General features: G+C 37.8%; 4 protein-coding genes and 1 pseudogene across 6 annotated transcripts; 3 read left to right on the top strand and 2 right to left on the bottom strand.

The window, feature by feature from the left end:
• The first annotated feature begins 15143 nt into the window (after positions 1–15143).
• Positions 15144–17674, top strand: LOC147475121 (uncharacterized). The gene is made up of 3 exons (XM_086585280.1): positions 15144–15972; positions 16263–16508; positions 17124–17674. Exons 1-3 carry the CDS (start codon positions 15144–15146, stop codon positions 17672–17674), a joined length of 1626 nt encoding a protein of 541 aa, XP_086441406.1.
• Positions 17675–17926: 252 nt separating this feature from the next.
• Positions 17927–19207, top strand: LOC147475122 (uncharacterized). The gene has a single exon (XM_086585281.1). It carries the CDS (start codon positions 17927–17929, stop codon positions 19205–19207), a length of 1281 nt encoding a protein of 426 aa, XP_086441407.1.
• Positions 19208–36732: 17525 nt separating this feature from the next.
• Positions 36733–39561, bottom strand: LOC147475123 (asparagine--tRNA ligase, cytoplasmic 3-like; annotated as a pseudogene).
• On the bottom strand, positions 39561–43444 carry LOC147475124 (uncharacterized). 3 transcript variants are annotated; one of them, XM_086584761.1, is made up of 6 exons: positions 43310–43444; positions 43028–43158; positions 40486–40576; positions 40086–40173; positions 39919–39972; positions 39561–39744 (listed from the first exon to the last, which is right to left on the bottom strand). In XM_086584761.1, exons 1-4 carry the CDS (start codon positions 43431–43433, stop codon positions 40154–40156), a joined length of 366 nt encoding a protein of 121 aa, XP_086440887.1. In that variant the 5' UTR covers positions 43434–43444; the 3' UTR covers positions 39561–39744; positions 39919–39972; positions 40086–40153. The 3 variants fall into 3 exon arrangements, with proteins under 3 accessions (XP_086440887.1, XP_086440885.1, XP_086440886.1); XM_086584759.1 differs by having other exon boundaries at positions 40408–40576; XM_086584760.1 differs by lacking the exons at positions 39561–39744; positions 39919–39972; positions 40086–40173 and having other exon boundaries at positions 40188–40576.
• Positions 43445–54069: 10625 nt separating this feature from the next.
• On the top strand, positions 54070–54810 carry LOC147475125 (uncharacterized). Its single transcript, XM_086585282.1, has one exon. The coding sequence runs from the start codon at positions 54070–54072 to the stop codon at positions 54808–54810; it is 741 nt and encodes a 246-aa protein (XP_086441408.1).
• The last annotated feature ends 17279 nt before the right edge of the window (positions 54811–72089 follow it).

Consider the following 72089-nt stretch of genomic DNA (forward strand, 5'->3'; position numbering starts at 1 on the left):
TATTAAACCCTAATTAAACTAAACTAATGGGGGAGAGAGGTAGAAGAGAGAAGAGGAGAGAGCTAATGCTTTTCCCTAAACCTCTTTATAAAGAAAATGTTTAGGTTACAATTTCGTGCATGAGCTCTAGAGTTATGTTTTGGGCCACTAAATCAAGCCCAAAACCTAATTACTTAAGTCCAAAAGGGTCCTCACTACTGGAATTTACTGTGATACCTTACCTTTTTTGTGTACGTTTACTCTTCTGATTTGGCTGAGGCCTAGACCATTAGAAAGATCTTTCCGAGTCGATCGTTTTGACATATAATAGGTCCAATTCTGAGGTCTGACTCCAAAGATACGGCTTGCTGAATTTCTATTGACTTTTCTGTTCTTTTTTTGCCCGAGTTGACTTTGACTTTCCATTTTTTACTAAGCTTTAAAAGATTTTTTTCTCCTTGAAACTTAGTCTTTAACCATATAACTTCTCTAGCAAGCAATTTTACTCCTTTCTCTTGTAAAAGTGATGTATTTCTTCACATATTTGACTCCAAGAAATGAAATACACAAAAGCACATAAATAGTACTAAACTCTTACTATTATAAGCATAATTGGCATAAATGGGATACTATTAAGGAGTCCAAACTACAGTTGTAGGCTCTTATCAAACCACGCCCAAATAACATTTTGCTTGCCCTCAAGCAAATATGAAAAATTAAAATAAGTGACCAAAAATGTAGTCCTAACTAATATCTTTTTGCTGAGTGCGATTATATTGACCATATACAGTAAGACCTTAAACCACTAGGAATTCCCGAGTGGATGAGTTATAACCTAGTGAAAGTTTTTATGAGAAGCTACTCACAAACTTCATTTATACTACAACGACTAAGAAATAAAAATAATTGTCCGCTAATTTTATCTTAGAATCTATACATCTCACTAGCAGTTAAACAATGATCATCATTCTAAAACTTAAAATAATAATCAAATCATCTTAAGATAAACAACTATACAATAGAACTAAGCTATGAAATGCAATGGCAGGGTCTTTTTCTAAAACTTTTGGGTAGCGTGCCTAAGTAGGTTCTCACAAGGAATGTGTCAAGACACATAACACTGATTTTTCTACTCAAGTTTGCTAACTCCAGTATGTAGTTGGCACACGTTTCATCACAATCTCAATGACAATCCAAGGAAGCCGAGGTTGATCAAACACATCTACCACTTGCTATCACACCAACCTATTCCTAACAACTAGAGGTTTTTATTAGGTGTTGTGGTGTTTATGTGATGGTTTAAGAAGGAAGAAAATAGATTCAAATAAACAAGTCTAAGAAAATAGGGTCTTCAAAATATGTAACTAGAGAAAACCTTATTTTTTCTTGCTTCTACACTTTGTTCCATATTTAGCCCTTTATTTTGGCATTTGACTCATTTTGATTTTTGATTTTTGAGTTCTACTTTATTTTTCTTTTCTATTTTGGAACTAATTTACAACTTTTCTTTTTCTTTTTCTTTTTCTTTTTCTTTTTCTTCTGAAGCAACTTACTAATTTTTGTTTACACAGGTTTTTCTCTTCTCTTTTCTTCACTCATCCTATTTCTCAGACTTATCCAGATAGGTAGGTTGATTTTATTTTTTATTTTGTTTTATTGGGTAAACTATTTGTGGTTTGTGAAAAGGCTAATGAAAGGGTTAGTAGGGTGACTAGCGGAAAATATACTTAGGTTAGAATTTTTGGCTATATCGATCCAAAGAGGGCCTAAATTCTCACTTAGGATATGGTATGGTGATTAAGCAACTGGATGTGTGATTTCTCTACTAGGATTTTACTTCTCCCTTGTGCCATCACTTAGATATTTCACTCATATGAGGCTTTTGGCTAGATTATCACAGGATATGTAAAATTAAGTACTCTAACTAAGGCTCAAAAAAATATTGTCAAGTACAATCAAAGATGGTCATGCAAGATGTTCATGAAAAGATGCACTGACTATTACCTACATATTAATCTAAGTTTTAAAAATTAAATCATAATTCAAGTACTACGTGAAATTTCTAGACTAATATCATCATGGAGAAAGGTTCCAATACCAATATCACTAAGTGCATAGTATAAACTATATTTATGATTTTTAAACTTTTATAAAGAAAAGTGCGTAATTTACATCCTAAAAGTGACTAATTTTTGCAAATGTTTCTATTCCACCCCCCAAACAGTCGAACGCTTTGTCCTCAAAGTGTAAAGAGATAAGGAAAGAGTTTACCATAGAAACGTGGCAAAAAATTGGCAGTACCTGTAACATAAATATTATGATGATAATATGATAACATGAATCACAATTAAATTGTTACGTACTAACTAACACAAACTCTACTGGAGTAAACATGACAGGCAAAGGGTGGCAAAATGTTTTGAAATGAAAGACCAAAACACGCCACCCTTAAACAAAATTTGAAAACTCTTTTTAAGCTTGAAATTTTTGTTTGGCCTATACTCCAGAAAGGTGGTATCTTACAAAAACTTTGGTCTTTTAAAGTCAGATTCCTTGAACTTACTAATACATGTTTATGTTTTTATTATTTTTTTTTCTTAACTTTTATAGGTTTGATTTTTGGAAAAATTAAATTACGAGGAAGAAATAAAAAAAATGAAACTCACTCCATAGAGAAACACTACTTAAACAATGGGAAAAAATGCAAGAGATGAATGCTTGAGTTACATGAAACGTGGACTAAGGATCCGACACTTACAACCATTCACTCCATAATGAGGGTCCGGTTACCTTAATGGTACATTCCCATAAAATAAGATTGGAATGAGTACACTGACAAATAAAATGAGTCTTTTATAGTTTTTTTGAAACATTTAGGGGTTAGGCCGACCCTAACCTCCAATCAAACATTCATTTAACTCTTTGATACAAGGTGCCTTTAGCATCTTCCTCTACTATTACATTCAAATCTTTCATAAGAGGTGGAGTGCTAAAAGAAGTAGAGTGAGAACTAGATACATTTGATAGAACCTGATGTTCGTTCCTAGATCCCAATCTTGCTAGAAGGTCTGCCACCCTATTCATTTCTTTGAAGACATGGGATATTTTGACAATGTCAAACTGAGCCATCAATTTCTTAATGTAGCTGAGGATGTCAAGGGCGTACCAAAGGTAACACTCCTTTTCGCTTATGATTTGGACTGCTCTAAGGGAGTCAGATTCCACCATCATTTTTGTACAGTTCATAAAATGCCCTGCCATCAGGCCAGACTCGATACCTTTCAATTCTTGCACTATAACAGATCGACTTTTTACAGTTCCTGTAAAGATTAGGATTACTGTACCTTCATGATTTCTTAAGGTAGCTCCTTACCCTTCACCTTTTGGTGTAACTGAACCATCTACATTTACCTTAACCGTACCTTTAGGTGGGGTGGTCCACTTGCAGATGATAGGAGTACGTTGCTGAATTTGAATTTGCATACCTAGAGCAGTAATCATATGATTGGTTTCTGGAGATTCATCAGCTTTCTTTATCTGTCTTAGAAAATAGAGAAGCATTCTCTTCCTAATATCATTTCCCACTGCTGAAGCTGAGTGCTCTTTCTGCTTGAATCTTCGACTGTTCGGCTCATTCCATAATCCATATTGGCTGCACAAGTCATGGCTCTGGTAATGTCGCTAGCAGTTGTGTTGGTTCTCGTTCTGCACAAGATCGTAGACCATTCACTTGTGGATGCTTGGACAGAGGGGTAGAAACCTAGTGTTTTCTTCATATATGACCATACTTCTTTTGAATAGGGGCAGTTGAAGAATAAGTGCTTAGAGTTTTCCAGGCCGAAATTACAGAGGCAGCACTTTGAATGATTAATAATCTTCCTTTGCATGAGTCTTTCTTGAGTGGAGAGACAACCTGCAAATAACTGCCATGCGACAAATGAGTGCTTTGGTATGTTTAGCTTTCCCCAGACTAACTTGTACCATTTGACTTTTTCCCTCATCCTCCTTAATGCTACATAAGCTGACTTGGTGGTGAATTTGCCAGAACTAGTTTTAGTCCACACTACTAAGTCTTGGTCGAGATTGGTTCTGATTTCAGTGTTTAAAATGCTCTCCTTTAGGGCTCCATCAGGTAAGTTGTGAACTAGTGCATTCCATCTCCCATTACTTATAAGGTGACTTACTGTAGCATCATCAGGTAGATGTAGGGAAGCTTGAGCTTGCACATTTAAGAGAAGGGGCTGGTCCTGTAACCAAGGGTCATGCCAAAGCTTTGTTGCTTCACGGTTGACAATCAAATGCTTGATGAATTTTCTAGCAATCTTTCTGGCCTTGAGAATGTTCCTCCAAACCCATGAGCTGTCATTGGGTATCTTCATGGTCCAGAAATTTTTATTCTTGATTTGGTATTCCCAGATCCATTTGGTCCACAAAGTATCTTCTTTACTTGCGACTTTGAAAATCAAGTCGCAGTATGCAGCTTTGTTCCATACTCTTGGGTCAATAATCGACAAGCCACCTTCCTCTTTGCTCATTCTTAGAGTATCATGGCTTGCCTTGTGCATCTTCCTTTCCATAGTAGCTCCAGCCCATAGGAATCTATTACTGAGCTTCGCAACTTTATCTAGGATGCCAACTGGGAGGATGAATGTTCTGGCCCAATAAATATGAAAAGAGGATAGAATAGATTGGATGAGATGTAACCTTATTACATAGGTTAGTGATCTATTCTTCCAATTAGTCATTCTATTGGTGATCATCTCAAGCAAAGGCAGGCAGTCCTTGGTACCAATTCTTGAAGAGGAGAGAGGCAGCCCCAAGTATTTTATTGGTAGGGTTACAAGATTGACATCCAGAATATGAGCAAGAGCTTGACTATCACCTTGTGACATGCTGCCTGTGAGCATAGATGTCTTCATGGTGTTAACTTGCAGGCCAGTGAGGGAAGTGAAAGATTTTAATACTTCCTTGATAGCCAAAATGGACCTTGCTTCTCCTTTACAAAAGAGGAGAACATCATCTGTAAAGCTAAGATGTGTAATTTTTAGCCTACTGCACTTTAAGTGAGGTGAGAAGTGCTTGTTGCTGAGCCCTAGCTTAAGAAGTCCTCCCAAGATTTCCATAACCAGCACAAACAAATAAGGGGATAGTGGGTCTCCTTGCCTCAACCCCCTTTTACCTTCAAAGTATCCTTGCGGAATTCCATTAATAAGGATTGAGAAGGATGGAGTGGTGTAGCACATAGATAGCCATGTAATGAATCTTGGTGGAAACTTGAATCTTCTGAGCACCTTGACCAGTGTATCCCAACTCACAGTATCAAAAGCTTTCTGAAGATCAACTTTTATAGTGCATCTCTTAGCTCCATGTTTTCTTGTATATCCTCTGAGTATCTCATGGGCTAGTAAAAGGTTGTCTTGAATGCTTCTTCCAGGGATGAATGCTGACTGGTTCATGCTTATCCATTGTGTAATGTGGGGCTTTAACCTGTTACTAAGAATCTTGGCAATACATTTGTAAGTCACATTACAACATGTTATAGACTTATATTCATCGACTCTTGAAACAACAGGTTTTTTTGGGATTAAGCATAGAAAGGTAGAGTTAGTTCCTTTATGAATCTTATTAAAAGCAAAAACAGATTTAATTGCTCTAATAAAATCACCTCCCACTATGTTCCAGGTTTTTTTGAAGAAGAAAGCATTATATCCATCTGGTCCTGGTGCTTTTGAGTCCACCATAGAAAATAAAGCCTCTTTGATTTTTGATGATGTGACTTCCTCGATCAGTTTTGCAACTGTGAGGTTGTCCACCACACTACGCATTGGGAGTTCATCTAATAGTTCTTCTTGGCAGGTGATAGGGGAGGAAGAGCCTATCAAATCTTTATAGTACTTGATGAAAGTGTCTGCCACTTCAGCTTGCCCCTCCTTTTTTGTTCCATTTTGATCATGAACAGACCAAATAATGTTTCTGTTCTTCTTCTCTCTGATGGCATGGTGGACTTGTATATATATATATATATATACATGCCGTTTACCATATATCAACAACCATATATATATATAAAGAAGGAAAGATGTACTTGAGAAGTTGCCATTAATAAAGGTTGGGGTCCCCTAAACCCCTAGTCTTTTCAAAAAAAAAAAAAAAAAAAAAAAAAAACATATGGAATAGTTGTGGGTCTTTCCATAAACAACTATCACATAATGCACCCCCAAACAGAATCAAGAACCAAGATTTTCTATGACATGACTTAGCATAATGAGAATGAAGTCTGATGGACGGAGAACCGAGTCTAACATATTGTCACTTCAACTTCAAACGAAAGGGTCCCCATGTACATGATCGTGAGAAAATGGATGGTTGTTTAAGATACGTGGGATGTGGATAAGTTTTAGAAGGAAGGAATGGAAAATAAGAACGTGGGTTTAGCACAAAACTCATTGGTGGCGTGGGTTGGTATTATCACACATCTAAAAATGAAGGTGTCAGGTGACTCTTCCTTGGGTATTATTTTTACGTGTTAGGAGGGTTTAGAAAGTCATGAAGCACAGGAGAAGCAAAAAGGTCAAGTGCAAACTCAGGGTTCCATTGAAAAGGCAGAGGGAGGGGAATCGAGGTGGTGGTAAATGATTGGATTTTATGAGGGATTAGCTCAGGTGGATGATGGTCGGGTGGTGCTCTAAGTACTACTTGAGAGGGTGGATCTTTACAGGCTCTTAGAAACTCATCTAATTCCTCATCTAGGTTGTTCGCATCCACATAATTATGGTAGTCATCTGCATCTTTAAGGAATTCATCTATCTCATCCATTGTGAGATTAACTTCATCTCCCATATGGTCGGAAAGCAGGGTGGAAAATTCTTCCTCTATTTCAATTATGTTCAGGGAGTCGAAATTATAATCTTTGTCTTATTCCATAAGAGGGGTATCTACTTGTGTGGGGATGAAAGCGTTGGCCACACTAATATGAGATACAAAACTCTCAATAGACTTCACTTCTCTTTCTACAGGCAAGAAATTATAACCTAAACCTTTGCTTTATAAAGAGATTTAGGGCAAATAAAGCATTAGCTCTGTCACTCCCCTAGTAGTTTTAGTTTAATGAGGGTTTAATATTCTAGCCTTTAACCAATATTAAAACACTATAGTTTCTTTATTAAGTTAATTCTCTTTCTATTATGTCTTCATATTATTCTTTTGTTCATGATAGTCCCATGAATCAAAGGTAAACCTCCATTAGAGGGGATTTGAATGAAGCTTTGATGAGGACTTGATTTGTTAGTATAGAATTGTTCGTTAGAACTTCAAGTTTAGGTTTTTCTTGACTAATCAATAAGAAAAGTTTAATCTAAACTAGAGAATGGTGAATTTTTCCATGAGAATGGAAAACAAATTTTCTCTTATGCTAATTAGTTATGACTAGAGATACCATAATTGATTAGGGACTATTAAAGGTCTAGTCTTTATGTTTGCACCTTGTGTGAACATATAAAGACTAGTGTTTTCTCAACAAATCTATGCTAGCATATTAATGAATCGAAAAGTAAATTTTAAACTCTCTCTAACTTTCACTATATTTCTTTATTCCTCATATCATATTTTAATTGCTTAGTTAAATTAGATTAAGAATATAATCATTAGTATAATCGTAGAATAGAAATCTCTCAACATATTATTACTCTCTCTCACATTATTCCTCTAGATTTAAATAGTTGAATTCTATTTAGTCTTATTAGTTTAAGAGTGGATATGAACCTTTATTAGATCTATATTACTTGATAGTATAGCGAGAGAGTAAAGTATTGATATGATCACGTGTTTGTTAGATTAAGTATTAGTGTTCACGCATTAATATTGTGTCTATAAAATTTGTGGTTATCAAATGGCACCGCTGCCATCTTAAACTCATTCAAGACAAGAATTCAATTGGTTGAATCCAAGGGGTAATCCTCCATTCTCAACCCACCCACTCTTTTAATTTTTCATTCTTGTTTTTCGCGTTTTCGTTATCTTCTAACTTGATATTCTTAGTGTTGATGTTTTCTTGATTGTACGTTGGGGAAAACGACTAAAGAAAAGTTTTCCAAACATCTGTCCAAGTCACCTATAAAAGTTTCACATTCACTGTTTTAAACTTAGAGTGCGCCCGCCCTCCCTTTTGCCTGGCACAGAGCGCGCCCGCCCTCCCTTGTGACTGTGGAGTCACAGTGAATAACAGTGCGGTAAAATATTTGTAAATTTTAGAAAATTCTGAAATTCTTGAGGAACAATCTGTAGGATGTTATTGATTTACTGGAATGTTTTTATAATTTTTCTAGTTGTTTTACCTAGTGAACTAATACCATCTTTATAGTGCTACATTTCAGCTTTCAAACCGTAAGTTTCTGGAAAAATAGACGAGTAGGGTTATTTAGGCAGTTCCAAAAATTCTAAACTTTTTACAGGAGTATCTGTCATAAGTTATTAGTTTTCAGTAAACATTTGAAGCGTTTTTCACTTGTTTTGACCACCTAACTAGTGGATTGTTTCCAATGTGTTTCTGCAGTTTTGCAACACTTAATTTCTAGAACAACAACCAATAAGGAGGGTTTATGGAAATCCAATTGCTCTAAAACTTTTACAGGAACACAAATGGTTTGTCATGAGTCTCCAGTAAAAGTTTGGTGATTTTTAGCTATGTTTCGATTGGTTAACCATTCGTTTATTTGTATTGTGTACCAAAAACTGTTTCACAAACTTTGCAGTCTAGTAGAAAGACTTTTCTAGCTCTGATTGTTTTGAAATTTTACAGGCTACTTTTTGGAAATCCCAACAACATACAGTAAAACGTTTAGATTTTTGGGAGCATGTACGCCCCCTATTATACCTATATTGGAGCGGACACGCCCTCCAAGTTATACTAATCAGGTTGAGTTTCTTTTACAAGACTTCACAATCCACTTCTCGGACCTGGAACCGTACTCGTATCATGTTCCAGTAGCATAAGAACGTACTTCAAGGCTATTGAAGGCGCTATTTATAAGCGTAGTAAGAATGCTCCAGGTAACACCCCTTTACATCCTTACATCTGCTGTAAGAGGACTAATATCTAGTAATAATCAGGATGTTGCATGCTTAAATAGGTTGTTTGCATATTAGACTTCAATTTGTATGAGATTAAGAACAACTACACATAAACCTACTTTACTTGTTTATCGTAGACAGAATACCACACGCCTAATTAGAAATTCACATACCACACCTGCATAAATGGCTGAAGAAGCGGAAACTCCTCTCTCTGATTTTTACAAAGTCTTAAATGATTGACCTAATTTGTGCATCATTCTTACAGACCCAGTAAGGGATTTTCGAATTCCCCTGAATATATTTAAATTGTTACCAGTTTTCCATGGTTTAGACCACGAGAAGCCTTATCAGCACATGCGTAAGATATAACAAGTTCTCACTACCTTCCATCATCCTTGCATAAGTCCGGATCAAGTTAAACTTAGGGTGTTTCCATTCACCCTAGCCGACATGGCGGCATCTTGATTAATTGCCCAAACGCCAAACTCCGTGGACACATGGGCTTAATTAGACTTGTTCAATTGTTCATGGAACAATTTTGTCTACCACTGAAGACAGATGAAATACTTCAAAAGATTCATTTCTTATGCGAGAACACTCATGAATCATTTTGAGCAGCCTGGAATTGTTTCACTGATCTTCTCATTGAATGCCCGAATCACAATCTTCTTAAGGACACGTTTGTCTGTGCTTTCTTCAAGGGGCTTTCATACCATCATAAGGAGGTTCTACATATCATGAATGGGGGTAGTTTCCTTAGTAAAGGAGCCTCAGAGGCTTATAAATTCTTAGAAGATCAATCTAACTGAAACACAACAACTCGGGGGGGGGACGATGCCCCCCCGGCCCAATCACGTTTTTTTTCTTCAATAGTTAAGGCTACCAGTATGTTTGAGGTTAAATTTGGTCCCGAGCTTAAAACTTTTATCGATGCCCTCACTAAAAAGGTAGATGCCTTCTCTATTTAACAACAACCCACTTCAGTCATGAACATTAACTCAACTTATTGTAATGTCTGTTTTAGTCTTGATTTCCGACTTCTATTGTCCTCTTGTCTATAAACAACCACCACCACAACCATAAAATGTATGTGCTCTTAATAACAACTCTAACACACAATGGAGGCAAAACACTACTTATAATCCACAACAACAAACTACACCTCCAGGTTTTAATAATCAAAACATTAGGCCCACTACAAACTTCAACCAATTTATTCCGCATCAAGGACAAGGAAACTTCGGTGACCAGAACAATGGTTTAGTGCTCATGACCCAGACCTATCAACCTTACGACACGAATGCTCCACAAGCCTTAGTTCCAGTCACTCCTCCTATGACCACTCCACCAGTCAAACCATCTACAGACGAAGTAGTAGTGACCTTGCTGGAAAAACAAAATCAAATGATGTAACAAATATTTCAAATGATATATTCTTTGTGCCAAAAGATTATTGACTTGTCTCCTAACCCCAATAATAACCAAAACGGCGTGTTACCTGGTCAAGCAGTGCCTAATCCTACATCAACAAACACCGCCTTCAAAGTAAACAATATTCATTACCCCCTTCGTTCAGGTAGAGTAGTTGATAACAAAATGACTATGGCTGAAGATCACCCACAAATGGAAACTGAGAATGACGCCATACCTAATACTGCCATAGAAACTGAATACCCTACAACTGTAGAAGTTCTAGTCCAACCACAACCAAAAGGGACAACCTTACAAGACCCCCATAATAGAAATTGAAGATCCTACACCTGTAGAGGTTCCAATATGGAAACCTAGATGGAAAACGGCTAAAGATAAAGCCAAGGTTAATACTACTGTTGACCCTTATGCTAAATATAGAGACAAACAACCGTATCCCAAAAGACTAGTTGTGTCTAAAAAGGACGAGAATTTTGATGAGATTAGGGAAGTGTTTAAAAATCTGACTATAAACCTACCTTTCCTAGATGTTATTAAAAGTCTACCTGGACATGCTAAGTTTCTAAAAGAGTTGTGCACCAAGAAGTGGAAAACCAACATACCCAAAGAAGCCTTCTTAACTGAACATTATCCTTCTTTATCTGAACATAATGGAATAGTTAAGTACAAGGACCCTAGTCGTCCTACTATATAATGCACCTTGGGAGATTACTTCATAACAACTGCACTATTAGACCTAAGGGCGAGTGTTAACTTACTCCCATTTTATTTATATAAACAGCTAGGTCTCCATGAATTTAAACCAACTAAAATAACTTTGTAGTTAGCCGATCATTCTATTAAATACCCCAAGGGTGTAGTTGAAAATATTCTCATTAAAGTTCAGGATTTTTACCACATAGTTGACTTCGTTATTCTTGACACGAAGTGTCTCATGATTATATTCCTATCATTCTAAGGCATCCTTTCTTGGCAACCGCCAATGCCCAAATCAATTGCTTGGAAGGCTCAATGACTCTTTCCTTTGGAAATCTTTCTGTGCAGGTTAACATGTTTAGACTCAAGCATGGAACACTAGGTTTGCCTGTAGAAGCAGAAGTGAAGTCCATTAAGAGTTTTGTATCTCATATTATTAGTACGGCTGACACTTTTGTCCCCACACTATTAGATACCCCTCTTATGGAAGAAGACAGAGATCACTATTTCGAATCCCTAGACGTAGATGAAATCGAGGAAGATTTCCTCTGACTCTTTTGCAACCCTTCTGTACCACCTCACGAGTCCCCTCCTATTGACATCCATTCATCCCTTGATGCCATGACAGAAGAAGAATTTTTCAACTTCTATCCCACTGATTCTTCTAATCCACCTATTGACACTACACCATAATAGGCTATTACTAATGGCTAAAAACCGTTATTAATATTTTTTGCAACGCTTAAAAATGCGTTGCAAATAAGGCGTGGGTAAAGTGTTAGAAATATTTGTAACGGTTAATAAGCATTGCAGGGGGACAATTAATAACGGTTAACAAGCGTTGCTTAATTGACTTTGTAACATTCTTTGGTGAATGTTCTAATATTTACTTTTAGCTTTCCAATGGTTAACAACTGTTACTAATGTGATGATATTGTAAAAAAAATTATTTTTAATTTTTTTGCCCCATTTTATTGAGATGCCCTTAACCTACAAAAATGACACTACTAGTTCTATATTGAAGCAAACATCTCAATTCCATATATGAGTTTATCTATGTCCCCATTGCCTTTTCATACCATTTGACAAGTAAATAATAGCAAATACAAGCAAAAGGCTAAGAAAAGTAGGATATTCGTTAAACCATGTATGTAGTATAACTTCAAAATATTTTCTAAGAGTTACAGATTCATATTTACAAATAAGGGAAACATATTCAATACGATTTTCCAAGCAATCCCGAATTATTGCAATACTAAGTATTGGTGATGGTTTCACTCACTATAAATCCTAGTGCGGCTCCATAAAGTCCATCTAATTCCTAAAAATTCACAAAACAAATAATGAACTTAGAAATACAATAGTACTAATTAAACTCTTGCAATTAATTAAATATTTGAAAATCCACCTAAAGAAAGTAACAAGTTGAACAAATGAGAAAATGGAGGGTGGAATTTTAAGTTTTTACCTTGACGAGGAGCTTGAGGCGAGCATAATCATTTGATTGGGGAGCAATTATTTTGGTTTGCTTCTTATTTTTCCCTCCATCATTGATACCTTACACAACACACTGAACAACAACAAAATGATCTATCTAGCTAAAAGGCTTTGAAACACTTTATAAACAAAAGCACCACTTCTATAAACCTAGGACTATCCAAAAATATTGCCCTGCATCAAAACATATAATTAAACTAATCACATTCTTTATATAGATATTTTAAATTGCAAGTACTAAACTCAACACAAAGAAATCCACTACGTTTTCTATTCTTTTCCACTAAATGATACTAGTGTAATCGTGCTTGTGTAAGCAGGCACACACGCACCCACAGAAAATAAAAAATTAATAACACAAAAAAAGAAAGTCGAGCAGCGGTACCGACAAACAGATCCCCCCCCCCCCATACATACTTATCACATATCTTGTTATGGTGTAGTTAATTCATGAGCAAAAGTCGTCCAGCCACATTAAACTAACAAAGAATCCCATTTGTTGGAGAATGGTGTTTAAGACATTCTCAAATAGTGTTTCATGGGGACCATTTGTTGGAGAATGGGAGTAATATAGTGTAAGCTGTTTTTTTTATCCTGTGCACCCAAAAGAATACCGATAGTAGTAAGTTTTAGTAGGTAGATAATTCTTATCTCCAAGTTTTTACCTTTTTTAGTATCTTTTATCCCAAGTAACTGGTCGGAGTTAGAGCGCTTAACTGGTAAAGGTGGAACTTGATACGCTCTCAAAGCACTTGCTTAGCTGTTCTTCTCTATTATTATTTCTTGTCTTGTAAGGTAAAATCCTCCACTGAGGTACAGTGTGAGTTTTGAGAAGGCAAGAAATAGAGCATATGGCTTCAACCAGCTACCCCACATCTCAAGCAACAGAGACACAAAATCAGTATGCTACAGTACAAAATAACGGTGGTGGATCTAGGTGGAGTGCTTTGTTTGGTCGGAATGGAAACCAAGAATCTACAGTAGCTTTCACATCGTATTCTCCTATTATTATAGATGGAGTTGCTCAAGTACCAGAGGAGCTGGTTGAGCAGGGGATAAAACAATGGGATGAGTACTTGGTTGGATACTTTTTGGATAAGTGGTTGTCGTTTCCTATGGTAAAAGAATTCCTGGGAAAGAAGTGGAAGCTTAAAGGAGAGTTTGATATTATGACTGATAAGGAGTTGTTCTATATAAACTTTACCTGTTCAGAAGATCGGCAAATGATATTAGATGAAGGACCGGTGTTTATTGCGGGGAGAGTGTTTGTGATAAAGCCTTGGACAATAGAAGTCAATAACTACAGGAATAAGGAGAATACAATACCGTTACGGGTGAAGCTGATGGACATACCAAAGGAGATGTGGACTTTGGATGGATTGTCATTTTTGGCGAGTTTGGTTGGCAGAACACCAAAGTTTATGGATGATGCTACTGCCAAGCGGAAAAGGTTGACGTTTGCTCGGTTTTGTATTGAATTTCCGGTTAACCATGAGTATAAGGATAACATAAAGATCAAGGTTAGGGATCGCGAAATTGATATACCTTTGGAGTATCCATGGAATCCTCAGTCCTGCGAAAGGTGTAATCGATTTGGGCACACTACTCAGCAATGTGGTAGTCGGGCAACGAGGTCGGGATCACGAAAGGATGGACAGTCGAATGACGGTGGAGGGACAAGTAGGGTGTGGATACGAAGGCAGAATGGACAGAGCGAAATAAGTGAACACAGAGAAGAAAGTCGACAGATGGCAACAGAGAGGGATGAATATAGGGAACAAGAGGGAGTAAATTGGGGTGAGCAGCTGGCAGAAGGAGAAGCATCTCTTGCCCTTGTGGTTGCTGGAAACGTTGAGAGGCGAACTGATGCGCGGAGATTGAGTAGTGGTGAACAGGAACAGAGTGATTCAAGCTATCAATGTCCAAATGCAGAAGGTCAGCAAGGTACTCAAAATAGTATTCAACTAGTATCTCTTGGTAGAGTTGAATGTACCTTTCAAGGGCAAGAGGATGCCGCTGATGAGCTAATGTTGACGATAATGCAATCCCCTCTACAGCAAGGCAGACCTATACATCCTGAAACTGGAGTGTTTACTGCTGAGAGGAACATATTTGAGGAACTGGCTGATATGGAGGTGGACGACCTCTCGGATGCTGAACCTGAGCTGTTCAGTGACACCCAGTCCACTCTTGTCCCGGTGAGAGTAGCACCAGAGAATAGTGCAGTCCAAACAAGAGCCCAGAAAAAACGAAACTCAGAACAGCAAACAACATCGGGGAAGAGAGGAAAGGGACGGCCGAAAGGGCGTGGGAAGAGGCGGGGACACTAAACTTATTCCTCATCAATGATTAGGGTGTGTAGTTGGAATATAAGAGAGTTGAATGATCACATGAAAGCGAAAAACTTAAATAAGTTTATTGTGGAGAAGAAGATTAGTTGCATGGGCTTGTTGGAAACAAAAGTGAAGATGGAAAAACACCTCACTATTGCCGATATGGTTTGCCCCTCATGGGAATGCATACATAATTATGCGAGTGATGAACATGGCCGTATATGGATTGCATGGGATACGAGCAGTTTGGATGTACGTAGAGAGGTGGAAGGGGCCCAGTTCTTACACTGCAAGGTCCAGAGCCTACAGTATGGGTTCTCCTTTTTCCTTACCATTGTTTATGCTAGTAATAGGAGTCATGATAGGCTCATTTTGTGGGATGAGCTGAAGATGATAAGTGCCGGAACTCAAGGTGCGTGGTGTGTGATGGGAGACTTTAACAATGTACTGTTTTCACATGAAAGAGTGGGAGATAGGGCTGTTCACCTAAGAGAGACACTCCCTTTTGCTAATTGTCTAAATACAGCAGGGCTGTTTGATCACGCAGAAACTGGATGCTTTTACACATGGAACAGCGGTGGGGATAAAATAATGAAGTGGTCAAAGATTGATCGGTGTCTTATTAATGCGCTTTGGACGTCCATTCCAGTAGCAACAAAGGTGGAGATATTAACCCAAGGGCTCTCTGATCATTGCCCGTTGATTATGAGTTTTTTGGAAACTTTTAAAAGAAACACCCCTTTCCGATTCAGCAATGTGTGGACAATGAGTCAGGATTTTGTGCCTATTGTTAGAGCTTGTTGGGAAATCGATGATCATGGGAGTCCGCCATTCATGCTAACAAGTAAACTCAAAAGTTTAAAAGGTGTGTTGAAAGGGTGGGCACGATCGTTAAGGAATGATACTCAGAAAAAGGTAGCTGAAACAAGAAGTGAACTAGAAGCGATTCAAGAAAAACTGAACAGTAAGCCGCTCGACCTTATATTCTTAGTGCATAAGAGTTTGCTATGAGGGAGAAGCTGTGTCACCTACTTAAGCTGGAGGAAGCTGAGTGGTACTATAAAACAGATATTGATTGGTTAAGCTTCGGGGATAAATGTAATGCGTTTTTCTTCAATGCTTTGAAGGAAAAATAGATTAGAAATAGGGTGTGGAGTATCACAGATGCGCAAGGAACCAGAAGGGAAGGTAAAGAACCAGTGGCTGAAGCTTTTCTGAATTACTATAAAGAGTTACTTGGGGTGTCGTCAACAGCTTATTGTGACACCGAGTTTCTAAATGGTGTCCATGTTACTGAGGTAGAACATGGTACACGTCAGCTATTAGTTTCCCCTATTAGTGACCTGGAGATCAAAGACGCACTGTTTGCGATGGGAGACAACAAGGCACCAAGTCCGGATGGTTTCAACGCTTGCTTTTTCAAAAAAAGCTGGGATATTATTGGCGATGATTTCATTAGAGCTATTCAGCATATTTTCAGCCACAAGCAGATCCCAGGAGGTATAAACTCTACTTTTCTGTGTCTTATCCCGAAGATGAAAAATGCCTCGCATATTGCTTCTTTTCGACCTATCGCATATTGCAACATTGTTTATAAATGTGTATTAAAAGTGTTAACTAACAAAATGAAAGGTTGCATTTCATCTTTGGTATCAAGTCCCTAATCTGCTTTTATTCCTGGACGATCGATACAGGACAATCTTTTGATGGTCCATGAACTGCTGCATGGGTATTCAAAAAAAAATGGGTAGAAAAGATGTGCAATAAAGTTGGACATTCAGAAAGCTTATGACTCTGTCTCTTGGGTAGCAATAGAAGCAATTATACACAAGTTCAAGTTCCCACCCTTATTCATAGAATGGCTTCAGCTGTGCTATACTTCGCCGTACTTCTCGATGATGGTAAATGGGTCTCCTGAAGGTTATTTTCAAGGGAAGCGAGGCTTAAGACAGGGAGACCCTGTGTCTCCTTATCTGTTCGTGCTAGTTATGGAGATTCTGAGTGCGCTACTCCTTCAAGGGCTGCAGTCTCGGAAAATTTCAGCCCACTCAAAGTGCAAAAAGCTGGAGATATCTCACTTATGTTTTGCTGATGACGTGCTCCTGTTCTGTAAAGGTTACATGAACTCTATTATGGCTGTTAAGGATATCTTGCATTCTTTCGCTGAAGCTACAGGACTAAAGATCAGTAATGCAAAGACAACTCTTCTAACTGGAAGTATGATTGAAGCGGAAGGGCTAGCATTAGCAGAAGCAATGAACATCTCTCTTGTAACCCCACTAGTCACTTACTTGGGGCTGCCACTCACGGCTACAAGATTAGGGGTAAAAGAATGCTTGCCACTCATAGAGAAGATTACCGGAAGAATCTCAAACTGGAAAAACAAGGAGTTGAACAGGGCGGGCAGAGTGCAACTTGTGAAGTCAGTGCTTTCATCCTTTCAGAATTATTGGGCCACAACATTTGTTCTCCCAAGAGCAGTACTGGATAAAGTAGCTAAACTGTGTAACAGGTTCATCTGGGCAGGACCGAGTATGGCGAAAAATGTGCACCATGCGAGCCATGCTACTCTCAGACTTGACAAAGAGCAAGGCGGACTTGGTTTGGTGGATCCACGGGTTTGGAATCAAGTTGCATATTGTGGATTAGTGGTGAAATTGGCCTAAAAAACTGATTGTGTATGGGATAAGTGGGCTTGGGAGAACCACATAAAGAAGAAGCATTTTTGGACCATGAAAGTTCTGCAGGATTGCTCATGGGTGTGGCGAGGGATCCTAAAGAACAGAGAGAATGCCTAGAAGTATGTCAGATACAGCATAGCGAATGGTAATGGGACAAGTTTTTGGCACGACCCATGGTGTGCAGCCCCACTCATCTTGGACCCTGATGCAAGGACACTTCTGGCTGATGTAGTTCCAATGGATGCGCTGGTCAGTTTGGTGATTATAAATGGAGAGTGGGCAAGGAGTATCATTGATCTACCTGAATGTGAGGTGAAGAGGCTGATCATGAACACAGAGATTAACTCGTACACCTCGGAAGACCAAGTCATTTGGACACCATCGAATTCAGGGTTGTTTTCTATGTCGTCTGCCTATGCGGTCTTGAAGAATGTTAGAAGTAAAGTAAAATGGTACAAGATTGTATGGGGAAAGCTGTCGGTCCCGAAGCATTCATTCACCGTATGGCAGCTATTTTCTGGATCGCTACCAACCCAGAACAGACTCATGGCGAAGAAAGTGATTGGGTATTCGCGATGCTGCCTCTGTGATTTACATGAGGAAAGTTCGGCGTATTTGTTCTTCGAGTGTTCTTATTCGAAACTGGTGTGGAGCAGTTTTAAAGAGGCGATGGGGTTACCAGGAAGAGTTCGGAATTCCCATGCAGAATGGTATTACATCATGCGTATTTGCAGACCAAAATCCATAGCCTCTGAAGTGTTGAGAGCGCTAACCTGTGCTGCAGTGCAAGCTATATGGCATGAGAGGAATTGGAGGCTCAAGAGGCACCAGTTCCTCAGTGCTGATTCAGTGAACATGAAGGCTTTGAACAATATGGAATTGTATTTGGGGAAATCGCTGGAAGCAGTGAAGGATGATGTCGCAGTGCGAACTGTTTTGACTAGGCTAGGAATTGGTGTTACGTACACGCGAAGGGAGGACCAGTGGGTGAAATGGACGAAACCTGAAACTGACATTCTTGTCCTTAACACGGATGGATCATTGCAGCAGGGTAAAGCAGGCTATGGAGGGGTTTTAAGGGATCGAAATGGAGAGGTTCTCATGGCATTATACGGAAACTCCACAAGACAGTCAGTCTTACATCAGGAGCTACTTAGGGTCCAAAAAGGCATTGAAGGAGTGGAAAAAATGAACATAAAGGAGGTGGTAGTGCAGTCTGATTCACTTAGGGTGATACAGATCTTGGAAAAGAGGGAAGCTCCACCTTGGTATTGTAAGAACCTAGTGGCTCAGATTGGGTGTGCACAAGCAAGATTTGTAGAGGTTAAATTCCAACATGTGTTCAGAGAAGGAAATCAAGTTGCGGATTACCTGTCAAGAGTTAGTAGTAATTGCAGTACTCATAGTACAGAATGTAGTAACCAATGCATGTACTTTCTCGCCCCCATGGATCAAAAACTTAGTGAATTGATAAAGGGGGATAAAGAAGGAAAGTTGTACTTGAGATTTTGTCATTAATAAAAGGTTGGGGTCTCCTTAACCCCTAGTTGTGGAAAAAAAAAAAAAAAAAAAAAAAAAAAGAATCCCACAACACTGCATAACACCGTACCTTTAATCAAAGCTACTTCGAACAACAATGAATATAGAGTATAGACATTTAACAACTAATTTTTTTCCATAGTAAAATGTTATAAATAGGAAACTCATTGCAAGTTATTAGCAAAACAAACACATCAATGCACATATAAATTTACCTGAAACTAGTTAGTAGACATTGTCTTTCCAAACTCCTTAGTATTATGAGCAAAAAAGTGAACAAGTGATCCTAGCCTTCAACAATTCATGTGGCAAATTTTCCATCCTCCAAGTAATGTTGTGGCAGCAGTACAACATACAAAATCAAAACAAAACCTATAAGTGAAACAGAATTGCAAGCACACACTTCTTCCACTATAGCCAATCAAACAAGCAGTACAACCTGATGACCATATATGTATCATAAAACCAACAAAACCTTTTCACAGTAACCAAAGAAACACTTGCAATTATTTCCAGATATTATTAAGAAACATGATCAATATATTTGTGAAACATGACTTCTGTCGAAAAGCCAATGTGACACCTTTTTCCCCTAAACAAAAGTATAAAAATAGTGTTCAGGGTCATGGATTCATTGTTTCAAGTCAATAGGACTGTCGGATTTCAAAGGGAATCAGGTCCAAGACTAAAATATTGGCTGGAGTGAAATTTAAGTACAACAATAAAGATTCAAAGTTCATGCATCAAGTTTTTGCAAGAGAGAGAGCTAAAGAGAGAAAGGTAATAAAGAACGGATGTGGTTATGAAGAAATCCATGACCAACTAATAATCAAGAGGTAAAATGTATTACATTCATGTGGAAAACCTTACAGGTATAATACCCCCGCTAAACGTTGTAAAGAGCAAGTGGATGTATATAACAGTAACATATACAAGATGAGTAATATATTAACGTACACCAAAATGAATGGTAGATTCAATAGTTATGCAAACAAAAAAGTGAAACTTACACTTATATGGAGATTTATGCTTACACGAAAGAGAAAGACTTGGACGTGTTTTACTGATATTAACACTCCACCAATTAATTCTTGCAAGTCATCATCTTTAGCCTGCAATAGTTAACAAGAACATAAAATGCTCACTAGAAAGACTATGTATATCCATAGATGGTGTAGACACCCCATTTTTGCACCCCAGGCATAATTCATTCATGATTTTGCCTCGAATAAAATTTGATCACATAAGGTAATTTGCTTTCTAGAGTCTTCATTTCTATATCAAACTTCTTTCTTTTTATCTTCTTTTAGCATATTTAGACTCTCCTCATCATGTTCTAGCTATGGCTAAAGTTTCGTTGCTTTCTGAGTTTTGAGCTGAAAATGGCCAAAATGCCCCTATAACCCTTTGGAGCCCAAATCTCATTTTTTCCACTCTTTCTTTGGATGAGATTATTTCATATTTGAATTCCCCTTGAAAAATCCTTCTAAATGAGTACAAGTTTGCCTAGGTTCCTTTTGGATTTCAGAAACCCAAATCTTACCCTATCTCGTTTAAGCCTGTTGTGCGCGCTGTTCAGTGCAATATATTATTGGAGTAAGATTTCGACCCAAGGGTATTTTTCAGAGTTCATGGGCCTTCCTAATTTATTCATGAACAACTTTTGTGAATAAGAGTTTGCCTAATTTTGACTCGGTCAAAGGAACTTTGAAGTGTTATGAAAATGGTCAAAACGGGTTTTTTTGTGGATTTTGGACCCGTGCTTGTGGGCTGTGGATCCAGCTCGAGTTAGAACTTTTCATTAGGGTTTCTAGTCCATTTTCAAGGCTCCAAAAACCTCGAGAACCTTCCTTATTTGTTTGATTTGATTTGATCCCTAAAATAAAGCATATTCTAGAGAATATGTCATTTTGGAGCCATGTTTGGAAACCCTAGATTGTGGGCTCATTGAGGACGTGTAGGGTTTGTTTTTTTACCCTAAGCTATCTAAAATATCCAAAAACCAAGGGCCAAGATCGTACCCCTTATCCCACCTCTTGAATCAAGGGCCAGATTTAGGAGGTGCAACCAAAAAGATATCAAGCCATTGTATTTTTCTTAATCAATACTCAGCCATTGGATCAAACTCATTACTATATTGAAATCCATCCCAAAAAACTATAAATATGGGACTTATTCACCCACAAAAAATATATGGAGCTAGTATTTCGGAGTTAATAATCTGAAACTAGTTTATTCAGAGTTAATAGCCTAGTAGTCTTCTTTTCTTGAGTGTTCTTCTTTTTTCTTTTCTAGTTCATCATTTTTGGGTATAATTTCTTTAGTTTAATCTTAAGTTAAAGGTAAAATTTCGACTTTGAGGTTTTTCTAATGAAGTTCTTTGTCTTCTTCGTCTTGAGTCTCTTTTTCTCCTAGTTCAATTCTGAGTAGAAGGTCCATTTCACCAAAAGTTGTTTATTCTCCCAAATCACCTGTTTCAATCCAAAAATCAAAGTTGTCAATTCAAGATCATGTTCATCATCATCAATCATCAACAATCAATCAAGATCATCAATCAATCAATCAATCTACAATCAAGTATGAGGCAACATTCCAAACAAGGTGACATCTTTCTTTTCTTTTATTATTTCATTTAGCATTGCATATTAGGTTATTTTTTTAGTTTTATTATAGCATATAGTTATTAGTCTTTAAATAATTTAGTGAAGATCATCCAACTTGGTAGATTAATTTTCAAGCTTTCTTCGTTCGCCTATCTCAAAACATTACACCTCAATAGAAGTAAGGCTAGTTTTTACCAAGCGAGTGTGGGTGCCTAACACCTTCCCACATCGTACCTTGACTCCCGAACCCAATAATCATCTAGTTTTGAGGGCTAGTCCTTCACATAGGTTTTACTCAACTTTTCCTTAATAAAGTTAGTGGCGACTCTAAAATCAATTGCATAGACCTAGGTATACATTTCTGTGCGTACATGTTTTTTGGCGACTCTGCTGGGGAAACCCTAGAGAGTCAGACTTACGTTTTCTTTTTAGGTGTTTCAGTTAAGATAGGAAAGGAGAAGTCATATCCGGAAGCCAGTTGGAATAGAAAGCCAGGGTTAATGTTATCTCGTGCAACCCTTAACTCGCTTATTGAAATGGAGAATCTACCAGCTAATTCTCCTCAAGGGGCTCTTCCACTAGCATCTCTGCCAATGGTTAGTTCCCCGCTTATCTCTCAAGGTGAACAATCACTGTCTAGTAATGGACAACCAATCCAAGGAGGTGGTCAGAGTCCAACATCACCCCCTCCTAGATCGGAAGACTTATATATTAAAGAAAACTATGGAAAGGATGGTCCAAAAAGTACAATCCAAACTTATGAACCAAGGGCAAGGACAACAATCTCAAGGGCAATCCGTTCCACCACCACCACCAAGGTTTGATCTTAACCTACCTAGTCCACAAGCTCAGCTGCCTACTAGGAATTTCACACACCAATCCACCCAGCTACAACTTCCTATATCATCTCAGACTCCAAACCAACCAATCTCTTATATCGACTCAACCTACATGGCTCAACCCACTGTTCATCATTCATACTACAACCCAAACCAATATACATCCACACCCATGTTTACCCCAAATATATCCCAACCCATGAGCTCCACACTATTCATGTTCCCTCCTTCATACATCACACAGACACCACAATCTACCACATATATGAACACCCAAAATAAAAAACCTATAAGACAAGATCAATACCAAGGCCCAGTGGTAGGCAGATTGAAAAAGATTGAGGAAGCATTGACAAATATCAAAGCAGACGAGTTTGACTTGGATAGTCTCTGTCCATATCCATAAATCAGGGTTCCATATGGTTTCGAATTCCCTAAGATGGAGAGATATGACGGAACTAGGTGTCCTAAAGCCCATGTGAAAATGTACGCTAGCTACTTGCAGCCTATGGGGATCGGTCCAGAACTATTGGTCCATTATTCCAAAGGAGTTTAAAGGGTGTGGCACTGACTTGGTGGATGAGCACAGACGCTCAGAAGATGAGAACGTGGGATGAACTTGCAACAACTTTTGTGACCCATTTTTCATACAATACAGACATCCAGATAGGTCGAAGACAATTGGAGGCACTCAAGCAAGGTCCAACTGAGACATTCACCGAATATGTAAGCAGGTGGAGGACCAAAGCAACTCAGATTCTAGACAGCCCATTAAAGAAAGAACATATTCGAATGGTGGTAAAAAGTTTGAACTCAGAATATACAAATCGATTGAGTCTCAGCTATCATCCATCTTTTCAGGCTTTGGTTTTGGTATGGACTCAAATTGAAGATGCTTTAGCTTGTGGAACTATGACCTCAATTGTATCTTCAGGTTCAAACGATGCTCAGAAAAAGAAGCCACCTGATAAAAGTTAAATTGTTAGTTTTACCTACGAATAAAAGATTGAACTCTAAACGCAAGTAAAACTAAAACTGATACTATGACTAGACTATTTATCAAAGATTTCTACTCTCAATATTATCGCAATAGAGTTGGAGTAGAAGATTCGTTCCACTCCTAGTTCTTTAGAATTTGTGTTTTCTAAGATTATCAATCTATCCAAAGTTAATGAGAGTAATGTTGGGAATTATACTACGATGTTACATATACTAATAAGATATAATAATTCAACTACGAAATGTTAATTTGACTATATGATAAGGAATTAGGGGGGATTGATTCCACCTTAACTCGACTTAATTAACAAGCGTAAGATTCGTCGTAATCCGAATTGCAATGCTTTCGTATAGCAATTGGGTGTTTCTAATCCCTAATTATTTATGGTAATCTCTACCAACTAACAACTAGCAGGTGAAGCAATTAAACCCATTCTCATGGGGAACTAATTACTTTCTAGATTGGAATGGGAAATTACGACTATTCTACGCTAATAGTAATCAAGCTTTCATCAAGGCTTCCTCAAACCCCTCTAATGGAGGTTTAGCCTAAAGTCATTAAACTATCATTTCTCATTGAATTTAAACAAGACATAATATAAAGAATGTAAATTTACTAATTTGAATTAAAATGTAAATCTAATCATGCAAGATTTAATTGAAAATAACAATGATAAATAACTAAATCTATGAATTGAAACTAAAACGGATTAATGAAATAAAACTAAATTTATGAATAAATAATTACTTTTATTAATCTAATGAAGGAATAACAATGATTCAATAATCTAAATTAAAACAAGGTAATAGAAACTAATTAATTGAATTCTAAAAACTAATTAATTGAATGTAAAAACTAGATCTAAAACAAGATATGAAAACAAATTAATGGAGTCTAACTAGATCTAAAACTATTCTCCAATGGCTACCTCCTACCTTGTTCTAACAACTAATAAAATTGACAACTAACTAGATTAATCTATATAAACTAATTTAATGAATTAAAACTAATTATATATTACAAAAACTAAATTTTATGAACTAGAACTAGGTTTAGATCTAGATAGCTTTAGAGCTAAGCTTCTGTCTCTTGATATATAAGAGTTAGATCTCCAAATTCGTGCATGGGTTGAGGAGCCATGTTTTGGGCCGAAAAATCGAGCCCAAAACCCAATTTGTTGAATCCAAGACTTTCCATTCTGGTCATATTACTGTAGAGCGAGTTTTCACTAACTTATACTACTCTAGTCGAGTCAAGGTCTGAACCATTAGAAAGAGCTTTCTGAAGTGGTCATTTTGACATAAAATGGGCCCAAATCAGAGGTCTGAGCCCAAATATATGGCCTTTTGAAGTTCTGTTAACTTTTCTTCAACTTTCTAATCCGGTTTGACTTTCTGACTTGGGCTTTTTAAGGGCTTTTCTCATTGAAACTTGAGCTTTCTTCATAGAACTTTCATTGCAATCACTTTAGCTCCTTCTAGCGCCTAATTAGTAACAAATTTACATTTATTCAACTCCGAAGCCTGAAATACTCAAAAACACGTAATTAGTGATAAACCTATATTATTAATTACATAATTGGTCTAACAGCTATATTGGTAAGGGGTTAAAACTACAGTTTTGGTCTCTTATCAAACCACCCCCAAACAACATTTTGCTTATCCTCAAGCGAATATGAGAAATTAGAATAAGTGACCAAAAATGGAGTTCTAACTAGTCTCGTTTCGCCGAGTGCGATTGCATTGACCATATGCAACAAGGCCTTAAACCACTAGAAATTCCCTAGTGGATGAGTTATAGCCTTGTGAGAGTTTTCCAGTGAAGGTACTCACAAACTTCATCTATACTACAACAACTAAGAAATAAAACTATTGTTTCCTTATTTATGCCTCAATTATCTATACATCTCACTAACTATGAATACAAGAATAATCAAGTCGAAACCTAAGCTAATATATGCAGAATAATCAATCATCTACGAAATAACATATATACAATGAGTAATACTATGAAATGCACTAGCAGGTCCATTTTTAAAACATTAGAATATCGTCCTTAAGTAGGTCCTCACATAAATGTCAAGATAAAAACACTCTGATTTTTCCGCTCAAGTTTCGCTACTCCAGTGTGATGTGGGCACACTTTACCTTATAATCTCAATGACACACAAGGCAGCCAAAGTCGATCAAACACATATGCCACTTACTATCACACTAACCTATTCCTAATTGAGCTAGAGGTATTATATAAGTGTTGTGGGGATTAGGAGATGGTTTAAGAAGGAAGGAAATGGATATTCAAAAAGGACGAGTCTGAGATAATAGGGTCTTCATATTACATAACTAGAGAAACCCTTGTTCTTTTGCTTCTACACTTTGTTTCTATCCTTAGACTTTTTATTTTGGCTTTTTGACTCATTTTATTCTATTTTTGGAGTTTTTATTTTTTTTTCTATTTTTCTTTTCTTTTCTTTTCTTTTCTTTGGATGGAAACTTATTTTCTTTTTCTTTTCTGAAGTAACTAACTAATTTTTGTTTACACAGGTTTTTCCTTTCTCTTTTCTTAACTTATCCTATTCTCAGACTCATTCTAAAATGGGTAGGTTGATTTTTTTTATTTTGTTTTGTTTTTGTAAAAGGGTAAAGGAATTGTGGTTTATAAAAGACTAAAGAAAGGCTCAGAGGGGCGACTAGCGGAAAATAATTTCATAAGGTTTGAATTTCTAGTTATATCGATCCAAAGAGGGCCTAAATTCTCACTTAGGATATGGTATAGTGATCAAGCACGTGGACGTGTAATTTCTCTTTCCGGATTTTACTTCTCCCTTGTGTCATTCTCAAATATTTTGCTCATATAAGGCTTTAGGCTATATTCTCACAGGATTTGTAGAATAAGTACTCTAGCCTAGATTTCAAAAACTTACTACCAAACAATCATAGATACTCATGTAATATAGTTATAGATAGATGCAAAGATTATTATGTACATATTAACATAAGTTTCTAAAAACTATTCTCACGCAAAAGCTAACGTGAGACTTCTAGATTATTAAGAGCATAGGAAAAGAAAACAACACCAATATTCCTAAGTGTATAACATAACATATTTTATTTATTTTTTTGAATTTTTGAAATTTTATAAGACAAATAATACGTAATATACAACCTAATATGTGCTTAAACATTTACGTCGTGTTTCTATACCACCCCCAAACAATTTGGGAGAAGGGGGTTCATGAAACAATTCAATAGCACAATTAAATAATGTAACTAACTAATTTTTACGATTTTTAATATTTTATAAATTAAATTGCATAATTTACATCTTAAAAGTGCCTAATTTTTGCAAATATTTCTATCCCACCCCCAAACAATCGAACGCTTTGTCCTCAAAGTGTAAAGAGATAAGGAAAGAATTTACTATAGAAACGTGGTAAAAATTGGTTGTACCTATAACAGAAATATTATAAAGATAATATGATAACAAGAAACATAATAAAACTATTACGTACTAACTAACACAAATTCTACTGGAGTAAACATGACAGGCAAAGGGTGGCAAAAAGATTTGAAATGAAATACCAAAATACGCCACCCCCAAACAAAATTTGAAAACTCTTTTAGAAGTTTGAAAAATTTTGTGGCCTATACTCCATTAAGGTGGTATTTTATAAAAAATTATATGGGTTTTTTAAAGTCAGATTCCCCTAAACTTAATGTGGGGTCATTTTACGTCAGATTCCACTAGATGGTGCGCACAAAATAGATGATGCATGGTCAACTATAAACTAGTAGTCAAAAGAGTTTGGAGTCTAGCCATCAAAACATGATACTAAATGCACCCTCAAACAGAATGAAGTTATATAATTGGAAACAATTATATAGAAGAATGAATGAAAACTTATACAACCGATCAAAGAACATATGAAAACCATCATGTTGTAGCTATTTTAAAGAGTTAGAATGACCAAAAAGATGAATTAGTGATACTTTACGTGAGAAAGGAATGAAGTATGGATCCTGATGTCTTTCATGAGGCTCAGATGGGGAAAAATAAGACAAACTAGGTTTCTCACTACACTCGGTCAAAGCTTGGCTCTTAACTACAGGAATGGTGTACTCATGGGATCGTGTACTAGGCAAACACTCTTCACCATGAGGAAAAAAAATTATAGAGGGTCTCTGAGACAATAGGCTCTAGTGGAAAGTCGAGGTTCCTCTGAAATGGTGGGTGAATGGATGGATTAGTTGTGGTAGATGGTTAGATTTTAGGAGGTGGCAACTCAGGTGGTTCGTGGTCAGTTGGTGGATCTTCACACGCTCTTAAGAACTCCACATCTGGCTTAGTTGAATCCACCAGGTTATGGTTCGTGGCTTTATCTTTAAGAAAGTCATCTATTCCTTCCATTGTTATTTCCTCAGCTACCAAACTAAATTGAGATTCACATTGTTCTAAAGATGTAACTTCCTCTTTTTCTTGCACATTAACTTGTTCATGCCTTAGATTAGAATTGTTAATCTCTATTTTCTCACCCTTTTCCTCTAAAACATTATAAGTATCCTCAATGGCATCATCGAATGTATCGAGGAATCATTCAGCCGAGTGCGGTTAGCAAACACAAAGGCCTAGACATGCTCAACAGGAGGGTCCATATTAAGAGAATGCCAATAGTTATTAAATTCTTCCTCCGTCACACCCTTATAAATATATTCTAATGTGTCATCATTATATTCATATTCAGATGGATCAATAGGAGGTTCCTCGGTGGCATCTCTTAAATTGGAGTGGTCATCCAAAACATGTCCTAAAGATTCGTCTTCAAGAATTTCCTCATCTAGGTGGGGTGTGGAGTCAACATAATGGTTAATGGGAGGGTCATGGGAAGGTTGTTCTAGTTGTGTGTCGATCTCTGGCAAGGTTGAAAGTTCTTTGTTAGGTGACGAGATCATGGAAATCATCTGGGCTATGTTCTGAAGCATAGTTTGGGAAATTTGGTCTGGGAAAGGTGGCGAACTAGATAGGTGGGTGATTTCTAGCATGGTGGAAGGGTCTGGCTGGTATGGTGTGTGATAGTCATAGTTATTGGTGTTTGGATATGTTATGAGTCCTTCTTAGGATTTGGCATTTGAGTGACTCTAGTTGACCTCGTACTGTAATGGGTTAGGTTGAGGTTGAATGGTTGGTTGATTGTTATTGGTGGAACTCTATGAATAGTTTGGATGACTAGAAAACTCTTGATTGTATGGGTTACTATAAAAATCTGAAAATTGAGGCTCATAATTATTATTATATCCTATAGTAGGCTCAAACTCTTGATACGATGGGCAATGAGAAGCCCAATGGTCAGGACTACCACAACATGAACATGGTGAAGGGTTTTCATAATAATCACATGATTGCTCGTCTATATATTGATATGCCATAATTGTTAAAATATATATATATTCTAGGACAATTAATATGCAAACGAAACTCTAATTATAAATTTCTAGATAGGCGTGTGTGTTGACGTTGACGATTGATTACATTTAACATTTTTCTTCTGCCTGACCTTAATCTCATGCAAGGCTAAGACCAATCTTAACTAAACACGGCAACACTCGAAACAATCCTGATATGCTAGTATAAACCTCTAACAGGAGATGCGAGGATTGGAAGAAAGAAGTACCTGAAAGCCTCCTTGCTTCGCTTATAAATAACGTCTTGTTTACGAGAGCTCAGTGTGTGAATAACTTGAAGAAATGGAAGTTTGAACTAACCTGTGGAAATCGGGCGGTTCAGAAGAGGGCGCGTGGCGCGCTCTGGTTAAGCCTTGGGAGGGCGCGGGTCGCGCTCAACCTTGGCTGATGTCCAGTGTTTTGGGCGTGGGTCGCGCTCCAAATTTGCCTACCAAGGGTGCGGGTCGCGCTCAGGTCTAGCTCGAGTTCCAGGCACTTCAGCACGGGGGGCGCTCGAACTTTACCTTGGTAGGGCACGGGGCACGCTCAACCTTATTTGATGTCCAGTGTTTTGGGCGCAGGTCGTGCTCCGTGGATTCCTGCGAGGACAATTTCAGTTCTGAAACCAACAACCACAGTTAGAATCAAACAAGGGAACTAAGATGGTAACGGCGCCATTTGATAAAAGTAAAATTGTTAGTTTTACCTATGAATAAAAGATTGAACTCTAAACGCAAGTAAAACTAAAACTGATACTGTGACTAGACTATTTATCAAAGATTTCTACTCTCGATATTATCGCAATAGAGTTGGAGTAGAAGATTCGTTCCACTCCTAGTTCTTTAGAATTTGCGTTTTCTAAGATTATCAATCTATCCAAAGTTAATGAGAGTAATGTTGGGAATTATACTACGATGTGACATATACTAATAAGATATAATAATTCGACTATGAAATGTTAATTTGACTATATGATAAGGAATTAGGGGGGATTAATTACACCTTAACTCGACTTAATTAACTAGCGAAGATTCGTCGTAATCCGAATTGCAATGCTTCCCCATAGCAATTGGGTGTTCCTAATCCCTAATTGTTCATGGTAATGCAATCAAACCCATTCTCATGGTGAACTAATTACTTTCTAGATTGGAATGGAAAATTACGACTATTCTACGCTAATAGCAATCAAGCTTTCATCAAGGCTTCCTCAAACCCCTCTAATGAAGGTTTAGCCTAGACTCATTAAACTATCATTTCTCATTGAATTTAAAAAAGGCATAATATAAAAATTGTAAATTTACTTATTTGAATTAAAATGTAAATCTAATCATGCAAGATTTAATTGAAACTAACAATGATAGATAACTAAATCTATGAATTGAAACTAAAATGGATTAATGAAATGAAACTAAATTTATGAATAACTAATTACTTTTATTAATCTAATGAAGGAATAATAATGATTCAATAATCTAAATTAAAACAAGGTAATAGAAACTAATTAATTGAATTCTAAAAACTAATTAATTGAATGTAAACACTAGATCTAAAACAAGATATGAAAACTAATTAATGGAGTCTAGCTAGATCTAAAACTATTCTCCAATGGCTACCTACTACCTTGATCTAACAACTAATAAAATTGACAACACACTAGCTTAATCTATATAAACTAATTTAATGAATTAAAACTAATTCTATATTACAAAAACTAAATTTTATAAACTAGAACTAGGTTCAGATCTAAATAGCTTAAAAGCTAAGCTTTTGTCTCTTGATATAGAAGAGTTAGATTCCCAAATTCGAGCATGGGCTGAGGAGCCATGTTTTGGGCCGAAAAATCGAGCCCAAAACCCAATTTGTTGAATCCAAGACTTCCCATTCTAGTTGTATTACTATAGCATGAGTTTTCACCAACTTATACTACTCTGATCGAGTCAAGGTCTAGACCAATGGAAAGAACTTTCTGAGCCGGTTATTTTGACATAAAATGGGCCCATATCCGAGGTCTGAGCCCAAATATATGGCCTTTTGAATTTCTGTTGACTTTTCTTCAGCTTTCTAATCCGGTTTGACTTTCACTTAATAGTTTGACTTAGGCTTTTTAAGTGATTTTTCTCCATGAAACTTGGGCTTTCTTCATAAAACTTTCATAGCAATCACTTTAGCTCCTTTTAGCGCCTAATTAGTAACAAATGTACATTTATTCAACTCCAAAGCCTGAAATACTCAAAAACACGTAATTAGTGATAAACCTATATTATTTATAATATAATTGGTCTAATAGCTATATTGTTAAGGGGTTAAAACTACAGTTTTAGGCTCTTATCACCACCTTCAGTTACTGTCAATAAGCAGAAGGACACACACGCCGTAAGATAGATGCATCCAGTCTCGGCACTCCCAATATATCGACTAATCCATTACCAATTCATAATGGAAGATTTAATACTTTGGAAGCTATCAAGAAGTATCTGACATCATTCATCATTGCGATCAGACAGACGTCCAATGTTAGCACCACAAGGCCAGTTAATCTTTAAGATGCAGTTAGAAGATGCATGGAGCAAACAAAGCCTAGAGGTATCCAATTAAATGAGGTGGTGGCACCATTTCTAAATACTCCACAGATTCAAAAGTCGTTCAAGTTGACTAGAGAGCATCTAGAATCCTTTATGATGTAGAGGCCCGTTATGAAATGGGTAGATCCTTTAAATAGATCTCAATCAGCAGCATCACAAGTTGGGTCAGAACCTCAAGGACCCGTGATTCATCAGAATCCAACTCAGCAACAGGTAATCCCAACTCCTATCACAATCCCCAAGGTCTAGTTTGTGCCAGCCAAGAGTTACGATACCGAGGAGGTTCTAGGGAAGAAGTAAATTGAGTCCGAGAAAAGTAAAGATGACTTAGCAATCTCACTACATTAGTTGAAGCAATTAGAACCTAGTTTGGCAAAGGAATGTGTTGAGACTCACAGTTTGACAAGAGGAGGAAGGATATACAAGCCACCACACTTACAGAAGGATCAGGTTTTGGCCCAACAGCCTGACCCGCCCACGGCTACTGAACCAGAGAAGCAGGATGGTAATGAAGTAATCCAACAATTGCAGAAAATCAAGTCCAATATTTCCATATAGGGTTTACTCATGGCATCACCCCAATATAGGCAAGCAGTTCTTCAAGCCTTGAACCAAGCTCATGTTCCAACTTCTATCCAGCCGAACGATTTGGCACGTATAGTCACTTCCCTCAAGAAGACAAACTCCATAACATTTTCTGATGATGATTTGACCGCAAATGGAAAACCCACACGAAAGCGTTGACTATTACGGTGCATTGCAACAACCATAAGGTGCCATTTGTACTAATTGACAATGGATCTGGTTTGAATATCTGCCCGGTCAATTCTATGAAAGCCATTGGAATCATGCCGGAAGACTTCACTTTCACTAAGGATACAACCAGAGCAGTTCATGGGTTTGATAATCAGCGAAGAGAAGTCCTTGGCGAGTTCACAACTGACATCCAAATAGGTCCGATCACGTTCAAAGTCACATTCTTTGCTATGGACATCGAGGCTAATTTCAATTTTCTTTTGGGCAGACTGTGGCTACACCAGGCTGGCGCAATTCCATCTACACTTCATAGAAAGCTCAAGTTTTTATGGCAAGGGAAGATTATTTGCATCACTGGTGATTTGGATGATCTGGACTCTTCAGAGGAGCATAAGGTAATACCAATGATTGAAGGAAAATGTAACTACACTAAGGAACCATTAGGGATTGTGGAGTTTAGAGCACTCGACAAGGAGAAGCTCCCTACCCCATTTTGCAATGGAAATCCCAAGATGACTCAGTTGTTCCATGAGCAGAACTATTTTCCAAGACTTGGATTGGGTAAAAACCAAAACGGCATCTTAGAACCGCTGCAGATTCCTAGTCAAGATGATAAAAAAGAGCTAGGCTATACTAAGGAGGTTGTGGAAGGACTGTCAGAATTGTTTATCGATTCTAGTGTCACGGTGAATTGTCTCGGATTGTCTCTACCGATTTAGGGGCAGAGATTGATGTTATTATTGATTCCAACATATTTTGGGGCAAAGACGATGACCCAGATCCAAACTCATAAATTACTATTTTAGAGCCAGATACTAATTCCTATTCAGGATATCGCCAACTTAGGTTGGATCATGAGGCTAGACAGTTTAGTTAGATAAATGAGGTTGGATCGACATCCTCCTCGTCAGGTATGGACTATACTCCATCTTTTATGTTGGCTAATTCCCTAGGGTTAGGATTTGACCCAGGAGACAAGACTGTCACACCTTATCATGTCTAATTGGACCCTCAGACCATACTTGATTTAGATGATCTGTTGAATATGGAATCTACTGTTGACCCAGTTCCAGTGGATGTTGAGAACATGCCACTTTCTAACTCCCAAATGCAATATGAGATTTGGGAAAGGTTTTTAGAGACTTTAGATTCTGATGAGGATCCATTCATTGATGGAGACTATGCTGATTAGGGAACGCAAGTCATTATTGATCCAATCCCCAGCCATCATATTGCTTCGGTTGAGCCACCGGATGAATCCAATAGGGCTCAAAGGCCGTGAAACTTTTTGTTCTAACTCCTTTTGTATATAGTAATATTTCAAAAAATCTAAAAAAAATCAAATATTTCCAAAATCCAAAAAATTCAAATATTTCCAAAATCCAAAAAAATCCTGATATTTCAAAAATCCAAAAAAAATTAAAATTAAAAAAAAAATAAATAAATAAAAAGTTTCCAAAATCCCACATATACGATTTACCTACTTGCCTTTGTGCAAGATGATTGAATGACTTGTGTGGGTTATTATGATCCCCTCCCCCTAACAATGAAGAAGGAATGGACAATGAAGTTGTTGAGTCCATTCTTTCTCATGAGCAGTCTGAGGATTGACAGACGCTAGTCATTGTGGAGACAAAGACCATCAACCTTGGCACCACAGATGAACCACATTATGTGCAGATTGATATAACCTTGATCCCATCTGAGTGTTGAAGCCTGATCAAATTATTGAAGGAATCCATAGAAGTGTTGATCATACCAATGACAATCTATTGTCTTAAGGTGGTACATGATTTTTATGGTTCAAAGATGAGAGAATCACTCACGGAGAAGAAGAAATTGAGGAGGAAGAAAGTTCAGTGATTATGTTTGAGAAGATTTTTCAAATGTCTAAGATCACCAACATCAACATCAGCATTCAGCATTATGCATTTTCCCTTGTGAAGAGGCAAAACTCTACAACATCATTTGATCAACTACCCTACTGAAGAAGGGGAATATTCTGCATTCCATCAATCAACGACTACTTAGCCAATCAATCAACCAGCTACCCTACCGTGGAGAGGGCAAATTCTATATTGCATCATTAGCCTCGATCGAAGACATGAGAGCTATCTATCAAAGAAGTCAACTGACTCAAATCTGACTACATCAAAGAGCAGAATGCTGAGAGGAGTTCATCTACGATCAACATTCTTGAGAGCCAAGATATATGAAGGAGGGCATTGATTTTCCACTAGGACTTAGATACCAATGGAGACAGATTGTTGCAAGTAAAGCTGAGCAAGCGGATCATACTAGAGTGGAATTAATGAACCAGAAAGTTCAAACCCAATAGTGAATGTCCATTCACTATGAAGATTCTACATAGAAAATCCTACCAATGCCGACCAATTAAAGAGGTACTACTTTTTACCCAACTTTGTTTATTTTAAGACGAAGAGTATAGTGGAAATCTTAGAGAGACGATGGAATAGGCCATCTTTAATCGTTTTGTTTTTAGCCTCATAAGCCCACCTAATATCATATGTTCCCGATTGAATCCCATTTGAGCCTTACCAATATTCTTTTGTTTCCCACAATATATGCCCATATCTTTTAGGAAGCCTAATAAATCCTTAGCCTACCCATAGATTACCCATACCCACCCTTACAGAACTTGTCATAATCCAAAGGCATCATTCCATCCATCTTTGATCACGAAACAATCACCCCCATGTTATTTATCCCAAGAAGATGTTGAAGAAAATCCTAGTGCAAGGGGCAAAAAAAAAAAAAAAAAAACTCAAAAAATGCTTAGAGTTGCACATAATAATCAACACCGGTCCAAAATGGAAAACCTAAACAAAGGGAAGTTTCATTTGAGATTTGAGATCCGTATCATCATCTCACTACCATCATTCCAATTACTTATCCCTTTATATGACAAGTTCTGCTCCAAAAAAATAATTTTTTGACCCTATCAATTCTTTCTGAGCCCATCACCTAAGCCTACATTATATTCCTATGAAAGTCCGCTCTAGATCTCTAAGTCCACTATATATCCTAGTTGAGAAGTACTCGAAAAAAAAATGAAAAGAAAAAAAAATGGAAGGCATCGGAGGATTCACAACTAGTGATTGCGATGTATGAGGAAGTTGTCTCCAAAAGATTTGTCCTATGCTTTATGCTCTATCTGTTTTGGAAGAAAGTTTTTGGGTGTCATTCAGTACTTTGTAAAGGTCAAGCAATCAAAGGGAAAAGAATATCATCTAATTCATAGGTGCCAAGTTTGATCATACTTCTATCCTATGGTCGTCCTCATGCTCATCTTCTTGTTGGTAACTCATTCCCCACCTTCACTTGTTATTCAATCATTTGTGGTATTTATTATTATGTGGATAAAAAAATGTTTTGTTTTCCATTGTTTTCAAAATGAATTTAAAAATAAAATAAAATAAATATATAAAAATAAAAATAAAAAATAAAATAAAATAAAATAAATGAAATGATTTGTTTCCGAAAACTTGGTTTATTTCGGATTGGCTTATGATGAAAAATCTAGGATGACACTACAAGAATGTAGAAAATTCTGAAGCCAGTATATCCTAACTAAACCATCATTTTTTTTCTACTAACATTATATTCAAATAATTTGGTTTATACATCTGTCATTTTCTAACCACTCATGCGCATACTTCACTAACATAGTTGCATTATAGTTTTATGTATATCATGTATATTATACTAACCTGTCATGGAGAGAAATAATGTCCGCGCCTAATCTTTGCCAAGAAACTGTTTTCTTAAAGTTCAAGTGTCGTGCATGACTACAAATTCCAAAAGTGCAGTGAGAAGTGAAAGAATACACTACACCATAACAGGCTATTTGCAACGGCAAAAAAGCGTTGCGAATAATTTTCGCAACGCTTTTTAAGCGTTGCAAATTGGGCGTGGGTAAAGTGTTGGAAATATTTGCAACGGTTAAAAAGCGTTGCAAATCAAATTTTCCAACGGTTAATAACCGTTGCAGAGTCACAATTACTAACGTTTACAAAGCGTTGCAAATCAAATTTTCCAACGGTTATTAACCGTTGCAAAGTAACAATTACTAACGGTTAAAAAGCGTTGCGTAGTTTGATTTGTAACGATTATTAATAGATGCTTTAATACTTATTTTTGCTTTGCAACGGTTTACAACCGTTACTAATGTGTTGATAGGGTAAAAAAAAAAAATTTTTTTTCCTGCCCCATACACCCATAACCAGCACAAATGACAGGTTACATATAGAAACAAATATATGAACTTATCCATTTTTCCTTTTCACGAACCTGAACAAATCATTTTCCAACAAAAATATATTAAAAAATAATAATAATAAGCAATTAAACAAATTGAACTTGAAACACTTCTCGATTATAAAAGAATAAAAATTACATCTTTTCTCTAATTAGGAAATGAGTAACAATATATTCAATTGATCTTACGACAAATGATAACTCATATATAATCAAAACCTAACTAATTCTAAAAATATTTATAACTGAACCGTATTTTTGTTCGCACTTTGTCTTCATGAAATGAAAGATAAATAATATAAACTAGAAAAATTCATCACTGAACAAGTATACAACTCTTGGGCAAAAGTTCTTTCTTCATTTTTCCGCCATCATAAAATAATGTGAACTTCTCCAGTTATACCTGTAAATGGCTTTCAAGTCATCGGGAATCTCTACGACTGTAAGAACCGATCCATTTTCATAAATTATCTTGTTTTTCAGAGCAGGAGACCACAGACCCATCTCAACTAAGTCATGAAGGTCTTTGTTCACCACAACAAATTCACCGCTGTAATAAATAAAAAATGGGGATAAGGTTGCATAGTACATAACTTTTTGAAATCTTAAAAATAATCATACAAAAATATATATTATTATCATAACAATGATAATAGTTTACCTTAAAACTCTACGGCTGTATATATTAGAGGTATACGGCTCAAAGCACTCATTGTTGCCAAGTATTTGGCTAGTTGAAGCAGTCGACATAGGAGCTACAAGAAGAGAATTTCTCCCTCCATTCTTGCTGATCAGTGACTTGAGAGCTGACCAATCCCACCTATCTGATGGTACTACACCCCACATGTCTGGTTGAAGAATCCCCTATAGTCCAAAAATTATAAAATCCTTATTACATGCACAACGAATGATTTATTAACAGACAACTCAAGCCACATCTTTTATCCTTATTCAAATGAGAGGGATTGTGTATTCTTCCTCCCAAAGGAAAGAAATGCACAAAAGAAGTTACAACCCTCTAGTTACATACCTTGCTCACGGGGCACCCTTTGGTACGCCTCAGAAAGACCTTCTTTGCAGCCAACTAAGAAGAAGCTTTAAGAGCATGTTTCAACTCTCATCAGCCATAACTTCGAACACAACAAGACACCTCTAAGCCCCCATTAACTGAGCCACACTCCGTTGCCAAGAGCACATTGCAACTGCTCTTAGAAATGCACTTTCAAAGTAGACTTTAACCTATGAATTTTGGATGACATCTTCTTGATATAAACAAATAACTGAAGAACTTGTTAAAAATGTATCTGAAGTTACAAAGAAACAATGTTTAATCAAACAGAACTAAAAACACGTTGCTGTGCACCCAGATCCGAGAATAAAAATAACAAGAGATTAAACAAGAAAGATTGAAAAAAAGTTCAATAGATATCAAAAATTAGTTGGAGATTAAAGTTAGAGGTCTAGTAAACACTCATGTACACGATATCCCCTACAAAGAAAACAGTTAAAAGAAATACAAAATATGACCTCATATAAAAACACCCTAATCGCATTAACGGATAAAAAAAAATAAGGTTAATCTAGGAGAAGGGAGATCATGAGACAATTTTTATTCTGATTCTGTGAACAGTGGACTACATGAATGTCTGACTATGTTTGATACAAACATATTTTTGGAGGTTCAACCAGTGTGTGTTCTAATGTGTGTATGCACGTGTTGTTGTATATCATGAACATTTTATAAAGCCGGAGTGTAATCTTTGAGTCAGTTTTATGTTGGTACAATTGAAATGACGTAAAATAACATCTCATACCTCTAAATCTGCAAATGCTATCTCGGGCTCTACCATCCAAAATTCTCATGAGATGCCTTGATGTGTGAGAATGTTCACGAAAAAGTTGGTCCAAATGTATAAACATTGCTAAGAGCACAAGCAAATGTCTCAACCTCGAGCTCGCCCCCGACAATCATAAAAATGCTTGCCAAAGCGAAAAAATCACGAGTATAATCAATCTTCCCATCCTTCTCCTCGGGAGGCCGGTTTGAGTTTAAATCTTTCTTCTAGATGTGTCGATCATCCTTGGCCTTCTTTAACTCAGTCACCAAATCAGTTATATCTTCCTTTTGGCTTTAGCAGATTTGGATCACCTCTCCTTTCTCCTCGAGACAAGTTTTTTTGCAGCTTCTATATCGCCTTCGGATGGAGGCGGTTTCTATTTCAGCTCCTTGTCCACCTTATCCGCATCACTAAATAATGATGTAACTTGAAACATCTCTCCGGCACCCTCACAATCACTAGTAGTAATAATCGGAGTGTGCACATATAAGTTGTGCATCCAAAAAATGTGTGAGTTGCATAAGCTAGTGCATTCCCCGATTGAGCAACTGCAGAAATATGAACCCCAAAACACAAGATAAATAAATAATATAAATCATACAAGATAGTATATAAAAAAAAAATACGGTGTTAGTCCTTGGCCTCATATGAACAAAATCTCTAAGCCGCTCAAGAGTGAGTTTGGTTTTTTTGAATCGGGTAAGTAGCCAATCGACGGGACCAACATGAAAAGCTTGTCGACTTTTAATTCAACTTTGTTTAGTACCTTGAGGAGTTTTCGCCAAAACACCCTCAACATAAACGCAGTGCCGGTCTCCCACGAGTGGATAGACAAGTAACAGAAGAATTAACAATAACTTGAAGACTAGTCTGACAGGACCCGTCATTCACTTCAAGAAACGCAAAACTTCCTTTTATTTTTGATAGCCAAGATTCATAAAATGATTGATTACCACAAGTGTTGATCAAACATGTGACAAGTATCAACCCTAGGCGCAAGTTTTAAGTAATTAGACATAGAACAGATACACATTTAACTAGCTATCCCCACCATCCAAGATGCATTTTTCATAACAGTTAAATGCGCGTTATTTCGAACCACTAACATTAATGCCTCACGAAAATGGCAAGTCGCATAACATGATAAATCGAATCCTTCCAATATATAACATAAGGAACTCCCTGCCAAGAAAAAACATCTGAATCAGGAATTAACTTTATCAAAGAATCAATAGAGAAGCCATTTATAAGTACTCTTATCCACTCTCCTCCAGCCAACAATTTTTCGCTAACCGCCCTTTTACGGGGAGCAGAAGTATGATAGAGGAATTGAACAGATTAAGACTTGAGAATCACCTTAGAATGAATTGTTTCTGCCAAGTTTCCACCATCGGGGATTTCTAAATAAACCTGCACCAGCATGCCAACATTTCGCACAAGATAAGATCAGACCAGACACTTAACTTCTTATTCTTCACCATTAACTAAGGGATTAAAATTCCATTAAGATAACAGTTACTTACAGAAAGCAATAAAAGTATGAGTACAGAGTAGAAGTTATTATGACTATTTGTAGTTCGCAACGTGAAGCTCAAACACACAGCAGTAGATCTACAGAAAAAAAATATATACTTCTTAAGTTAGAGAGACCAAGAAACCCAACACAAATAGCTGCAAAAACAAGAAGACACAAGAAGCAGTCGGTGCAGCAAAGACCGATAACACACAGTGAAGTAACATTTATCAGAATTTCAAACTTCATCTAATGGGGGACGTCAAGAGAAACTTGCTGCGAATGCAATAACTTTTAACACGAAAGAGCCCACTCTTTTGATATGGTTATACGTTTCATTAGGGAACTTTATAACTCAGCATCCGACGTCAGATAATGTTTTGCATACGAGAGTAAGCAAAGAAAAGTACTTGTGTGAATGAAACTGAAGTACTGAACAGGTCCATGCGTGCTATTAAAACTTCTTGTGGTTGACCGATAAGACTGCGAAGAAGAAACAACCTAGAAGAAATCATAAAAGGAAAACATATGAACAACAAATGTTAGAACTTAGATTTGGCCAGCTCTATGGACCTAAGTACAGACAGTGAGTAAACAAGGTTCTACATTTCGGTTATGCAAGGTTTAAGCCTCCTGCATCCTATGTCCTATCTGTCACTCACCAGTGATTGCTCAAAAGTGCAAATATGCTTTTAGGAATCTTTTGCCTTTCAGGAATAAATCTTAACAATTATGTTGAACAGTTACAGAACAAAAACGAATAAAAATATAAAAAAATAAAACACCGATGAAAAAAACTGTTAATCATTCAAGTATGCGTTCTTGATTATTGACTTCTTACAGATTTTTCTTCTACCTCTGAGCTTAGAATCACTAGGATATTAACATGTTGTCGATTAAGATGTCCCAAGAGAGAGATTGAAGCTCTAATGCTCCACGGAAGCTCAGAAATACTGAAGCTTAGCTTGTTTTGGAAAACGTGGTCATCAAGGGATATTGTCAATGATGATGTCAGCATTTTTAACGGGCTCAGGCTATTAACTTCATTTTTTTTTTGTTAGCCAAAAAAAAAATAAGAAGAAGGGTTTTATAGATGTGCACCCCTATTTTGAAACGAAATTATACTTTCCCCCAAATTAAAGGAAATGAGACCCCCCCCCCCCCCCAACTCACACACCGTGAAATATCTCTGTTATCTTGTGGTGACCTAACTACCATTTCTTGTGGAAAAAACACTCTAGTTGTACATTTGTATAAAAAAAACATTCATTTTTAACTAAAACCTAACTCCATAACTCCAAACCATTAATGACAAAAGTACATCGAGTTTGTCATTTTTAATTCACAGTTTTAACTCAAAGTTCTAGTTGGTTTTCAGTCAGTCAAGACTATAAGTATAACTAGAATAACTACACCTGAATTACACTATTTACTAACTTTTTATTTAGACTTGCACCCCCAATATAAACCTATAATTAGATAAACACCCCCAACATTACTATTTTATTTAAAGCCTCTCATATATACCAAAGTTATTGAGCATCCAATATTCAGCAACTAACCATAGAATTCCACGTAATGCACATATCAATCGGCAAAGTGAAATAAGAGAATGATAAAAAGGCAATAAATTTGAGCAAGGATAGCAGAAACTTTGAAACTAAGTGGGCAGAAACTTTGGAGGGCGACTCACCCTCTATAGAAAAAAGTAGGCAGAAACTTTGAAGGGTGACTCACCCCTAGACGAAAAATGGCCGAGACAGAAACATTGAAGGGTGACTCACTCTTGTATAGGGCGACTCACCCTTGAAAGATCAACTGATGGAGAACATATGCAATGGTGATTTAGCAAAGAATGAGATAGAGTACTTTCGATGGAATAAGCGAAAAACTTTAAAAGACTTACCGAACGAGTTGTGGAACACGCCTCGTCCGAATGCGATTTAGCAAGGGTTTCAAACAGGTTGTTCTAAAAGTATTGAAGATGCCTTCACTCATCTTACGATACTCAGAATCTCACATAGATGCAAAGTGACATAAGTTTGACAAACCTTGCAATAAAGAGAAAAGCAATCTTGGGTTTCTGAACAAATATAGTTGGCAAAGGTGGTAACAACAACATTGTAATTCCACTTACAAAACAAAAACTCATAAAAAAAACGAAAAACATTTTTATCCTCCATTTCCAATAGCACACTTTATTATTACTATGCTTCCCACTACTACTTCTCTTCATTTTTTTTCACTTAACAAACTAATAACCAACTTCAAGACATGTTAACAAGAATTGAAGCGTGAAAAGTGGTTTATGTTTGCTTAGATTTCAAGACTCTCCTGGACCTTGGTTTGACAAGAAAGTTATATTGACCGTTGACCAAATATTCCAGGACCATTTCTCGGAATCTTGGTGGAAAATATGATATATCACGGCATTATAAGAGCCATTTCATCGGTCCAGTAATCCAGTTGATAACAGCTTAACATAATCTTGTTGGGAACATGGAGATCTTAACTATTAACTAAAAACCTTGCAAGACCTTGTTGAAAAATCATATATGCTAGGGTGAATATTGGATGCTCAATTGCATCTATAAAACCCCTATCCAATCTCTATCTTTCACCAGCCACGATGGATTATGCTATCTAGTGTTCTTCTCCAGTATGAACCTACTACCAGCCTAGCACACAGAAAATACTCATCTCTCCTTTGTCTCAGATAGTAACCTGTGAAAAGAGCAACGACACTAAAAAAGTGAAGGATAACTAGAAAGAAAGCATGACCCATGTCCATCTAGTTATGATGAATATATACATCATCATGGTGACCTATCACACAAATGGTAATAGAAGAACTCAAACCATATCAATAACTGAGATTTCTGAGGAATAAATATTCGGTTACTTCTGCACATAAATTATACTTGTTATTTTATCAAAGCATCTAAAACTTACAGGGATGTATACCATCGGAGCACCACCGAAGTAGGATGAGAATAGTTCAGCATTTAAAGTTGCACTCATCAAAATCAATCTCAGTTCTGGTCGACGAGGAAGGAGGTCTTTTAGGACAACAAGAAGAAAATCTGACATCAAGCAAAGGAAGAGTAAGAATCCACGATAAAATACTCGAGCATTAAACTTGAATTGTGTCAGGGATCTACCTTCATTAGTTCCCCGTTCATGAATCTCATCCACAATTATATGAGATACACCTTTCAAATTTCAAGCCAATACCTTGAAATGACAGCAACCGGTGTTGTTGACAGAAGAGAGAGAGAGAGAAAATGGCATCAGCAGCACGAAGAAGCGGTGGAGCAGTAGGAACGGGAATGCTTGAAGGAGTATACAGACTTGTCATGCGCCGTACTCCTATTTACGTCACTTTCGTCCTTGTTGGCGCTTTCTTCGGTGAACGGGTACGCCCTCTTTAATCTATTAGATCCATTTTTCAATTCAGAATCCTATTTGTTGGTAATTAGAAAAGGAAGAAGAAGGTAGGAAGTGATTGTTCTGGGGAAGAGGAGGAGGGGTTGAAGGAGAGAAAGAGGAACAAAGATAACAAAACCCTAACCTAGCGGCTGTGAGAGAGAATGAGAGGTTTTCTATATACCGACCACGGTTTCTTTTTTGTTTATTTTTTTTTGAAATTTCGATATTGTTTCGGTTTTTTGGATTTGTAACACTTCTCAAACGATTTTCAAGCGTTAGCAATTAATTCCGGAAATTCAATGAAATAAAGTAACGCTTTACAACATTTCCAACGCTTATATAGCGTTGGCAATTTACTAACGGTAAATAACCGTTGCAAAGCAAAAAAGGTGCGTGTTGCAAATATCCTATTATGGTGTAGTGATAATTGCTACCATTGGCAAATCAGGTAATTAAGTGAGATTTGAATCATAGAGGTTGAGCTTACCATTGGCAGACATCAGCATGGCGACACCATAGTCACTTTGTTACTGTGTTTTGCTTAGACGGTCAACAAGTATGATTTCCTACTCCCACCTTGTTTATATAACATGACGATTTGCATGTAAGTTAACTTGTATTCTATGAGAAATAAATAAATTGGCTTACTGCGCGTGGTGATGCACTCCATGAGCTTTATTAATGTAGTAGCCATATTTATAAAGGGAGCATATGTGTATTGGGCTAAGGGATAGGGCCAACACGATAGTATGTATTGGGTCCAGAGAATAGGCCCAAGACCATATTATGCCCCATGAAGTAAACCTAAGAGAAGGATATAAAAAGGAAGAGAGGAGAAGACGAGAGGGGGGCTGAGAAGAGAGGGAGAGAGGGGTGAACTACGGCGGCTTGATCACGAATTGGGTACGTAGGCAACCTAATTGGTGCAGTCGATAAAAAATAGAGCTTGAATACGAGTAAAGTTAAAAGTCACGGTAAACGGATGCGACAAATGGCGCCGTCTGTGGGGACCAAACCCATACTTCTTTCTCTTTGTTTCTCGTTCTTCTCTGACTCTGCCGCTCTGTTCATCCTTTTTTCCCATAAATCAAACACAAAATTGTAACCCCGATTAAATAATTCCCAAACCCAACAATCAAAGGAAAAGTGACACTCGAGTTAGTTTTGTTTCAATTGAGAATGTTCGAGACATCGAGGAGCAGTAGGCTGTCGATTCATTTGGTCAAGCATTGATTTTGGATGAATTGTTGCCAGCAAGACATGACAATTATGACATGATGTTGAGATTCTTAAAAGCAAGAAAGTTTGACGTTGAAAAATCAAAGCACATGTGGGCTGAATGATTCATTGGAGAAAGGAGTTTGGTCCTGACACTATTTTGGAGGAACAGGTGTGATGTATCTGAAGTATTGAGGTCCGATAATAATGATTGGGTTGGCTAGTTGAATAGATTGGCTTTTATCAGAGGCAGCTGGGCTTGACACCTTTTGGGGTAGATTGCTAGTTTTTGTGGAACCGCTGCTCTTGCTTTTATCAGAGCTAGCTGGAGGACTGATAATTCTTGCGGAATCACCACTCACTCTGCTTTCATCGAAATAAGGGTCATAGTACGGAAATGGGTTTGTGCTTGGAGGCTGAGGTTCTATTTCACCCTGAGGTTCTATACAATAGGTGGTTAATGAAGACGAGATTAATTGTTGTTGTGCTTGTACTGCTTATGACAACGGTGCTCTTGCTTGGTGCGTGGTGTTTGTTTGATTAGTGTTTCAATATAGTATCAGTGGTGGAGGTTAATTGCTCGTCACGGGTGATGCTTGTAGTGAATGCTCAGGTCAGTCTCGATGGTGGATATGAGTGGCGTGACTGACGAGTAGTGCTGACTGAAGAAGGGTGGTGCTTTTGACTGGTTCTCTGTGAATTCAGGTGCGGTCCATTAGTGTGGTGGTGGTCGACAGGTGATGTTGTTTGTTGGTGGTGGAGGAAGAAATGGTGTTAACTGTTGGTGTGGTATGTGGTGACTGATGGAGTTGGTGCTATCTTTGTTGTTTGTAGACAATGGTGACACTTAGAAGTGTGGTGGTACTGCCGCCTGTTGAAGTCGTTTTGAGCGGTGTTAGTGCTTGTGTGTAGAAGTGCTAGAATGGTGAACTGTGCTTGCTTCTACATCTCTAAAGCGTGCAGTGAAAGTGATGGGTTGTGTGTGCTTGAGGTCAAGCAAGTGAGTGAGTAGAGAGTTGTCTTTGTGCGGCTAGTGGTCGACTAGTGAAGATAGAGAATATTCAAAGGTGGTTTTCTGCGATTACCAAGATAGGAACAGGAGGTTGTTTGACAAAGCGTAGCGAAATGGAGCAAAGATCGAAATGGCAGCGAATAATGTAGGTCGTCGATGATGGAGAAATGGAAATGAAGGAATCGAAAGAGTAACGTCCTTAATATTGTAAGACATTGAGGTCGTACCGGGACGCGGATAGGTATACAATAGAGAGATCCAAGCTTGCTTCATAACGAAAGTCAGTGCACAAAGAGTGTTCAACGAAATGTGCATGAAGAGCTATGGACAGATAAGTCTTTTGTTATCCATTTTCTTTAAACACCAACAAATTTATTTCTAGTGAAGATGTTTTATTATACAAGAGCCAAATCTTGCCATTTGATTAAGGATTGTCTCTAGAACATGGTGGATGGGTGGGTCATAGAAAATGCATAAGTTAGACACACTTCTATGAAGAGTTCTTCAATGCTTTTACTGCTTAAAATCATGAAGTTCATGGAGGTTGGGACTGAGATCAAGTGCTTGGAGTGTCCGAATACGGATGGTAAGATGATTACAAAAAAAAAGTGAAGAGACATATATTGCGGCAGGTTTCAGGTTACAGAGAAAGAGAAAGATCCTCAGTACCACGGATGGCTACCTAAAGTGGACCACTATGTCCGAATCAAGCTTGGGGCAAAATGAGCTACCTCTAAGCCAAAGAATGGGGGGGATGAGCCCTTTGTAGACCGTTGTGTCTGAATCAAGCTTGGGGCAAAATGAGCTGCCTCTAGGCCAGAGAACGGGGGGGATGAGCCCTTCGTGGACCGCTATGTCCAAATCAAGCTTGGGGCAAAATGACCTGCGTCTAAGCTAGAGAACGGGGGAATGAACCCTTCATGGACCGCTTTGTCCTAATCAAGCTTGGGGAAAAATGAGCTGCCTCTAAGCCAAAGAACGGGGGGGATGAGCCTTTCGTGGACCATTGTGTCCGAATCAAGCTTGGGGCAAAATGAGCTGCCTCTAAGCAAGAGAACGGGGGGATGAGGCCTTCGTGGACCGATGTGTCCGAATCAAGCTTGGGACAAAATGAGCTTCCTCTAAGCCAGAGAGCGGGGGAGATGAAGCCTTTCGCGAACAAAATGTATAGTTTTACAGAGTGCCGAGGAGAATGGGATGAGACTCTTGCGAAGATGTTGAGTGTTACTAATTAGAGCGAAAGGGTTGAGACTCTTCACGGATATACTGTTGAGTTCTACAAATGAGAACGGAAAGGATGAGACCCTTTGCGGATACGTTAATGAGTTTTGTGAACGAGAGCCGATGGGTTGAGACATTTTGCTGGCATGGTGCGGAGTAAAAAGAGTGAGAATGAAGGGGATGAGATCCTTCATGGAGATGGTAGTGAGTTCTATGAAAAAGAGATGGTGGTTGAGGTTAGACACTCCGCGAACATGGGGGCAAGCTGAGCTATCCTTAGATATGCTTCGCGCTTTCCGAATGAAAGCAGAGGGGATGAGACCCTTCCTGGATACAATGTTGAGTTCTATGACAGAGAAATGAAGGGGACGAGACACTCCGCGGACATGGTTGTGAGTTATATGAAAGAGAGATGGTAGCTGAGGTCAGGCACTCCGCGTACATGGGGGCAAGCTGAGCTGTCCTTGGATATGCTTTACGCTTTCCGAATGAGAGTGGAGGGGATGAGACCCTTCCTGGATACAATGTTGAGTTCTATGTCAGAGAAACGAAGGGGATGAGACACTCTGCGGACATGGTAGTGAGTTCTATGAAAGAGAGATGGTGGCTGAGGATAGACACTCTACAGACATGGGGGCAAGCTGAGCTGTCCCTAGATATGCTTCGCACTTTCCGAAGGAGAGCGGAGAGGATGAGACCTTTCGCGGATACAATGCTAAGTTCTACGAAATAGAAACAAAGGGGACGAGTCACTCCACAGACATGGTAGTAAATATTATGAAAGAGAGATGGTGGCTGAGGTTAGACACTCTGCGGACATGGGGGCAAGCTGAGTTGTCCCTGGATATGCTTTGCGCTTTCCGAATGAGAGCGGAGGGGATGAGACCTTTCACTTATACAATGCTGAGTTGTATGAAAGAGAAACGAAGGGGACGAGACACTCCGCAGACATGGTAGTAAGTTTTGTAAAGGAGAGTTGATAGCTGGGTTGAGACATTTCGCGGGCATGAGGATTGAGTTTGAAGAGTGAGAGCGAGGGGAAGAAACCATTTGCGAATATGTGGGCAAAAGGATTGAGACGAATAAGGATACGCCGATCGAGATTCATCCAAAAAAGTACAAGGGGCAGCCATAGAAAGCATATTCCAAGTCACGAAGGAGATGAGCACACTCAAGAATAATATGGTGGTAAATTAACTATGTAGAAGGTGCATTGAGTCCGTCAAAGTTAGATATGGGATGCAAAACGCCGAGGACAAGTGGAATAAAAACAGAGGTCGTGGAATTCGAGATACATATAGTTGATAGACTGAGGATTTAGTAGACAAGGAAGGTCGTGGAATTTGAGATACAGACAGTTGGCAGACGGAGGATTTTTTTTATCATTTGCAGATACAATAATGAGTTCTACAAAAGAGAAATGGAGGGGATGAGACCTTTCGCAGACAAAATGTTGAGTCTGAAGAGTGAGAGTGAAAGGGATGCTTCGTGGATACGCTAATGAGTTCTATGAACGAGAGCCGATGGATTGAGACACTTTGTGGACATGATGATTGATTGTGAAGAGTAAGTGCCAAGGGAAAGAGACCCTTCTCAGAATGGTAGTGAATTCTATGAAGGAGAGTTAATAGCAGAGAGAGAATGAGGACTTCGGGGCACGCAACCAAGGAAGGTTAACAAGGAAAACACCGCGGAAGTAAAGCTTCTTCAGTCCCAGACTATCGTAAGAGAGATCACAGAGTAGAGATTATTTATTGCTGATGCTCGCAGAGTTATGGGAGATTTCTAAAAAGAACCATGGAAAAGAGGCTAGAAAGATAGAGAAAGTGTAATAAAGGAAAAAGGTTAGAAGAGATGTAGTGTACATACATATAACGGAAACCTACGGAGATCTGAGATACACATAGTTTATCGGCTGAGGTTGGAGAACTTGGGTAGGTAGTGCTGAAGGGAAGAGCGAGATGAGTGGAGGATTATAATACAATTCGTGGCCAACAAAGTCACAGGGTCAAGAAAAATGAGAGCGCAGAGTTCAAGAGTTCACGGACAAAGAAAGTAGGGACTGAGTACTTCATAGACATACGGTCCAGTAGCAGAGTACATGGATATGGAATGTCCTGAGGAGAAGAAGACTGCATACAGTCTCAGGATACTGTGGATATCTAGAGTTCAAAGAGAGATACAAGGAAGTTCGAGGACTTCTCGGGTCCGCCGTCATCATCGCCGCCGAACCCGAGAGGGAGCAAATGTAGTAGCCATTTTTATAGAGGGAGCATGTGTGTATTGGGCTAATGGATAGGGCCAACACCATAGTATGTATTGGGCCCAGAGAATAGGCCCAAGACCATACTATGCCCCATGAAGTAAACCTAGAGAGGGATATAAAAAGGAAGAGAGGAGAAGAGGAGAGGGGGGCTAAGAAGAGAGGGAGAGAGGGGTGAACTACGGCGGCTTGATCCCGAAATGGGTACATAGGCAACATAATTGGTGCAGCCGATCAAAAATAGAGCTTGAATACGAGTAAAGTTAAAAGTCACAGTAAAAGGATGCGACAATTGGCTTGCTGGACATTGGCAAAGGTATGTTTTCTCCTTGCGGTCTATGTTTATATAGAGTTTAGCATGCGTGTCATGTTAGGAACTGTCCGTTATTAGGATTCGGTGCATGAGAAAAGCTTGGCAGTAGTCGGTTTCTTACTCTTTAGAAAGGACGAAACAGAGAATAAGATTAATATCGAAAAAAAAAAATAGAGAATAAGACAAGGAAATATTGAATTGTCAAAGATTCCTTTCTCTCAAAATAAAAGATCTGTTTTTTTATAAAATGATACGGTGCGAATACTAACAGGGAAGGTTCGGAACACCATACCTGTTTCTCACCCGGTTTGGTCTGGTTCAACATGTTTGGCCCAGGTTGACCCGGTTGCTCCAGTCTGACCAAGTTTTCACCTGTTTGACCCGTTTTAGATATGTTTGACCTGAGTTTGACCTGTTTGAGTTGGGTTTGATCTAGTTAACCCGGTTTTTGAGTTGTTTGACTCGGTTTTCACCAATTGACCCGGTTTTGAAAGTTGACTAAGTTGAAAAAAAAAACTTTTCAAAAAAAACTTTTCAAAAAAAAAAATAAAAATAAAAAATAATGAATACTAGTATCATGGGGTTCTTACCCTCCAGTATGAGAAAATATCCATCAAGTTTTTTGTTTTCCATCGCACTATTGGCAACCACTTGATCGTTAATATCATTTCGGTAACTCCATTTGTGCAACATTAAATTTGTTCGCGAGAACAATGTCAATTTTTCCTGACAGCCTCACGGATGGATCAGCCTGAACTCATAGTGACAGTCTTTTCCAATTCGAGTACATGAACGTAATTGATTGATTGATTGGTTGAACTTGAATATCAGCATCCCCAGCATCCATCTATCTTTCATCTCCAACACATCTCTTATTTTCCCCAGCAATGTTTGTCTTTGTCTTCGTCCATCTTCTTTAGAATCTCCTATCCCCAACGGATCTTCTTGCTCTCCCCGGTGAGTTTTTCCTTTCGTCATTGTTTGGTTATCACCATTATATGAGAATCTTTAATCTAAGTTAAAATCATGAATGAATTGATCTATCCATTTGTTTTCACCAGTTTTCCAAAATGAACTTGAAAATATCAGATTTCAAAAAATTTGTCCCTTGATTTCAAAAAGTTTTTCATCCTTATCCATCACCATTTTTGGCATAAGTGCCTAGCCGAGGCGCCATTATCCCCGGTACACTCGATGTAATGTAAGACGTAAAATACACGCATTAGAAGGAGTGATACCTTTGGTTGACTACTGAAAAATGTAAGATGTAAAACACGCATTTGTAAAGTACGATACCATCCTCTCTTGAGTGACAACCATTTTCAATTGCGCTTTCATAAACAACTTGAAAAAAATTAAGGATTTCAAATATCCAGGGAAATGCCCTTTTTCAAAAATATTTTTCAAATGAATTTTCAAAAATTGCATGAGATTTTTGGCTAGAGCTTGGCAAAAATGGTTTGTCTCCATGGCTTTGCTGTTCCGTTCCAAGCAACCTCTACCAAAGAGGGGCAACTGTAGCCACCCCATTTTTGCACCCCAGGCATAATTCATTCACGATTTTGCCTTGAATTAAATTTGATCATATAAGGTGATTTACTTTCTAGAGTCTTCATTTCTACATCAAAATTCTTTCTTTTCATCTTCTTTTAGTGTCTTTAGACTCTCCTCATCATGTTCTAGCTATGGCTGAAGTTTCATTGCTTTCTGAGTTTTGAGCTGAAAATGACCAAAATGCCCCTGTAACCCTTTGGAGCCCAAATCTCATGTTTACCACTCTTTCTCTAGATGAGATTATTTTATATTTGAATTCCCTTTTAAAAATCCTTCGAAATGAGTACAAGCTTGCCTAGGTTCCTTTTGGATTTCAGAAACCCTAATCTTACCCTATCCTATCACGCTTGTGCTTGTTTCGGCGCTACAATATATTATTGGAGTAAGATTTCGACCCAAGGGTATTTTTAAGAGTTCATGGACCTTTCTAATAGATTCATGAACAACTTTTGTGAAGAAGAGTTTGCCTAATTTTGACCCGGTCAAAAGAACTTTGAAGTGTTAAGAAAATGGTCAAAATGGGCTTTTTTGTGGATTTTGGACCCGTGCTCGTGTGCTGTGGATCCAGCTTGAGTTGGAACTTTTCATTAGGGTTTCTAGCCCATTTTCAAACCTCCAAAACCTAGAGAACCTTCCTTATTTGTTTCATTTTATTTGATCCCTAAAATCAAGAATATTCTAGAGAATATGCCATTTTGGAGCCATGTTTAGAAACCCTGGATTGTGGGCTCATTGAGGACGTGTAGGGTTTGTTTTTTGGCCCTAATCCATCTAAAAGATCCAAAATCCAAGGGCCAAGATCACACCCCTTATCCCACCTCTTGAATTAAGGGCCAGATTTAGGAGGTGCAACCAAAAAGATATCAAGCCATTGGATTTTTCTTAATCAATACTCATCCATTGGATCAAACTCATTACTATATTGAAATACATCCCAAAAAACTATAAATATGGGACTCATTCACCTACAAAAAAGATATAGAGCTAGTATTTCGGAGTTAATAATTTGAAACTAGTTATTCAGAGCTAATAGCTTAGTAGTCTCATTTTCTTGAGTGTTCTTCTTTTTACTTTCTAGTTCATCATTTTAGGGTATAATTTCTTTAGTTTAATCTTGAGTTGAAGGTAAAATTTTGACTTTGAGGTTTTTCTAATGAAGTTCTTCGTGTTTTTCGTCTTGAGTCTCTTTTTCTCCTAGTTCAATCCTGAGTAGAAGGTCCATTTCACCAAAAGTTGTTTATTATCCCAAATCACCTGTTTCAATCCAAAAATCAAATTTGTCAATTCAAGATCAAGTTCATCATCATCATTCATCAACAATCAATCAAGATCATCAATCAATCGATAAATCTACAATCAAGTATGAGGCAACATTCCGAACAAGGTGACATCTTTCTTTTCTCTTTTATTTCATTTAGCATTGCATATTAGGTTATTTTTTTAGTTTTATTATAGCATATAGTTATTAGTCTTTAAATAATTTAGTGAAGATCGTCCAACTTGGTAGATGAATTTTCAAGCTTTCTTCGTTCGCCTATCTCAAAACATTACACCTCAATAGAAGTAAGGCTAGTTTTTACCAGGCGAGTGTGCGTGCCTAACACCTTCCCACATCGTACCTTGACTCCCAAATCCAATAATCATCTAGTTTCGAGGGCTAGTCCATCACCTAGGTTTTACTCAACTTTTCCTTAATAAAGTTTGTGGCGACTCTAAAATCAATTACATAGACCTAGGTACACATTTTTGTGCTTACAGATGGGCATAGAGAACAAAATACAAACTATGTCAGGATTCACAAGCCACTTTACAAACTCCAAAGATCACAGGTAGGCAAATAACTGAACATAGGCATGTATGAGGCACGAGATCAAATTGATAATATATCATTATGTAGAATATACAATTTTGAATGTTAAAGAGGGGAATGAATTTGTCTACCATAGTTGTTCTGTCGAAAAGCTAGAAGCGTAATGGGGGAGAAAAAATTTCAGTAAAGATTAAGTGCATAGGTTTAAATAAGACTACTTTCAATCACTAGTAGTTATATATAACTCGAAATAGCATTCCCTCTATATGTAAAGATTAATAGCATTGCTATTTCAACTGAATGAAAAAGCTAATCAACTGGAACAAAGAGAAAACAACATAGAATAAACAAAAGGAATAACTAGTAATTCAAATAAATCACAAACATAACAATGATTTAACTGATTTTAAAGATAATAAAGAACAAATTTTTGGTAGCTAAAGCAAAAATGGGGACCTCAAGTGGGAGAATGGGTGTTACTTAGTTTAACTAACATCTATGATCTTGTGATTCTAAAGTTTACCTCTTTTAGTCATTTTTAGTTGGTAGCTAATCTTATCTCTCTGTTTTTACCACTTATAGTAGCTTTTTGTTCAAGCAACTCATTGGCGAAAGAGGTTTCAGCTAGACTCTCGAGTGAACGGTTGAAATCTTGATCAAAGCTTTGTGCTTGCTCACTTATACTCCTCACAGAGATAGTTTATCCTTGAAACCTTCTCTCCTCTTTTAGCAAAGTTAAGGTTTTTTCATTGATAAACTGTCCTCGTTAGGTAAGGAATAAGATTTCTATAAGTGAGTAAATGTACCTCCTTTCTTTTCTTTCGGTTGGTTCCAAGCTTCTCACTCTAAATATAATCGGTTGGTGAGAAATCTTTTTTTCTTTTTTCTTTTTTCTCCCTGTTTCGCTGTGTTGGTTTTCCTTTTTGGTAAAATCCTCCTCAGTCGAGTTCAAAAAGGAAACTAATAGGTTTCTTTATTTTCTTCCTGTTTCGTTGTGCTGCTGTTCCTTTTTGGTAAAACCCTTCTCAGTCGCTGTGTTGGTTTTCCTTTTTAGTCAAATCCTCCTCAGTCGAGTTCAAAAAGGAAACTAACAGGTTTCTTTATTTTCTTCCTGTTTCGCTGTTTGTTGTTCTGTTTTGGTAAAACTCTTCTCCGTCGAGTTCAAAAAGGAAATATGGCTTCGGTTCCATTTGGTTTCAGCTATGAGAGACATTATAATTACCCGAACGTCAGTGGTATAGAGTCATCCAAACAGGGGGAACAAAAAAATCAAGATGAGTCCACGCCACATAATGACTCATATGCTAGTATCGCAAGAGGAAGAATGAAACAAATAGTGGATGTCTCCTCTTTCCCAGTTCCAACTAGAAAAGGAGACAAACCAGCTATCAAAATTCCTCTTGAAGTAGTCGAAAGGGATATAAAAGCGTGCAAATATGGGCTCATCGCTCGACTTGATTCCAGAACCCTCATCTTAGAATCTATTAGATTGGTAGTCAGCACTGAATGGAGTCTTACTAGAACAGTCAAGATATCGCCAATGGGGAAAGGATACATTCTATTTCGACTAGATAATGAAGTCGATTTCAACAAGATATTCTATGGAGGTCCTTGGTCTCTACAAAACCAATTGGTTAGATTCACAAGATGGACTCCTAACTTCAACATTGATACCCATAGGCAAACTTGTGGTTATGTCTGGGTTAAATTTCGAGGGCTTCCTTTCGAATTCTGGGAAGTGGATATTCTGATGAGTATGGGTAGAGGCTTAGGCAGTCCAATTCGAGTGGATATGAATTCCTTGGAAAGGAAAAATGGTTATTACGCAAGTGTACTGGTGGATATAGACTTAGCTGAGACTATTCCAAATCAAATATATGTGGAAGTTCCTGAGCTTGGTATCGAGTTTTGGTAAGATATTCGATTGGGTCCTTTACCAAAGTTTCGTAATCACTGCAAAATTACTAGTCACATGGTGTCGGATTGTAGAAGGGTTAATACTCACAGCGGAGACACAATACCTTCACATCATAACCTAGCGGAAATAGTTCAGGGAAATGACAAGGGGAAGGCCCCTATGACTTACAGAATCCAACTTCAAGCCATCCAAAAGCCAAAAAAGAAGACTTAAACGAAAGAACAAAGAAGCTGAATGGAGGCCTAAGATGGTGCCAGTGACAACAGTTACCAATGAGGATGTGGGAAATGGCACTTCTCCAATCCATCTAGGAGAAACTGTAGTTGAACCAGTTCAAAGTGATATTAAGTACTATGTCAGGGAGGAGGGAATTGACCTAGTACATCTAAGGCTAGTGCTATTTTTAAGGTGAAATCAGATCCCAAAATGAAAACCTTAATTGAAACCCTCACAAGAAAGATAGATGCCCTCACAACCAAACAAAAAGACCAAACCCCTAATCTTGTCATGAACGTAAATACCTCACCATGCAATTTATGTCTAAGCTTAAATCATATAGATGCCACATGTCCCTTGATCACAAACCTATCATCACTTCAGCCAGAAGAAGTATGTGCTTTCAATGTACCAAATGCACTATGGAGACAACTGTAGGAACCATTATTTCAGAATGAATATTTCTACAAACCGTGACAACCATGCACAGCGGAATTAATGGTTCTCACGATTTTAGATTGGAAAACATACCTTTAGAATCGGCTACTTGATATCTCTGATAATCTAATAGCTATGAAATCAACAACCTTTTGATCTTCTGTTGTATTCCTATACACAAAGTGGATGTTGTGTGGGCAATGATCTTCCAACCTCTTCTTTCTCACTTGGCCACTCTTACTCACAAAATTGGATCCAATTTCTAGATCTATTTTTCTTGAGGAAAACCTTGATTTTTCTTGTAGAAAACGCCGGAAAAGAGGTTTCTATTTATAGGCTACAACAGGGACCATGAAGAGAAATTAGGGTTGGCCTCTTGACGGGCTTGGGCTTCCCATGTTCGCCCAAAACACACGGCCCAAGTCCGTCAACAAATGGCTTATTCCACTAAAGGCCATTGTTGCACTACCGCCCTAATCCCAAATTACGTGTCAGCGTTTATGGGCTCCATATTATATGCTCGTTGATCTCCCAGTGTTTAAGATATCAAATGCCCATTGATTAAATCAAGTTACTGACAACTACATTAACCAACTTCTTATGTCCTTGAGTAGTACCACTCAACCTCATTGTCAAATCGGATCAAATCCACCTGCAGGGTTTACATGACAATCTTTATGAGCTCCTCAAGGGGATATCATCAGCCCAACTTCTTGCAGGACACGAATTCCTTCTATAATCAACAACACACCTTACATACAATGTCATTATCCAATCCATCAAAGTTTGTTGATTCACAAATGAATCTCACTCTTTGATGATTTAATGCAATGTACAATGCACGTAAGTGCCCATTATTATATCCGGATTAAGAGGACAAGCATCCATAATAATAGAGGTGTTTGTTCTCTTATATAGTCAGTATAAAGAGAAACAACCTCACTTGGTCCTGTTCAGTACACACAAAGTGTACTAGTGTAATCCTATAGTCAAGATAGACTAATACCAGATTATACTACAACCATACCAATAGTTTGTCCAAATCCATTTAGGTTGTGAACGTTTACTTATACTTTATAAGGTACTGATGATATGATCTTCTGTGTGCCCACACCATATCATCTACAACATAAAGTATTAGACACATGCATATAACTAATATCATATATAATATGCATAACATTTGCTCATATGATTCTCTTTTAGCAAGAAAAAAAGAGGCAAGAAAAAAAGAGAGAAAGAAAGGGTTGGTAGATCGTTGCCCACACAACGTCCATTCTAAAGATAGGAATACAACACATGATCAAGAGGTTGCTGATTCATAGATCTTGGATTCTCAGAGTTATCTTAACCGATCTAAAAGGTATCATTTCTAACCAAACCGTGAACACCTTTATTCCGCTGCACATGGTGTTTCGTGGTTCGTAAATCATTCGGTGAAACCATAACGGTTCCTACATACACCATCAACTAGCGTCCAAACAGATAAGCCTACTGAAAAAAAGCTATCTGTCATGCAACAACAAACCCAAATCCTAGCATCCATGCAACAATCTCTGAACTTGTTAGCCCAAGATAAAACCCAGAAAGGTATGTTCCCAGGTTAAGCTATTCCTAATCCTAAACCGACAAACACAGCCTTTGAAGCAACAAGTGACGTGAAAAAAGCTAGAGCACTAAAAACACTTTCTTAATCATCCCATCTACGAGGATTGACTACTATTTTCCAATGTATTCATTTGCCATTCAATTCCATCTTTTCCTTTAAGGGGATACAACAATAAGGTAACCGGACCTTAGTCCACAGTATATCTTGCATATTCTTTGTAAAACACTTTTTACTCGTCGTTGGAGTAAGTGTAAACCTATGGAGCGAATATAAAAATTTTCTTTTCTTTATTTTACACTTCTTTTTCAAAAATGTTTATTTTCTTTGTCTTGCTAATGATAGATTCTCAATACATCAATAGTTACGTGACTTTTCAAAACGGGCAATGGATTTTACATAGACCAACTCCTAGAACAACGCAATCTAAGGGCGGTTTGAGATCAACTTTGCTTACTAAGGGTCGCCTTTTTCACCGAGCTATTCAATTGGGTAAGGACATTCCATGTCTTGCGCAGTAAATCCCCCAACTAGCATAGCTGAAGCTCTGTCTATCTAGATTGAGTTCGCCACAGAGCCGACACGAAAGTTACCTAAGATTATCGGTTATTATTTATTTTCAAGTAGTAACATCTAGAATCACATCTTTTGAGTACGAGTTTCTTAAAATATCTCTCCATTGTTTTCAAAACCAGAGGATATAAAAATGGAAGTTATACACCCTGAGTAACCAAAATGATACCGGATTAACGTATAATTTTATCTTCTTGATAAAACCTTTATACGGATAGAGATATATTTTGAATGAGAAAACCAACCAAAAATATAAAAAAAAAAAAAAAAAAGAGGGCATCTTCAAACGAAAATTAAACAAATAGAGTAACCCAAAGTGATACTATTCTCTGTTTAATTCTATCTTTTGCCTCCACCTCTCTATTTTGTCTCGAGAATCTGACGTTCAAAGACTCAAAAAATTTCAAATTTTCAAAATTTTCCTTTCTTAAAAATCTTTCTCTTCTCGTTTAAATCTTTTCCCCTTCTAAATCTCTCTCATTTCTGAAAAACTTTTCAAAAATGTCTTCTGTAGCATAGAAAAACCCTCCACCTAGCAAGACTAGATGGATCAGTTTCAATGATCGTGTGCAAGCACTTTCTAGAGAATTGTAGCTTAAGATATGGACAAATATACCGAAAATCATTCCTAGTTTAGGTAAGAGTTCATACGCATGTAAGAGACGAGCTATGAGAGAAGGCTAGTGCTTGAACTGTCAAACACCAACTTGCCCTGGTCTTGAACCTCATAATAATTCTATTTATAAAGTCTATATATGTTATCCCCAGTGCATTATGCTTTCGGTCTAAGAGAGTAATCTAGCCATCTGGTTTGGATTGACTCAAGTTTTCAAAAACTTCCAAGTCTTAGGGATCAAACTTAAAATGACCCACCTTTTTTAAAATTTCTGTCAAACTTATTCAAAACCCAAAAAATTAATTAAAATTTTCCTTCTGTTATCTGTACATATTTCCATACAGTTCCTGTACAGTTCTTTCCATCATCTATTTTTAATCTATTGTTGGATGTGAGTATACCTTATAACTTTTTCTTGCATTCATACCTCCACCAGCTCATGGAAACTCAGGGTAACATTATAGCGGAACAGCGGACCATCAGAAAGGAATAGCAGTCCTTCCAGCAAGAGCAGTGATGTTTTCAGCACAGTGTCACTAGAACACTGTAGAGCATTAGAGACGTGCTCCCGTGCAGTGATAGACATGCTAGGTACCGACGTCAGCAAAGAGATGGATCTTCTAGACATCAAGACGAGTCACGCATGGATTCTGACTAGGATTCTCCCTAGTGTCCGTATAGTTGGATTTATTTATTTTTCTGTTTCTTTCTTACGTGTATGACATAGTATCCTATTTTCGAAGCTAAGGTTAGAACAATTAAATTTCATATCCTGTGAGAATCTAGCCAAAAGCCTCATCTAAATAATTATTGAGTGATGACACAAAGGATGTCTAGATAGAAAGACCACATGTCCACTTGCTTGATCACCACGCCATATCGTAAGAGAGAATTTAGGCCCTTTTTGGATCGATATAGCCAAATAAATATTAAAATCCCAAAAAGATAGTTTTTCTTTAGTTACTCCTCTAGAGCCTTCACCTTTTCTAAAAGCATTTTTATTCTTCACCAAAAATTCCTAACTCATTACAACACACAATAAAAAGCTTACCCAGCTAATAAGTTGAGAACTTGATGGATATCAGAAAAAGAGAAGAGATGACTGTAGGGGATTTTTTGAGTATCCCCTGATCCTCCTCTGTGCCTTGTGATTCAGGAGCCTCGTTCTTGACAGAGAAGGGATGAGATGATATAAAGTTCAAGGCTGAACCGCCTGGCAGCTGCCTACATATCTCTTTGTTTGTTTAGGAGAATCAAACCCTATTTTGCATAGTTCCTAAGAGCGAATCCCTATGGTTTATATAGGAAGAGCTTTGAGAGTCCTAGGGTTAGGGCTGTCTTCACCGCTTGTGAGTTCCTTTCCATCTTTGGACTTTACCTTCCTATTAGGAATCCTCCCATTATGGAAGTCTGAATCTATGCCATATCTTATTAGAGGTAGGTTTCCTTGTTGATCATAATGTCCCATCGTACATGGGAAAATTATATCTAAAAGGTAACTTTTAAAGATATGCCATCACGATTCCTTCCTTATCATCAAAGATCGCCCTCTTCAGTTTCCTTCTGTTCAGGAACTGTCCATATTAGTTCCTAACGACTTGGAAAACTGTTATGCTTAGAGGGTGGTCCACATACCTAGCACATGGCTATTGATCCGATGGTCCTCATCTTATTCTAGACATCTATAGTCCTGGGTTATTTCCCATACACGTGTCATCTATCCAATGACGGGAAATCCCCCTTACAGATGCCCCCTCTCATGCCATCTAGCATGTGGGCGCTTGAAGCGACACTGCTTTTGGCGCAAGAATCTTTTTGCTAAACAGTTGTTGGAACTGCTTACGTACTCAACTAATTAAGGCTCTAAAAAGACGGCTCAAACAGAGTTATTTCCCAAAAAAGGTAATGATGGAAGTTCTATCCCGAAAAGACGCAATGCTTGGGCTAATTATAAATGTCCATATTTTCCTACTAGAAAAAGAGGTAACCGCAAAGAGAAGAGTCATATGGCAACTTCCAGTGATGTTGTGACATCGGGTTTAGTTCAAGAGCCTCTCTGTCGGTGATGATTGTGTGATCAGCGGTGGGAGTCCCTATATTTCCTCATGAACTTCGGATGTTAGCAATATTAAAAGGAAGTCGTCCAATCGCTCAATGGATTCAAAAGAAAAGAGTGATCTCGCTCTCGCTTCATGTTGCCCCCATCTGGTAAGAAAATGAAATTTTGCTCTCACGAGTGTGAATGAAAAACACTTTTCAAGGTTCTGTGAGTATTCCCCATGGTGGTAAGTCTTTTGAGAATTTGTTGTACCCCACTAGGTCAAGATCTTCCTATGGGTTACGGATGAGGTGGTGACTATGTACCTTTGACTATTGATCCTTCCCTCCCGGTATTAGTAAGGGGAAGGGAAATGTTGAGACAACTGTTGTAACTGTTGCCCTCCCCCCTCCTCAATTTGGCAATAGGAGGAGGGTCAGTGACGACATTCCTTTCTCGCCATAATCTCTAGATTCTCCTGAAAAGGAGATGATCGTGGAGATGAGGTGATATGTGTTTAAACCAAACTGATGGACTTCCTGGTACCAATAAACACTCTGTTAATGATGTTGATATTGTGTTTAAAGTTCTGAAGCTCACGGACTTCCTATTGATATGGTGCGAATCAATCTTTCCACGGATCCGCTGTTCATCTTGCCAAGGTAAAATTTTTTCTCTATTGATGTTCTGTTTCTCTCATTGTGTTACTTACACATTCTATATTCTTTTCTAGTTAGTGAATAACTTTTTGGCCTTGGAAAATCCAATTTTTCGGGCCTCATTGTACAACCAATCGATGACATGGCTCTTGGTGAGTGATCCGGGCGAAAAGAGGTCATTGAAAAAAGAGAAATTTCTGGATCTAGGTTGACTAGCTTTTGGCAAAACATAATAAATCTTATCTTTGGTTTCAAGAATACGAGATATGATCTCCAACCTCCGCAACTCTCTAGATAAAGCCTAAAAAGGAGCTGTTGATGCTTCCTCTTAGAAAGTGAAGTTCTTGGAACTGCACTCCCACTTCACCACCTTACAAGCAAAGCATAATCAAGTCCAAGGGGAGCTTCACCATAGGAATACCGAGATGAGAACCCTTGGCCCAACCATTACCCATGCCAATAAAGTCATGACTGGTTATGAAAGGGCTCTAAAAGAGAAGTGCCTACGTTCTGAGAAGAAGGCTGGTGATCTCTTAGCAGAGACCTAGTTATATTCCAAAGTGGTGCACGAGGGGAAGAAGAGGTCAACTAAAAATATCATTCCTTTTGCTCTGAGAGTACTTGATGTTTCTGAAGAGTCTTTCAATGCAACCAAACAAGTTAAGTTTGAGGATGCTATTGAGGCTACTGGGTATATTTCTTAGTTGGATGATCAGGGGCGTGTGACCAACCCTTTCATCTTATTTCCTGATCTGGACACTAGTATCTCCGCGATTCAGAATGAACTTATGCCTGATGCCTCCTCCTCTTCTGAAGAAGACACCAATGATGAAATGCCTCCTGTTCAGCTTCCTTTTTTGCCAGCGCAAGTTTCAGGTGAGTGTTCTGTTCGACCTTCAACCATTCTAGCCAGTCCGACCACAAAGTCAGTTCTTGAGAGTGGTCCAGGAGTTCTTGATGATGGTGCAGCAGCAAGGACTGATGCTGAACCGAAGTTTGATTCTACCCCTGCTCAATAGGCTAAGTAAAGACTTAGATATTCAGTTCATGATTAAGAAAAAAATTATTTTGAAACAATTATTCTATGGGTCTGTAATATTGAGCTATGTAGCTTGATAATAGTAAAATGAATAGTTTTACCTACGAATAAATAATGAAACTCGAACGCAAGTAAAACTAAAACTAAACATTTGTGTGTTTATCAAAGATTATTCTATTCTCGATTCTATCGCAATAAAGTTGGAGTAAAAGATTCGTTCCACTCCTAGTTCTTTAGTATTCGCGTTTTCTATTATTATCGGTCCTATCCCAACTTAATGAGAGTTTTACGAATTTATACTACGGTGCAAATTATACTAACGAGATATGATAATTTAACTATGAAATGCTAAATTGAATCTATGATAAGGAATTAGGGGGGATTGATTCCACCTTAACTCGACTTAATTTACTAACGAAGAATCATCATAATCCGAATTGAACAGCTTCTGCATAACAATTGGTTCTTCCTAGTCCCTAGTTGTTCATGGTAATCTCTACCAACTAATATCTAACATGTGAAACAATCAAACCCATTCTCATGGTGAACTATTTGTTTTCTAGAATGGAATAGAAATTACGACTATTCTACGCTAATCGAAATCAAGTTTTCATTAAGGCTTATTCAACCCCCTCTACTGGAGGTTTAGCCAAGAATAATTATACTATCATTTCTCAATGAATTTAAACAAGACATGGTATAAAGATTCTAACTTTGCTTATTTTAATTCAAATGGAAACTACTCATGCAAGATTTGATTGAAACCAATAATAACAAATGACTAAATCTATGACTTGAAACTAAATAATTAATGGAAAATGAAAACTAAATTATGAAGAACTAATTAACTTTATTGAGCTAATGAATAGCAATAACAATAATTCAATAACTAAGTTAAAACACGATAATAAAAACTAATTAATTAATTGATTCTCAAAACTAGATCTAAACTATTCTCTAATGGCTACCTTCTACCCTCAGCTAAGTATATCTTAAGAGCTAAGTCTTGTGTGTTGATATGGAGAGACTAGATCCACATTTTCGTACATGGGCTGAAGAGCCACGTTTTGGGCCAGAAAATTGAGCCCAAAACCAAATCTCTTCAGTCCACATAGCCTTTTTCAGCTAGATTTGACTTCCTCAGACTTTTCGTCCACTTCTTCTCCTCTGATTAGGTCAAGACTTGGATCATTGGAAATCTCTTTCTGAGCCGGTCGTTTTGATATAAGGTAGGCCCAATTCCAAGGTCTAAGTCAAAAGATATGGTCTTCAGAAGTTCTGCTGACTTTTGTGTGTTGTTTCTGCCCGCATTGACTTTGACTTTTCAGCTTTGACTGGGCTTTATAAAGGCTTTTTCTCCTTGAATCTTGGCATTTAATCACATAACTTTTTAGCAACCAACCCTTGCTCCTTTATCTCGCCAAAGTGACACATTTCTGCACATAATTGACTTCAATGCTTGGAATACATAAAAGCACATAATCAGCATTAACTCTTATTTATTACTCGCATAATTGGTCTAAAAATATTATTGTTAAGGGGTTAAAACTACAGTTTTTAGCTCTTATCAAACCACCCCCAAACAGCATTTTGCTTGTCCTTAAGCAAATATGAGAAATTAAAATAAGTGACCAAAAATGGAGTTTTAACTACTCTCGTTTCACCGAGTGCGATTACATTGACCATATGCAACAAGGCCGTAAACCACTAGGAATTCCCTAGTGGGCGAATTATTTCCTCATGAGAGTTTTCCAGTGAAGGTACTCACAAACTTCATCTATACTACAACAACTAAGAAATAAAACTATTGTTTCCGTATTTATGCTCCCAATTATCTATACATCTCACTAACAATGAATACAGAATAATTAAGTCAAAACCTAAACTAATATAGGAATAATAATCAATCATTTATGAATAAACATATATATAATGAGTATTACTATGAAAATGCACTAGCTGGTCTATTTCTAAAAACTTCGGAATAAGCGTCCCTTAAGTAGGTCCTCACATAAATGTCAAGACAAAACCACTCGATTTTTCGCTCAAGTTTAAGCTACTCCGGTGTGCATTGGGCACACTTTACCTTACAATCTCAATGACACACAAGGAATTGGGTCGATCAAACACATTTGCCACTTACTGTCATACTAACTTATTCCTAATTGAGGTAGAGGTCTTTATTAGGTGTTACAGGGATTAGGAGATGGTTTAAGAAGGAAGGAAATGGATATTCAAAAAGACAAGTCTGAGATAATAGAGTCTTCATGTTATGTAACTAGAAAAACCTTGTTCTTTACTTTTACTTCTACACTTTGTTTCCATCCTTAGCCATATTTTTCTTTTTCTTTGGCTTTTGACTCCTTTGATTCTATTTTTGGAGTTCTAACTCTTTATTTTATTTTATTTGTTTATTTCTTTATTTTATTTTTAAGAAACTTACTCCCAACAATCATAGATACTCATGTAACATATTTATAGAGAGATGCAAAGATTATTACCTACATATTAACCTAAGTTTCTAAAAACTATTCTAATGCAAAAGCTACGTGAGACTTCTAGATTATTAAAAGGATAGAGAAGGAAAACAATGCCAATATTCCTAAGTGTATAGCATAAACTTTTTTTTATTTATATTTTTAAATTTTGACTAGAAAACAAGTGCATACTGTACATATCTATATCCTAACAGATGCCTTAATTACTCGTGTTTCTATCCCCCAAACAAGAATCATGCTTTATCCTCAAGGTGTTTTAAAAAATAGGGTAGAGAAACACCATGGAAACGCGTGAAATTCTAAAACATCTGCAAAAAAGGTTAAAACATACTAATATAGAAAAAGAAAAACAGACGCAACTCTATATGAGTTCCACCCATTATAGGGTTAACAATAATTAAATTGCTTGGGACATAAGCAGACACTAGCTAAAACTAAAAACTTACCTTAACTCCCATTTCTAAGCATTATCCTCCTCATCTTCCTCTCCAAAGAGGTGAGGTTCCTTCGCATCCTGCCATGCCATGATAACTTGCCAAGCCCGCCGTCGTGTGTCATCAACTTAGGCTAACCTATCGAGTGTTACTATGTCTGATGGGGTGTAAGGGGCAACCAAATGAGGCTACACCTGCCATCCCGACCAATTCATAACTCATAATGAACGAACCACCCAATTGGTGGGTCTTATGACTTCAACTGTTTTCCAATCCGTGAACTGGGTACAGAATACAGGTAAACAATCACGCATGATGCGGCAAACCAAAACATGCATAAGAAGATATTTATTCCTCATGCCTTGAGCTTTCTTAAGACTAGACACTAATACTCGGAGAATGTCATAGTGGCGGCGTCCCTCGACTAAAAAGCAAGGAAAAACGTCACCGGCAAATGATGCTACTTGTAGAAGTAAACTACCACTCCCCTAAAATATTCATCATAATGAATAACATGGTTGTGCCTACATTCAGGGATAGGCTACCAAGGGCTATACTATATCGCCCGTGGTCCATTACACGAAACACCCCTCCCCCATAATACTCATGAAAGTATGTATAGTCATAGAGGTATGCATTATCGGTCATATATCCCCACGTGTGCATAGGGTCAGGCAAGGGCAATCCGAAAACTAACACTACCAAATACTTATTGAATTCTAGTGGCGTGTCATCAACCACGACGAAGAATTCTTGTTCTCCATCCTGGTTACAATAGAAACTAACATTATTGTAAAAATATTCAGTAAGTTGTGGTGAATACGAGTCGTCATCACTTACCAGTAGATGTCGCCATCCTAACTGCAAGATCTTGTTGCGGAACCAATGTCCAGAAGACTCGCTTCCCAACAAGTCTTCGAAAGATTTTTCCTGTATGACTTTAGGAGATGTCATCACAAAACTACTCTCTAGAACAGCTGCAACCGATCCTAGAATAACCCATGAAAAATCAGAATTTTTTGTGTTTACAGAGGTAAAGGCGCGGGGGCGCTCCACTGAGGCGCAGGCGCGCTCCGGAGAAATTTTACTTACAGTGTTTTGGGCGTGGGTCACGCTCAAGAGAAAACTAGACTTACAGTGATTTGGGCGCGGGTGGCGCTCCCCATCGAAGCCTTGGCTCGAAATGCTTGAGTCTTTGAAGTGAGAAGGAAAAAGAAGAAAAACTTGGGAATGAAAGGTGAGAGATAAAAGTGAGAGATGTGAGTTTTGTGTGGAGAATGAATGAAGTTTATATAGGTTTTGGGTTTCCAAAATGAATCGGGAAGTTGCCAAAAAGTTTTAAGGTAATTGCCAGAAACAAAAAATTTCCAGAACCGAAAACAGAAACAACCCATATTCTTGATTCTAAAACAACCCTAATATCTTTTATACTGAATTTAGAATAGTAACTTCTAGACTCTTTTATATTTCATCCTACCACCATATCTATTCATAGCCTGCCAATATCGGCAATATTCCCAACAATCACTCCAAAACATCTTCTAAAATTGAGGTTCCTATAAAAATCATGCTAGAATAAATAATTCCACCCCCAAACAATTCGGGAAGGTGGGATTAACAATAAGAACAACGCACAATTTGAAAAGAACCACATTATATTAAATTTAAAATTCAAACAACATTTAACTATCCAATTCAAATTTAACTACGGAATTCAAAAATTAACATTCAACTAAATAAAAACAAATACAAAACAACATCTACTCATAAGATCCCTAAACAACGTGCTACTGGTAGTGGATGGCACATGAGAAGGAGATGACTCCTGGGCTCCCGGATGGGCGAGAGTTCTTTCGTCTGCTTGGCGACAACGCCGTGCCTGCCTCGCAGGCCTCCTCCTCTCGGAAGAAGAACCCTCCTGCATAGGGTGGGTAGTGTTCAAGCATATCTATTCGGAACTTTTGCTGAGCTTCCATCTCGGCCTTCATCTCCTCCCAATGCTCATCCTCGCGCTGGGCGCGAGTCTCATAGTTACGATGGATGGCAGCTTGTCGAGTACGGAGATCTCCACAAATAGTGTTGAGAGAACGCATGCCACGATGAAGCACCGACATGCCTTCTGCATCAGACCTACACCTCTCCAAGGCATCGACATCAAAACATGTTGTATCCTCTTCATCCTCCGAATCATCCTTTTCAACTACCCTCTCTTCAGGTAACCTCCACGTCTTCTGGATACACTCCGTATAGATAGTAGGATTTTGGTGCCTTTTCAGGCAAATCCAATCAGAGTTCGGAGTCACTTTCAACCTCATCATGATCTTTGTTATCAGAATAGGGAGAGGTGCAATACTTTTCCCAACTCCTCTAATCATCATAATCATAAACTTGAGGATACAGAAGTCATACTCCCTCGTCTGGAGTATCCACAGAATGTGAAGACAATTTAGGCTGATGTCACTGACTTTCTCCTTGCCAATGACATTCCTCCCAATCCACTAAGCTCTGACCCGGTTTGGTTGGTTCGCGGGGACGGTCGGCTAACACAATCGAGAGCTCGCATTGTATTTACCCTCTAAAACCGTCTGGCTCATTAAGGCCTCGATCCCAGTAAATTGGGATTCCTGCACTGTGGCTATTAGAGTGCGTCCCTCCTCCATGCCAAAGATACGCGCCAACAAATTTATATCCACTTCTCGCCTGACTTTATTCACCTTCACAAAAATCTTATTCCCAACCAACTCTCTCGTTCTATACAATTGTTGGACCAAATCCTCGTGATAAAAATCATCAGTCGCATACCACAAGTTATTCTAATCCCTCCTAATCATCTCATCACTGAAAAATGGTGCAAAGTGGACGGCACGAAAAGCTTGTTCTGGCAAAATTCGTCGTCTTTGAGCCATTGGAGTTTTGATAAGATTTTTGGGTTTGAATTAGGTAGGGAGACGAGTTTGAGACAACCTCACTAAAAAACAATGGTGGTGGCGTGGTGGGGGTGGTGGCAGTTCGAATCTTTTGAATTTATGGATGTTTACCAGTGGTTGAAATTGTTGGAGATGGTGGTGGACAGGTTTGGAGAAGATTTGACTTTGATTTAAACCTGTTGGCGGGGTGTATTGAGGGTTTTCTATTTTTTTTTTATTTTTTTTTTTTTTTTTATTTTTTTTTGGTTTCTAGGGTTGGGAAGCTTTGTTAATGATGGAATGAAAAGAAAATCGCGAGAGCTGTTTTGGTTTGGAAAATGGAGACGCCGCGTCGTCTTGAGATTGGGCCCAAGCCCAATTCGATTTTTGAAATTCGTTGATTTTTCGCGCAACTTCAAACTGAAATTCGCTTAATTCGGGTTTGATTTTTCGCGAATGAGCTATAGAAATGATCGGAGAGAATTTCCAATCCAAAGATGCATAAAACACTATATTCCAACCGTGGGTGACATATAAGAAGATGGAAAATGCCTCGTAGTGTGTGCATGGCGTTAGTTATCTTGAACGAATGAAATCTAAATTCATAGATAATGTCAACCCGATCGAAATACAATTAAACGGCCTAAGCAACACAAAATGGAAAGTTGAACAATCAAGGACGAAAAAATGAACACCCCACCCCCAAACAAATTTTTGGCAACGAAATTTAGAAAATTTGTTTGAAACGTGGGTCTTTTAAAGTCGATTTCGAGACTTCCTAGATTACTATTTTATGGTTTTGATATTTTTTTTACTTTTTATGAATAAGATTTAATATATGAAAAATGAAAAACAATAAAGACATAATTCACACTATAGAGGAACATGACTCAAAAATCGAGAAAACATGCAAGAGTGAAAAACGTGAATTATGTTCAACGTGGACTTAGGATCCTGTACTTACAACCACACACCCCATAAGGAGAGCCCGGTTACTTTAATGGTGCACTTACCAATATATGAAAATGAAAGGAACTACACCAACCAACAAAGGTCAGTCCTTATAGACAGGGTCCAATAACAGGACTTCCTCTACATCAGGGGACAATAGCTCGTGAAAATGTTTTAACCATTGGCCATTGACTTGAAAGGTACTGTTGTCCTTGGGATTTACCAAGGTGATTGACCCATAAGGGGTGACTCAATAACCAGAAAAGGACAGGACCAACGGGTTTTCAATTTCCCTGAAAAAATGTGTAGACGGGAGTTGTAAAGCACGACCTTTTGACCTACCATAAACTCTTTGTGCAAGATTTGTTTATCATGAACACGTTTCATGTAAGCTTTATAATCCTTCGCGAGGTCATAAGAATTGCAACGGATTTCTTCAAGTTCATTCAATTGCAACTTGCGCTTGACACCTGCCTCATCAAAATTGAAGTTAAGGCTTTTTATAACCCACATAGCACAGTGCACCAATTCAACGGGCAAATGACAATGTTTCCCAAATACAAGTCTAAAAGGAGACATACCTATAGGAGTTTTGAAAGTAGTCATATACGCACAAAAGGCATCAGATAGACACTTCCGACCCGGTCTTTCCTATTAGGATTTTACATTGTTTTAAGATCTTTTGATTTCCTTATTAGAAACTTCTACTTGTCCGCTAGTTTGTGGATGATAAGGAGTTGCTACCTTATGTGTAACTCCATACTTTTTCACTAGAGATGCAACAACTTCTGTTGCAAAATGTGTTCCACCATCACTAACGATGGCTTTAGGAATGCCAAATCAATGAGAAGATGTTCTCCTTAACAAAAACACAACCGCCTCTTATAGTCATTGCTATGGCAAGCCATGGCCTCTATCCATTTAGACATGTAGTCCACGACAACTAGAATATAAATGAAATCATGGGAAACAGGAAAAGGACCCATGAAATCAATTCCCTATATGTGGAAGACTTCTAACACACGCCTTGCAATGCACTTCGGCATCTTTAAAAAAGAGTAGGCCAATAAAACCCACATTGAAGAATTTTAGCAGTTTGTTTTCATACCACTAAAATGGCCACCACACTTTTGTCATGGCGGAGATGAAAGAACCTCATTATATTCCCACTGGGAATACAAACGACGAATAATCTGATCCGCATGATACTTAAAAAGGTAAGGCTCATCCCAAGAGTATAGCTTTTAACTCGGCCAAGAACTTCTTACGTTCATTTCTTGACCAATCAGCAAGAATAGTATCAGACGCTAAATAATTCAAAATGTCAGCATACCATGGTGTAGAAAAAATAGCATACAGATGCTCATCAAGAAAAGAGTCCGGGATGGACTCAGAATCACTATCATCATCATTTGTAAGTCTAGATAACTGGTCGGCAACTACGTTTTCGACCCCTCTTTTGTCCTTTATTTCTAATGTGAACTCTTGCAGGAGAAGAATCCATCGGATTAATCTTTGCTTAGCATCCTTCTTTGCTAGAAGGTACCTAAAGAGCGGCATGGTGCAGTGTAAACTAGAGTCTCAGACCAATCAAATAAGGACCGAAACTTATCTAAAGCATAAATGATGACTAAAAATTCTTTTTCAAGTAGTTGTATAATTCATTTGAGCATCGTTTAAAGTTTTACTAGCATAATAAATAACAATGGATTTATTATCTAGTTTAATCCCCAAGACAAAGACCAACAACATAATCACTAGCATCACACATGAGTTCGAAAGGTTTAGACCAATCGAGGCTGTCAGATAATGGGTGCAAAAAGTTAAAGGCGGCTTTTAAAGTTTGAAAGCTTGTTTACGCTTTAAAATTAAAATCAAAGATGGCATCCTTTAAAAGCAGATTAGTTAAAGGCCTAGCTATTTTTGAAAAATCTTTGATAAAGCTCTTATAAAAACATGCATGGCCTAGAAAGACTCTAATATCACGGACAGTCCGTGGTATAGGTAGAGTCACTATCTTATCTAGTTTGGCCTTATCTACTTGATGCCATCACTAGACCTGATGTGACCTAGTATTATGCCCTTTTTCACCTTGAAATAACATTTTTAACAATTTAAAACCAGACTCTTCTCTTCACACCGTGTCAAAACCTTAGACAGGTTAAACAGGCAGTCAGTGAAAGAGTCTCCATAGATAGAAAAATCATCCATGAATACTTCCATGAAGCGTTTTACCATGTCACTAAATATATAAAGCATACACCACTGGAAGGTACTAAGAACATTCCAAAGGCCAAAAGGCATTCGTTTATAGGCATATGTTCCAAAAGAACATGTGAAGGTAGTCTTTTCTTGGTCATCAATATCAATAATAATTTGGAAATAGCCATAGTAGCCATCCAAAAAATAGTAAAAAGAATGACCAGCTAGACATTCTAGCATCTGATCTATAAAGGGTAAAGGAAAATGATCCTTTCGTATCATGGCATTTAAACATCTGTAATCGATATAGATTCACCATTTCATAGGACCATGCGTTGCCATATATTCACCTTTGGTATTACGTACCACGGTAATCCCTGATTTCTTAGGAACTACATGAATGGGACTCACCCATTCATTATCGAGAGATTGGGTATATGATACCGAATTGAGTAACCGTAAGACTTCTTCCCCGATCTCCTCTTTCATGGTAGGGTTCAAAAGCGACCGAGGTTCGAGAAGTCTTTGCATTATCCTCCAAATGGATACGATGAGTGCAAACATTAAGGTCAATTCCCTTTAATGTCGGCTAGGGACCAACCAATCGCAGAAACGATGTTCTCTAATCACCCCTGATCGAATGTATCTCTTCCTCCTTAGATAATAGAGAAGATATAATTACCGGATGACTACCATCTGCATCAAGTTGAATATATTTTAACTTTCGGAAGAAAGAGGTTTAAGCACTCGAGAATGTCGAAATGCTTCTAGAGGGTTCTCATATTGAGTAATGAATACTTGCTTAGGCAAGCGGTCTTCAAACTCATTAGATGGAACAAATGTAGGGTCTACGATAGGTGTAGATCGAAGATGGTGTTGACTTCCTCTAAATAGGAGTCATCAACAAAATCTAAACTTCAAAAAAGAAAGGAATTTATGCATACAGGTTTTCTGGAAATGTGTTATTAAAGTAATCTTAAGCTAAGCTCTCGATCATGCTAACCTCCCCATTTATAGACGAATCTGGTAACTATTTTATCATTTTAAAAACATTTACCTTAATGTAAAGATGGCTAAAACATAAAGATATCGAACCATCG

The sequence above is a fragment of the Coptis chinensis genome, chromosome 9 (genome assembly GCF_015680905.1).
Source record: "Coptis chinensis isolate HL-2020 chromosome 9, ASM1568090v1, whole genome shotgun sequence".
NCBI lineage: Eukaryota > Viridiplantae > Streptophyta > Magnoliopsida > Ranunculales > Ranunculaceae > Coptis > Coptis chinensis.

Excerpts from the sequence above, each read along its gene's own strand:
- LOC147475121 (XM_086585280.1), top strand. The coding sequence starts at position 15,144 with ATGGAAAAACACCTCACTATTGCCGATATGGTTTGCCCCTCATGGGAA. Across the intron at positions 15,973-16,262 it reads GATTCAAGAAAAACTGAACA|CTTATTGTGACACCGAGTTT; the intron begins GTAAGCCGCTCG and ends TGTCGTCAACAG. Across the intron at positions 16,509-17,123 it reads CCACAAGCAGATCCCAGGAG|GTTACATGAACTCTATTATG; the intron begins GTATAAACTCTA and ends TGTTCTGTAAAG.
- LOC147475122 (XM_086585281.1), top strand. The coding sequence starts at position 17,927 with ATGGATGCGCTGGTCAGTTTGGTGATTATAAATGGAGAGTGGGCAAGG.
- LOC147475125 (XM_086585282.1), top strand. The coding sequence starts at position 54,070 with ATGGCTTCGGTTCCATTTGGTTTCAGCTATGAGAGACATTATAATTAC.
- LOC147475124 (XM_086584759.1), bottom strand. The coding sequence starts at position 43,433 with ATGACAAGTCTGTATACTCCTTCAAGCATTCCCGTTCCTACTGCTCCA. Across the intron at positions 43,159-43,309 it reads CCGGTTGCTGTCATTTCAAG|ATTTTCTTCTTGTTGTCCTA; the intron begins GTATTGGCTTGA and ends GCTTGATGTCAG. Across the intron at positions 40,577-43,027 it reads CTCCGATGGTATACATCCCT|GTTGTTTCTTCTTCGCAGTC; the intron begins GTAAGTTTTAGA and ends GATTTCTTCTAG.